This window comes from Ursus maritimus, unplaced genomic scaffold (assembly GCF_017311325.1).
Source record: "Ursus maritimus isolate PB19 unplaced genomic scaffold, ASM1731132v1 scaffold_7, whole genome shotgun sequence".
Taxonomy (NCBI): domain Eukaryota; kingdom Metazoa; phylum Chordata; class Mammalia; order Carnivora; family Ursidae; genus Ursus; species Ursus maritimus.
Window position 1 is genome coordinate 14,396,436 of NW_024426885.1, and position 72,089 is coordinate 14,468,524.

The window sequence follows — 72,089 nt, forward strand, 5'->3', positions numbered from 1 at the left end:
TGATTGTATTATTTTCTTCATGTATTAGTCAGTGCTGTCTCAATATTGTCTTTTTGGCCAAATGTCAGTAAAATAAATAAAAACTTAAAGCTTCTTCAGGCATGATGATTAGATCATTAGGAGGCCAGACGAAAACTTACTTAACTCGAAAATATAATGTTTAGAAAGTATAAACGTACATTTATACTAACTGTACATTCTAATCGCTAACATTTTCAAAGATAACTTCATCTTCACCATTCTTCCATTAAAAAAAAAAAAAGTCTGTTGTCTTAAGATAAAAGGGCCACAAAACTCAAAGACTTAATCCCTGCTTCAGGCTAATGACAAAAAATATTTTTCATTTTTTTAGTTCACATCCTGAAAAAAATTCCCTTGACAGAAAATGTTCTGAACTAGCCTCTGAAAGGCAAATGTATTTGCTTCGCTTCAGTTTTTCAGGAAAGAAGGAAAGAAGAAGAGTCAAGAAGAAACATAAAAGTTGACCTAAAAAAGATTTGTTTCAAATATTAAAATACTTTTTAGAACATTGAACAACTTCAAATTTCAAATGTTATGCTATAAATAAATATTTGAATGACAGAACACCTTAGCCTTGTACACCCAGGATTAAAAATCATATCATATTTATTTCTAATCATGTCACTGAACTGCTACTGTTTTCTGGACTGCAAATAAACGACTTATTCATAATAATGTGACACAGTTATGTATGATTGATTGGTATGAAATAGAAAGGGACTTTGTCCTCAGTGTTCGCTTAGAACAGGGCCTGTCCCGTGCATGCTATCAGTCCGTCTGCAGCCAGCCAGCTGAATTACCCTTCTGGTGGGAGACTCTGCAGATTTTTCACAGCATAATTTCCACCCCACAATAAATTACCAATCCCAGTTGCCTCTCTTTTAAGACATTTCTAGATTCCAATTCATTATAATTCTATGACTTCAACCTTATCTTGGACTTTTAACAATCTCATCATGGTTTTTCAGGGTTCAAGGAGAAAAAAGACAGGCAGACAGAGTACTCCTCAATTTTTGTTTCTTTTACAAGAGAAAACACTACTATTGACAAAACAGTGAGTAGTATAGAAATCTTACTGATTGTATATACCTTAAAACTTTTCCTTTTCTCTGATTTTTCCTTCCATTTCAATAATTAAGCCAGGGAAGGAAGAAAGGAATTTCTAGTCTAGTGGTCACGCTCCACATCCTATAATTTTGTTGCTGTTTTTCCCCTAGCCAAATAGCGCCATTAATCAGCAGGAAAAATATGCAGCAAACTATCTATACATCCTCATATTATCCCCAACGGAGAGCTGAGGATTGGGAAGTTGCTTCTTTTTTTTTTTTTTTTTTTTTTTTTAAAGATTTTATTTATTTATTCGACAGAGATAGAGACAGCCAGCGAGAGAGGGAACACAAGCAGGGGGAGTGGGAGAGGAAGAAGCAGGCTCATAGCAGAAGAGCCTGATGTGGGGCTCGATCCCAGACCGCCGGGATCACGCCCTGAGCCGAAGGCAGACGCTTAACCGCTGTGCCACCCAGGCGCCCCTGGGAAGTTGCTTCTGAAAGAACTTCTGTCACAGTAAAGAACTATTGTGGTGTGCCCAGAACCTTGGAACTCTCTTACCCTGGGTTAGTTTGAGCCTTGGCTATAACTAAGTATAAGGAAAATTTAGTGAATTATTTGTTAATGAATGAGCATTCATTTAAAAACTGTCTTTCTGTATAGCTGAAATCTTGCTTCCCGAATAATTATAGTCAGTCTGAGACACCTTTTTACCCAGAAATTTCAGTTATTTTTCCTATTTAAGAGGTTTATGAATACTATCTTAAAAAAATTAAAAATGGACCAAATCTACTGCTGATATATTACATTGACAGTGCAGTTTAGTTTAGTACACTGTGATTTCTATTGATTGTTGTATTTCCTTTGTTCAGTGAACCTGTTCCTTTGATTACATTGATTCTAGTAGTCCCAGTTATTTTGACTTGGTATCACATGGGTAGTGCTTTATAGCACTCTATCACATAGTTCTAAAATAAGCATATATTTGATTGTTTGAAAATTAGTTTAAGTTTTAAAATATGCATTTTAAAATAATGAAAATACTAAATCTTCCATTTTTTCCCCAAATTCAGTTCATGTGAATCCTGATCCCATCACTGAGTATTTAATCCTGATAGCCTATATGATACACACATGAAAAGATAGTTGTATCAGTAAAGAGTTTATTCTGCATATATGTCATTGCATGTTAGTTATGCAAATATGTGGCAGATCTGTAGTTCACATTAATGTTTAGCTACAAAACCAATAACGAACAAAAATTACTGGTAAGTGAAAAAGGCCTTATGTGTAAACTCAATCTGCATATTGATAATATCATACACATTTAATAAGTAGATATTCATGAGACTTAGAATTTAGATAAATGGACTAAAATAAGACAGAAATGAAGTCATGACTAATCCCAATAACCACTTCCTACTCCATATTTGCATATAAAATAGAATGTAATTCCCTGGTACCATCAATTTTTTCTTCTTAGGTACAAGTAATTTACCATCAAATATTTAAGGAATCAAAATGAGAAATCACTTCTGAAAATGCAAATTATTTAAACAGATGGCAATTGCTACCCATTGCTAAGGAGAGTTTTAACTTTACTAATTTTTAAAAAATAAGAGTGTAAAACAACATACACAGAAAGCTATACCAAAATAAGCCTTGCCCTGAATCTAGACCACCTTATCATCAGTAGAGAGAAGACGTGTGTAAATATTTCATAGTTGATGTTAAACTCATTCAACTATAACTACAAAAGAAAACATGATTCTAACATTTTGTACTCAGTACTTTGAAATATATCCCCAAACAGGTTTTGTCTCCCTCCCCCCACCCACCACAATTTAGGGCCTTGTTGGACAGTTTCAATACACTTTTTCAGAAAATAGTGAAAATACACCTATATTCCTAGACAGGATGGTGAATCACAGAAAGCTATGTGATGCTGCAGATTTGGTGGAAATACCAAGTCTGGTTCAAACGTGAGTTTTAGTCGCATGTTTCAGCGAAAATGAATCTTGAGGCCCCTCAGATTATGCACATCCCCAGGTGGATGGCTTATTTCATTCTACCGACACTGGTATCAGAAAGAAAACTGCCAGGCACAAAGACTGGCAAAGGTTGCAGGCGCCCCAGACTTAACTCCACAGACACATCTAGAGAAAAGCGGAGAAAACTGGCTTTTGCAGATGAAAGGCCTCTGAGGACCTCTGTCAACAGACATCTTCCGATGAGAGAAGGATTAAAATGAAAGTGAATATCTTTGTTGGTGGAAATGGCAGGGACAAAACTGGGTCAATAATCTGATCATTTCTCTCTCCCAGTGTTTGATTGGACTCAAGGTAAACCGCAACAAAAAATGAACAACATCAGAAAGTACAGATCAGCTCAAGGGTCAGGGGAGATAAGAAGCTGGAGAACACAGTATCTATCTGTCCTTTTTTCTTCCTTTAGAAACAAAATCAAACGCCATAAGGAACTTTAAAGTTCCAGCAAGTAAGAAGACAAAAAATTACATTTTTAAAGTGCTGGTATACCAGTTCTAGATATCAACAACTTTGAAGATTCTGGACTCACGTTTTCCACAAAAATCTATTGTAATGGGTACCGTTCATGTATCTGTCACAAAGATTTGATTCTAAGATGCTTTCATCAAACCTTGGATAGCTTTGGTCAACTCTCTACAACTTATTTGTTTTCCTGAAGATCCTTCTGTGCCAATGTCTGAAAAGAAAAATACAGTAATTAGTCATGATGAAAATTAAATTCCTAATGAAGGAATTCCATAAAGTTAATGTAAATTTAACACAACAATAACTGGGCATTTCTAAATTTTATTTTTGAAGGTTTTTTTTTAAAAAATATAAACCCTGACATAAGCTATCGGAACATTTCAAACAAGAAATGTTTACAGAAAACAAATATGAAACAAAATGTAATGTACTAAATTAAAATTACATTTTAATGTATTTTAAAACTAGCTATATATGTCTTCCATTAAAATGGAGCATGGCAAATACTGCATTCATTTTATAAACAACCAAAGTAAGAGGTTAAAAGCAAATTAAAGTGCTCCCACACAATCCGAAAATAAGTTTCCAACAATTGAATCCAAAGTTCCTGAGACCATAGAAATCTGTAATAAGAAAGTTTTAGGATCAAATATAATAAAAGTATAATTTATGCCTATCAAAAACAAAAAGCTTTTAAGCATTATGATAGTTAAATTCCTTCAGTGCATTAATCCTCTAATAACTGTTTCCATCGAGAGAATGTTGTGAGGTCAGGTTCGGATTTTTTTTTTTAACTTAGTTTGAAATTGTACAGATTCTCTTTGAATATAATTTGCTTTATGTAGCACCTAACTCTCCAGGAACTCAAAACAATCCTCGGATTTATATCCTGACCTTGGTTTTGTTTGTTGTTGCTGTTTTACTTTTTGTTTCCAGTGAAAATCCACGTGAAGGGCAAACCACTAGTCCAGTGATATGTACCCCAGCAAACATACTCTTGCCAGTAGGGAAACTAATGCTGAACAGAAGTTAAAGAATCAGAAGGGGCTTACCGACTCCAAAACTTCTATTTCTGTGTGGAGAGCTTCCCAAGCACTTTGCATGTCATCTTCCTTATAAAGTTCTAATTCCTTTTTAAGTCTGTTTTAAAGGAAAAATTCACCCTATGAGTTCAGCAATAAACTTTTATAATTTTTTTATTATATGGATAGTAGCAGATTTGCAGCTTCTATCATCAGAATTTTAAGTTAACACTAAAGAATTCAGAAAGAAATTTTAATTCTCTATACTTCTATAAAGACTGTATAAAATTCTGAAGAAGTAAAAAGCTTCCATAAAGAAAATAAGGCAGAGTAAATAAATAATAGACAATTTTAGGTTAATTAAAAGAGCAACATAGTTCAGTGGGAAAAATACAGTACTGTCTGAAGAGCTCTGTTTTAGTCCTGGCCACTAACAAGCTGAAAAACCTTGGCTAAATCATTTAGCCTCTCTGAACTTCACCTGAAAAATTTTAATTACAGGAAAAAATGACCTCTGAGATTTCTTCTTGAACTAAAATTAAACATTAACTTTATAGTACACCTATGTAATTAAAATATATTTTAATTTTAGAGTGAGAAAGCAATACCAATATTTCTTTCTTCCAATTAGGTCTTTCATCCTTTGAATATTCAGAAATTTAAAAAATATTTTATATTTAATATAAAAAAATTGTGAAAAAACAGTCTTCGATTTCTAGCATCAGGACTAATTTTCCTTCCAAAAAGAAAAACTTCAGCAAAAGCCACGAGCTGTGGCTGGAGAGGTAGAACGCTAGGACAGCAAGGTGGAGGAGGCTGGCCTGAAGGAGCAACACTGACCTCAAACCTAAGCCAGTCGGGCCAGCCACAAGGTGAAGGGAGGAGACGGACTTAAACCTCTGCTGAGCTCCAACCCTTAAGGGAAGTGTGAAACGGGTCCTAGGTCAGTGGCATTCCCTCAGAAGCAAAAGAAAATCTTTCCGAAGGAAAGTTTAACATATTTAGACCTACAGGCTTCGCACAGGTCAAGAGGAAACCATGGGCTCACAATCAGAGATCACCAAGCACCCAAGAAGGCAAGCCACCACGAGTAAAAGTCAGCAGAGACAATAAACAGTAGATTATGTCCATAATACATGAAGAATTACAAGTCAATAAGAAAAAGAGAACACAATGGAAAATGGGCATACCCCCCCAACACACAAATCTCTGCCAGATTATTATTCATGAAAGATATACAATGGTTAACAAAAATATGAAAAGGTGCTCAACTTCAATAGTTATCAAGGAAATACAAAAGAAAAACACAATGAAATGCTATTACACAACCATCAGAATAGCTAAAATGGAAAACAAGGAATTCCAAGTATTGACAAGGATATGGCTATGTGCCATAAAGGCTGCTCTCTTCACACTTGGTTGCAGAATGAAGATGAGAAGTGTGGCTAACTCTCAAAGAAAATGTATGTAGTGTGAGCAAGAAGTAAATACTCATTGTAAATCATTGACATTTTAGCGTTGTTTGCTTCTGAAGCATAATTTAGTTTAGGTCACAGAAAAAAATATTTAAAAAATTAGAAAGTCACCAGGAACTGAGCATTGATGGCCACTAACACCCCAAAAACAAGAGGCTCTAGGCCTCCTGATGGATAAACACCACCATCCATGACATAGCTTTGCCAAAAAAATTCAACCTAAATTTGATCAAGCTTTTAGATCCAATTACCAATTTACAAAAAATACCTAAGTCAAACAAACATGTTTAACCCTACAATGGGGACATAATCAACTGCATCCAAATCGAGGGAAACTCTACAGGATAAAAAGTTTAATTTCCTCAACAAATAAATTACAAGCTTAAAAAAAAAAAGAAAGAAGGGGGATCTTCAAGATAAAAGAGATTTAAAAGACTTATCAGCTGATTATCATGTGTAGACCTAATTTGAACTTAATTCAGACAAACAAACAAAGACACCTATAAGCTGTAGATGTGAACGTTGGATAGTTGATGATATCAGTTAATTGCTGTTAATTATTTTATGTGTAATAATGGATTCCAGTTATGTTTTTTAAAAGTTCTTATTTTTTAGAGACATAATAAGATAATTACATGATATAAATGATTTGCTTCAAGTAATACAGCAGAAAAACAAGTAGAGATAAAGATGAAACAAGATTGGCTGTAAACTGATAACTGTTCAAAATGAATGATGAGTACATACAATTCATTACATTTTTCTTTTTTACCTTTGTATGTGCTTTAAATCTTCTATAATAATTCTTTTTAAGAAACAGAGTTTAGCAAAGATAGTGGCCATAAAGTCAACATATAAAAGTCTGTTATATTTTCATGCACCAGCAATAAACAATTAGAACATACCATTTAAAATAAACACACCATTTACGACATCATCTAAAACTACAAGGTACCTAAAATTAAAACTTACCAAAGATGTGCAAGATCAATAAACAGAAAAGTTATAAAGTTTTATTAAAAGATATTTAAAAAGACAAATTGAGATATCCTAAGTTCATAGAGGGGAAGTCTCAGTTTCATAAAGATACAAAGTCTCTCAAAAGTAACTATAATAATAAGTGCAATTATAACCAAAATCACAAAGGATTTTCATGGACATGATAAACTGATTCAGAAATGTATATAAAAAGCAAAGGGCCAAGTATAGAAAATATACTCTTGAGAAGACAAAAAAAAAAAAAAAAGACAAAGGGGGGTGTCCCACCTTGTATCATGACTCATTATAAAGTAACAGTAATTAAATAGTTAAAATGGAATAGTATGCATTTAGTAGTAATTAAGGCAGTTCTGAGCAGAAATGAACTGACCAATGAAACAAAACAGAAAATAGAATATGAATTATATCCATGATCTATTATTATTATTTTTATTTTTCATACAAGATGTGACACTGTAGATCACTACAGGAAGAAGAAACCGTTCAATAAATGTTGCTGGGACAACTGGTTATCCACGTACAAAAAAAATGAAAATGGATCTTGTTGTACATATAAACAAAATCAATACCATATAAACTAAAGACAAATATGAAAGGCAAACCTTACAAATTATTAGAGAAAATACAGGACACCATCTTAGGTAGGTAAAGAATTCTTGAACAAGGCACAAAAATGCTGACTTTAACAAGAAATGACTCATAATTTCAACCATAGTAAAAATAGGAACTCTACTAAAGCACAACAGTATAAAAAACTCCAAAAATCAAAACAAAAACAAAAAGCTTCATAAATTGGGAGAAGAGATCTTCAACATGTAACAAACAAAATTCAGAATTATTAAAAAACTAAAATTAAAAAACTTACAGAAATCAATAAAATACAAATACCCAAACAACCCAGTTGCAAAATAATTATGAGACATTTTACAGAAAAAGAAACACATAGTCTATAAATAGATGGAAAGAAGCTCAGCCTCATGGGTAGTCAGGGCAATACAGATTAAGACCACAAAATACCATCTTATATCCATAAGACTGGCAAGAGTTTCAGTTAGTCTAAAAATAAAGTACTGAAGAAGATGGAGATCAATGGGAAATATTATAATTTGCTAATGTAAATATAAATTGGCTTAATCACTTTGGAAAATAGTTTGTCATCTAGTAAAGTTCAAAATTCATTTGCGTTATACACACCAATTCTACCAGGCATATAACCTAAACTCTTAAACATGTACATCAGGAAAATCACAAGAGCATTGTTTGTGAAAACAAAAACTAGAAACAATCCAAATGTGCATTAAAAGGAAAAAAATTGTAATATATTCACACATCTACACTCAATAACATGGATGAGTTTGAGAAACAATCCAAAACGATATCATACCATTTTTACATAACTAAAAAAATAAACAAAAATAACCAAAATGCAGACAGATCATATATGTAAATATATGGTGTAAATTTAAATAAATCACAATGTAACAAAGAAAATTATATATAGGGAAATGGACTAAGTGCAATATCACACACACACACACACACACACACACACACACAAGAAAATGAAACACAGTGTAGGACAGCAATACATCTGGAAGGAAAGGTATGGAATAAAGGAGGAGCCCCTGGTTATGCAAGCTATTGGTTTTAAGTCTAGTTTAGTTCACAGGTGCTCTTCATATTATTATACTTTACAACTTACACATAGTTAGGGAAGAAAAATATAATAATTGTAGGGATGGAGGAGGAAATCATACCTTATATATGTGAACTTCACTGGGTTCTGAACTTTTATGAATTTAATAGTAAATAGGAATTCTGAAGGAATGCTCAAGTAGGAAAGATAGAACAAGTTATTAATTTTGAGCATTAGATGTTTACACAAGCATAAAAAAACTTGTAATGAATATTTTTAAAGAGTGAGTGGAAAGTTAAATGGAGAATTACAATGTACTGTGGAGAGCTGTACAATGTACTTCAGGCTTCAGCTATACAATACTTCAGGTATTGAATGTATTTATCTTTTCAGATAAAATGGTAGCGATCTTTCTTCCACCATACCATCCATACTTGCTCCTTCCCTTTTCATTTTAAATGAACAGCAGGTTCTGTAAGATTTTTCATGCCATCAGAACTGGGCGGTTGACCACGTTCCCTTTCAGTTAGCTAACCGTGAGAATGAGTGACTACTGAAATTAAGGAGGGCATTTAGAGTGAATTATAGGAAGTATTTCACTATTCAGCATATAATCAAGCTGTAGAATTCAGCTCTGCACTTAAAGAAAAAATTGCTGTTGCTAGCTTTAAAAGAGGCTAGGTAATAACGGTATGAATATTAATACATTTGCAGCTAGCCAAAGCTATATAATGCTAAGCAGATCTCGTGCTTCAGTGCATAGACTGCCTACAGGAGTTAAGAAGGACTTCCTTCACCTGCTGCACAATAACTCAGGGCAGTTTGCATTGGTTATTGTCACCTTTCTCTGAATCATCAAATAATGATGAAGATGGGCCAACTGCTAGTTAGTTTTTCAAACTTACGTTCTGCATATTTTATGATTTCCTGCACATTCCAATTTTTTTCACTTATTTCTAAGTGCTATAGAAAAGCCTTTACTAAAAGAACACTCTTTAGCTATAGAACTGTACACAAGTACCATTTCAGTAGAAAGCAGGAAAAATTTCACCCAAAGTCCTAGTACACAGACTCAAATGATAATAAAATTTAGGTGTCTTTTACTGCAGGAACTTACTAAAAGAATACTCATTTTAGCTATAGAACTGTACACAAGTACTATTTCAGTGGAAAAAAGGAAAAATTTCACCCGAAGTCCTAGTACACAAACTCAAATTTAGGTATATTTCATCGTGGTATTTTGCTTCCATACAATGGTGATTATGTAATTTTATTTCTTAGGTTTTTGTGTGTGTGTGTGCTTAATGTTATCACTTACATTGTCCTCAGTTAATTACACATGCCAATTAATGCCATATAAGAGAAATATGTAGTAGTCCAAGAGGCTACACCAGAATTAACTTAATTGTTCATTTATGGTATAGCAATTAAGTTGTTCCTATCATTTTTTTCTACCATAAATAACATTTCAAGAACACCTTTGTGCATAAAGTTTCCTCTGTACTTAGAATTATTTTCCTTCGGCTAGAGCTTGTAAGTGTAATTTTTAGGTTAAACGACATAAACATTTTTTTTTAAAGATTTTATTTATTCAACAGAGATAGAGACAGCCAGCGAGAGAGGGAACACAAGCAGGGGGAGTGGGAGAGGAAGAAGCAGGCTCATAGTGGGGGAGCCCGATGTGGGGCTCGATCCCATAACACCAGGATCATGCCCTGAGCCGAAGGCAGACGCTTAACCGTTGTGCCACCCAGGCACCCCCAACATAAACATTTTTAAGTTGTTTACGGTGATTTATGTACATCAAATTGCATTTAAAATATATGTAATGTCTACTGCCTCAGCAATATATGAATTATCTTTGTACCACACCCTTGCCAATTTTGGTATGGTCATTTAAGAATGTCTTTCAGAATTTGATAGAAAAATGATATTTAGTCATTTTAATTTGCATTTAATTGATAAACATTATAACTGATTTGCCATTCGACTTTTTTGTCTTGGTATCCCTACTAACTTGTATAGCGTAAGATACAAAGTATGCATTCAGTGCATATTTGTTGGATAAATAAATGAATGAAAACTATTGATTTTAGTGTTTTCTGACTGATTTTTTTATCAACTTGGCAAGATGCTATCCTTTGTTTGTCATAATTACTATAAATTTCTCCCAGTTTATTATTCCATGATGCTGAACTTCTTTGACACATGGAATTTTAAATCTTATATGTTAAGTGTATTAATTTTATCCTTTTTTGGTTTCCTTAGTTACACCAGAGGTTTAGTAAGTAGTTCTTTCTACTTCTTGCTAATGTTTCCATGGCTTGACTTTCTTAATATTCTTTCCCTATATTAATTCATATGAAAATTATTTTAGTGAAATTTAAACACAAACACTATTTTAGAAGACATACAGGTCATCCTCTTTCATATACAACTTATTTCTGAAAGTAGGTATAAAAATTGAATGCATGGGGGCACCTGGGTGGCACAGAGGTTAAGTGTCTGCCTTCGGCTCAGGGCTATATCCCGGCATTATGGGATCGAGCCCCACATCAGGCTCTTTCGCTATGAGCTTGTTTCTTCCTCTCCCACACCCCCTGCTTGTGTTCCCTCTCTTGCTGGCTGTCTCTATCTCTGTAGAATAAATAAATAAAATCTTTAAAAAAAAATTGAATGCATGAAAATGGAATTTCAGTGTTCTAATTATGCTTTCCCTCAGTTCACCAGCAGACAGGTCAGAACCTTCACAGGTGTGTCAGGCCGAACCAGAGAGATCTGCTAAGAAGGAGGTAAAAAAGGGATGGGCCCTGCCAGCACCTCCATTATTTCAAATCCTGGGTGAGCTGAATTAGGCATCTTCTTTAACCACATATTTACGCTCATCTTCCTAACCCCATACCAAAAGGGGTAGCTTGTAAAGGTAAACATATGAAAACGGAAAAAAAAAAAAATCCAAACTGTTTTCTATTAAAGACATGAGTGATTTTTGAAAATGATTACTTTAACATTGTACATGGCTTCTACAATAAACAAAATCATTTCAAAGTTTAGGGACATTTACAAATAGTCACATTTACATCAGAATATAATGTTTAAAACAATCAATTGATTCAGTCATCAAAATTTCCCTTGTATTTACTTAGAAGCTTTAATAACTACAGTATGTGCCAAGAATTCACAAAACAGGAGATCTCTATTAGCTTGAAGGCTACATAATCAATGCTATAGAGACACTTTTGTTAGTGAATCAATGATGAAGTCTTACTAGAAAAGATGCAGAGTCAACAGAAATAGTCAACAAAATACATAGCTAAGAATAATCCTGGAATTAAATGGGGATTTTCATATTTTATAAATGTTAAAAAAAGAGAGGGATGGCATAGATTGTCTACAGGTATATAATTATTTGACTAGTATTTTCCAGAAACTTTAATGCTGAGATCTTATTACACTTTGCCACTTTGAGTTCATTCTTGTTGATAGTACAGAGCACTGCAAAGTACTTGTGCATTGTTTCCTCAGTGCAGCCTGGATAACAATTCTTATTACTCTACTAAATAATGCTTATTCTAAATAATGCTATAGAAACATTCCCACAAGTATTTAAAGATACATGTATAAAATGTTTTCAACTATGAAAATTTATAAACTATTACAATCCATCAGTGGGAGAAAGGCTACATCCTTATGGCATTTCCATACATTGTTGTTAAAAAAGAATGAAGTTGATCAGCACAAACTAACATGGGAAATTTCTAGAATATTTTACTAAGTAATAAAGCAAATTACAGACCAGTAAGTCTGATCCCATTTTATGCTAAACACACACACAGCACATATGTGCGCACACACACCCGCACAGATATATAAATTCTGAAAAGATACATGTCAAACTTTTAGCAATGGTTACACAGGGGATTTCTGGAATAAGGTGATAAGAGAGGAGACTTTGATGTTTTACATTTTCATAGTGTTTGAATTTTGGATTCAGTCAACATAGCCTAGTCTCATAATTTAAAAACACCTATATATACATCTGGTAAAATAAAAAATATATAAATGTGTGTAAATATACATCTTTATCTGTGTATCTTTTAGAGAGGTTGAGTGTTTGAATACCATCATGTAGTTATGCCTTCTTATAAATCGAAGGACCATCAATGTGACCTCTACAACCAACTTAACTGGATGACTTTTTCACTGAAAAGGCAACAGCACTGATTTACTACTTCATACAAATGCATTTAGAGTCTCTCAGTAGGAGGTACGTATTAACTTTTGTGCAGTTTCCATTGCAAATATCTCTTCACAAAACCACACTATCTTCAAATGTTCAGAAGGAAAAATCCCATGCTGTTGACTTTGCAGCTTCATTTCTGAAATAAACTTCCTGTTGTATTAAACAGGCGCAAATACTGGTTATAAAAAATGTAAAAGCATTCTAGAAAGAAGTTTCATGGGTAAGGAAAATGCCTGAAATGTTTCAAGTTGTCTGGTATGTCACTATTAGGAGCAAATAAAAACTCATGATCAAGAGCTGTATTTTGGTGACCCTGGTGTTGGGCAATAATACAAAAATAATAGGTGTTGGGAGTTTGAAAGGGCCCAATATATAACACTCTTCTTTCCTGCCTGAATTCTGCCCAATTGAGAAATAAGGAAAGCAGAAGGTATCACATTTACTACTAATATAGCAGTTACTGGAGAATGTGGCTTGTGTCTGCAAGCAAAGGGCTTACTAATATTGAACCCCCAAATTAGACTAACTTAACGTATACCATTATGAGCACAATTGGATGCAACAAGCTTTCTCTTCTGGACTCCTAGCACTGTAAAACTTAAGGGATAGAGGAGCAGAGAGGAATATACACTCTCTAAGGCAGGCCAGCTTCTAAAAAGGGCGGGGGCCCAGTTTACCCTTCCAAACTCACCAGTCAGATTGAGTCACTCCTCCCCACCTTCCAAAAAGAAAGGAGGGTGTTAGGGAAAGGCTGGGAGGATTACATCTATAAAGCTTTTTCCGCCTGGAAGAAAAAAATCAGGAGTGGAAAAAGAATTCCATCAGGCTCTTCCAGTGGTGAGAATATACCACATCTTTGCAAATAACACTGAAAACATGTGGACTCGTACCTTCTTTATAGTGAAAATAAAATTATATGTAGACTCAATCACTGAACAAATATTTACTGAACACCATGTGCCCTTTACTGTGCTATATGTGAGATTGATAGAAAAATGAACAGGAAGTAGAGGGAATTCCAGCTGAGTGGGATAGACTGACACACATAACTATCATAGAATTTTAAACATATGCTCTATGAACACAGAGAAAGGAACAGTAGAGGAAAGCTTTCATAATTTATTACATTCATTTATTCATTATTTATTTAACATCTACTATATGCCAAGCTCTGTACCAATGTCTTAGACCATGAGTATACAATGGTAAACCAAGTGAACAAAATCTCTCCTCTTGTTGAGCACATGGCAGAGACAGATACTAACAAAATAAAGCATGTAAGTATGTAATTACAAAATAGAATCTGTGCTATAAAGGAAAAAAAATAAGGTGTTATAAAAAAAATAAATTTAGATCACAGGGTAAGAGAGTCTTCTCTGAGGAAACATTTCAATTGAGATCTAAAGAATAGGGTATGTTCCACATAGGTAGGAGATAGGCAGGCAGAGTGGCTAACAGATAATTTGAAGAGAAGGAAGGTCCTTAAGTGGAAAAAAGCTTGGAGTGCTTGAGGGAGCAGAGTGAAGAGGGGACCACAACTGAAAATAACATCAAGGGAGGTGGTCAAAGGCTGTACTTTGATAGGGCCATACTAAGGACGTTAGGTTTTATTATGTTCGTTATGAAGCTATTGAACGATTTCAGTGAAATGATTCAATTTACAATGGACTGGCCAGTGAAAAAGTTAAGGAATGGGGAGAAGAAGAGAGATTGTTACTGTGATCCAGGCGAGAGAGGGTGGTGACCAGAACTAGGATGTTAGCAATGGGGAGAGAGAATTGGAAGGATTCAGGAAATATTTTGCAGGCAAAAGCAACAAAACTTCGTGATGGATTAGGGTGGGGTGCGAATGACAAGATTTGTAAATACATCAAAAATGCCTGCTACATTTTAGATTTGAGCAAAACCCATAAAACATGACATGTCAGCTGGGCCTTAAGGACTAAGTTAGATTTTTGTGCATAGAGAAGAAAGAAAGAAGTATGAGGTCCTATGGCATATTCAGAATTCTATAAATAGTATTCTGATGCACTAGCAGTTTAGGATATGTGATAGAATGCAGGGGATAGTGGAAGGGCACAGATTGTGAAGACCTTTGAATTCTCCCATCCAAGTATTAATCAGGTCCAACACTGCTTAGCTTCTGAGATTAGACAAGATTGGGCATGTTTGGGGTGGTTTGGCCTAGACAAGACCTTTGAACCTCTGATAAGATTTTTGTTTTTGCTTTTTTGCTTATTTAATCATGGCAACATCACTTCAGATCTATGTTTATATTAAACTGTTGGGAATTCAGGACTGGAGATTAGGAAAGAGGGATTTGGGACAAATATTTGGAAATTATCTATATGTGATAACTAAAACCATTAGAGCATATGAAGAAGCCCATAAAGAGCATAAAGAAAGAAGATTCAATGATTAATCTTTAGGGAGCCCCTGCATTTAAGAGACAGGTAACATAGACCAGAAAGGAATGAGACAATATACAGAAACAGTGAATTTACAGGTAATACATCAGCAGTAAATTCAGATCTTTCAATAGTTACTCTGAATGTAAATGGGCTTAATGACCCAATCAAAAGACGAAGGGTATCAGACTGGATAAAAACCAAGACCCATTGATATGCTGTCTGCAAGAGACTCATTTTAGACCCAAAGACACCTCCAGATTGAAGTGAGGGGGTAGAAAAGCATTTATCATGTTCATGGACATCAAAAGAAGCTGGGATCGATTTCAAACCAAAGACTAATAAGAAATGAGAAAGGACACGATATCGTAACTAAAGAAATTATATCATAATCCAACAAGAAGATCTAACCACTGTAAATATTTATGCCCCCAACATGGGAGAAACCAATTATATAAACCATTTAATAACAAAATTAAACAAACACATTGATAATAATACAATAATAGTAGGGAACTTTAACACCCCACTCACTGCAATGGACAGATCATCTAAGCAGAAGATCAACAAGGAAACAAGGGCTTTGAATGACACACTGGGCCAGATGGACTTCACAGATATATTCAGAACATCCCATCCTAAAGCAACAGAATACACATTCTTCTCGAGTGCACACGGAACATTCTCCGGATTAGATCACATACAGGGTCACAAATCAGATCTCAACTGGTACCAAAAGTTTGGGATCATTCCCTGCACATTTTCAGACTACAACCCTTTGAAACTTGAACTCAATCACAAGAGGAAATTTGGAAAGGACTCAAATACATGGAGGTTTAAGAGCATTCTTCTAAAGAATGAATGGGTCAACCAGGAAATTAAAGAAGAATTAAAAAAATTCATGGAAACAAATGAAAATAAAAACACAACTGTTCAAAACTTTTGGGATGTAGCAAAGGCGGTCCTAAGAGGGAAGTATATAGCAATACAAGCCTTTCTTGAGAAACAAGAAAGGTCTCAAATACACAACCTAACCTTACACCTAAAGAAGCTGAAAAAAGAACAGCAAATAAAGGCTAAATCCAGCATGAGAAGAGAATTAATAAAGATCAGAGCATAAGTCAATGAAATAGAAACCAAAAGAACGTAGAACAGAGCAATGAAAGTAGGAGCTGGTTCTTTGAAAGAATTAATAAGATTACTAAACCCCTGAACAGACTCATCAAAAAGAAAAGAGAAAGGAACCAGATAAATAAAATCATGAATGAAAGAGATCAAAACCAATATCAAAGAAATACAAACAATTATAAGAACATATTATGCATAACTATATGCCAACAAATTAAGCAATCTGGAAGAAATGGATGCATTCCTAGAGATGTATAAATTACCAAAACTGAAACAGGAAGAAATAGAAAACCTGAACAGACCCATAACCAGCAAGGAAATTGAAGCAGTAATAAAAAAATCTCCCAATAAACAAGAGTACAAGTCCATGACTGTATGATTTCCCAGGGGAATTCTACCAAACATTTAAAGAAGAATTAATACCTATTCTTCTGAAGCTATTTCAAAAAATAGAAAGAAAACTTCTAAACTCTTTCTATGAGGCCAGCATTACCTTGATCGCAAACCCAGACAGAGACCCCACCAGAAAGGAGAATTACAGACCAATATCCTTGATGAACATACACACAAAAATTCTCACCAAAATACTAGCCAGTAGGATCCAACAGTACATTAAAAGGTTATTCACCATGACCAAGTAGGATTTATTCCTGAGCTGCAGGGTGGTTCAACATCAGCAAATCAATCAATGTAATACACTACATTAATAAAAGAAAGGACAAGAATCAGGTGATCCTCTCAGTAGATGCAGAAAAAGCATTTGACAAAGTACAGCATCCTGATTCTTGATCAAAACTCTTCACAGCATAGGGATAGAGGGAACATACATCAATATTATAAAAGCCATCTACGAAAAGCCCACAGCAAATATCATTCTCAATGGGGAAAAACTGAGAGCTTCTCCCCTAAGATCAGGAGCATGGCAGGGATGTCTACTATCACCACTGTTGTTCAATGTAGTACTAGAAGTCCTAGACTCAGCAATCAGACAACAACAACAACAACAACAACAACAAAAATAAATAAATAAATAAATAAATAAATAAATAAATAAAAGGCATCCAAATCAGCAGAGGTCAAACTCTCACTTTTCGCAGATGACATGATACTCTATGTGGAAAACCCAAGAGACTCCACTCCAAATTGCTAGAACTCATACAGGAATTTGCTAATTATCAGGATATAAAATCAATGCACAGAAATCAGTTGCATTTCTATACACTAACAATGAGACAGAAGAAAGATAAATTAAGGAGTCAATCCCATTTATGATTGCACCAAAACCCAAAAGATAACTAGGAATAAACCTAACCAAAGACGCAAAGGATCTGTACTCAGAAAAGTATAGAACACTCATGAAAGAAATTGAGGAAGACACAAAGAAATGGAAAAACATTCCATGCTCATGGATTGGACGAACAAATATTATTAAAATGTCTATGATTCCTAGAGCAATCTATACATTCAATGTAATCTCTATCAAAATACCATCAACCTTTTTCACAGAGCTGGAACAAATAATCCTAAAAATGTGTATGGAACCCGAAAAGACTCTGAATAGCCAAAGGAATGTTGAAAAAGAAAACCAAAGCTGGTGGCATCACAATTCCAGACTTTAAGCTCTATTACAAAGCTGTAATCATTAAGACAGTATGATACTGGCACAAAAACAGAACATAGATCAATGGAACAGAACAGACAACCCAGAAATGGACCCTCAACTCTGTGGTCAACTAATCTTCAACAAAGTAGGAAAGAATATCCAATGGAAAAAAGACAGTCTTTTCAACAAACAATATTGGGAAAATTGGACAGCCACATGAAGAAGAATGAAACTGGACCATTTCCTTACCTCATACACAAAAATAGACTCAAAATGGATGAAAGACCTAAATGTGAGACAGGAATCTATCAAAATCCTAGAGGAGAACACAGGCAGCAACCTCTTTGACCTCAGCTGCAGCAACTTCTGGCTAAACACATCTCCAGAGGCAAGGGCAAAAATGAACTACTGGGACTTCATCAAGAAAAAAAGCTTTTGCACAGCAAAGGAAACAGTCCACAATATCAAAAGACAACTGACAAAATGGGAGAAGATATTTGCAAATGTCTTATCAGATAAAGGGCTAGTATTCTAAATCTATAAAGAACTTTTCAAACTCAACACCCGAAGAACAAATAATCCAATCAAGAAATGAACAGAAGACACAAACAGACATTTCTCCAAAGAAGACATAAAAATGGCCAACAGACACACGAAAAAATGTTCAACATCACTTGGCATCAGAGAAATACAAATTGAAAGCACAATGAGATACCACCTCACACCAGTCAGAATGGCTAAAATTAAGAAGTCAGGAAATGACAGATGTTGGCGAGGATTCGGAGAAAGGGGAACCCTCTTACACTGTTGGTGGGAATGTAAGCTGGTGCAGCCATTCTGGAAAACAGTGTGGAGGTTCCTCAAAAAGTTGAAAATAGAGCTACTCTACAACCCAGCAATTGCTCTACTAGGTATTTACCCCAAAGATACAAATGTAGTGAACCAAAGGGGCACCTGCACCCCAAAGTTTATGGCAGCAATGTTCACAATAGCCCAGCTTACGGAAAGAGCTCAGATGTCCAATGACAGATGAAGAGATAAAGAAGATGTGGTATATATATATATATATACAATGGAACAGTACTCAGCTATCAAATAAATGAAACCTTGCCATTTGCAACGACATGGATGGAACTAGAGGGTATTATGCTGAGCGAAATAAGTCAATCACAGAACGACAATTATCATATGATCTCACTCATATGTGGAATTTAAGAAACAAAACAGGATCATGGGGGAGGAAGGGAAAAATAAACCAAGACGAAAGCAGAGAGGGAGATAAGCCATAGAGACTCTTAATCATAGAAAACAAGTAGAAAACAAACAAACAAGCTGGAGGGGGTAACTGGGGTGATGGGCATTAAGGAGGGCATGTGATGTAATGAGCACTGGGTATTATATAAGACTGATGAATCACTGAACTCTACCTCTGAAACTAATAATATATTATATGTTAATTAATTGAATTTAAATTACAAAAAGACAGGTAAAAGAAAAGAATGAGAAAGAAGCTTGAAAGTCATGAAATCCTCATGGATAATATGAAATAAAAATGCAATCATAAGTATTTATATAATTATAATTACATCTAATTATAGAGCATTTACTATGTTCCAAGCACTGTTCTAAAGGCTTTACATATATTAAGTCATTTAATTTTAACTATAATCTTGTGAGGTAGGTGCTATTAAGAACTTCATTTTATAGATGTGGAGACTGAGGCATAAACAAGTTAAATTGCTTGTCCAAGGTTACTAACCTAGTAAATAACAGAGTTGGGATTTTAAGGGGTTTGTAATATTAACCTCTATGCTTACTAGAACCTAAGGTTTATCATTTCTACCCTCTCTGAACTATATGAAAAAACTAGATCAGTCATAGTTATACAACCTTCTGGGAGCTTCATATGAATTAACCCAACCTTCGACTTGAGTGTTAATCATAGCAATATTCTACAAGTTAGCTGCCTTAACATGTTTAATTAATGATTCCACACTCTTCAAAATAGAATCTTTTAAATAAATAAGCATCTTGGTATTTATAAACAGGAAATGACTACCTAAAGCAGACCATTAAACCACTGTGAATGTAAGTACTGGTTCTCTACACTAATGGATGGCATCAAGATTGAGCCCAACAAATAATCTGAACATGGCAGATTAATTAAAAAAAACATAATTATTATAAAAGAATTCCAATAATATAGACAGTATAAAATATGTGTGAAATTTTCTAGTTACTAAAAGTAGAAACAATAAACTCATAGAAATAAACTAATATTAATTTTTTATAATTGCTTTCTTAACTGGTTAAAGTTTAATAAAAGTAGTAGTGCAATTATAATAACCTTAAAATAAAACTGGCTCTCAACTGGGGACAATTTTGCCCACCGCTCTGCCCAGAGGACATTTGGCAATGTCTGGAGACATTTGTGGTTGTCAAAGCTGGGGGTGGGAGGTGCTACTGGCATCTAGCGGGTAGAGGCCAGAGATGCTGCTAAATGTCTTAAATTGCATAGGACTGCCCTCTTGCAACCAAGAATAACCTGGCCCAAAATGTCAACGGTGCCAATTTTGAGAAACCCTGCTATAAAAATGGCATCTATACCAATAGCAGTGAAACCTGAAAATTTAAGAAAAAGGCAACAGAATTCAGTATACATTTGAAGACACAGAAGGAAAAGAATTTTCCAAAATTTAGGGATAAAACCAACCTAATTTTGGCCTTCATGATGTTGAATAAATGTCATATCATCTCTTGCCATTATTAGCTTCTTGTTATTGCACTAATCATAAGGCTTATGGCCATATTTCCTAAAATCTTTATATTCAGTACTTTGACTTGGTTCTTTATACTTGAAATAACTTTTATGGAAAATACGAGTAAGCAAACTAAACTACACATATCAAAATAATTTAAAGTGGGAACTGGTAAATATTGGCATTTCATTTGATAACTGCTAAAATGCAAAAAATGGACGATGTCTATAGACTAATGTTTCTTTCTATTCAAATTTCCTCTGTCACCATCTGTGAAGGAAAAAACACTCTCCAACAGACTTTGTGTGTTTAATTTTAACCCAGGGCAAATTTTTACGACTGAGTGATAAACCCACAAAACTGGAGTTCACATCAGAAGCCCTTATACTACTAACCATAATGATACCAGTGGGCATTATCATTTTTAAAAGTGTAAAAAAATCAATGAGCAGATTGTCATTACAGAAACTCATTCTGCATCACACATATCACCCAAGAGATTGATATTTCATGCTTATAAAACTTAACATAAAATTAAATTGCAAATATTTTCTCACAATCTACTAAAATTATGGCCTACGGCAATACACTGCTAATATGAAACATTTGTTCAGCTCTAGTGGACATATTTCTATATGATTTATGTAAAAGAAGGCTTCATTTGCTTCTCATAGATTCAGTAATGAGGTTTCTTTCCTTATATTTAGCCCAGAACGTAGATGAACTTCTTTGAAGTAAAGCCAGCAAATATAACATTGAATTATTAATAAACAATAGTAAAATTAACAAACTGAAGGTTTTCTCCTCGTGTGTATGACTATGTTGTTTCAAACACTAGCCATTCTTTCATTATCCAAATACATAAAAAGCAGCTCAAAATCCCATACAGAAAATACATTTCATTCTTTCAGCATAAAACAAATAGTAATAAATTTCAAGTAAAATAATAGGTTGTGATTTTTTCCCCTGAAATCTAAAACGATAAACAATTTCAATCATTAAAAACAAAGTTAGGGGGCGCCTGGGTGGCTCAGTCGGTTAATCTTCTGCCTTAGGCTCAGGTCAGGATCCCAGACTCCTGGAATCGAGTCCCACATTGGGCTCCCTGGTTGGTGGGCAGTCTGCTTCTCCCCCTCCCTGCCTCTCTGTGTTGTCTCTCTCTCTTAAATCAATCAGTCATCTTTAAAAAAAAAGTTAGGAATAACAGAAAGGAGAGTTGTGGAACCAATACTTTGTTTTAATCTATTGGAATGTGAATAACACTGAGTCCATGAGGTAAAAGAAAAAATTGATTTCAGTATTATCAACCCAATGCACTGTGAAACTTACATGTAGCACTTTTTAGCCAGTGAAGTGTTTTCTCATTAGCATATTTCACAATACACAGAAAAGGAGTTAACATCTTTATCTGGAACTTAAAAAAAAACAACCTACACAGTTAGCTTTATGCCGAGATCTCTTTGACAACTTGAAAAATTACCAGATTTTATACCAAAATATAATAGGGAATTCTTACCTTAAGCATTCAGCATCATTTTGAGGCTTTTCATTGATTTTTACTTTTTCTGCCTCTAGGTATTTGGTAGTACAAATTGCTTCATTCTTTTTATCTTCAAAAACTAAACAATTAAGAAAATGCTTACAATCTTTAAAAAAATAAACATAAGAGTTAACTTTATTCATTCATAAGAACAATAATTTTTAGTGCTTTATATAAAATGTATGCACTCATTATTCTTATTTTTCTACTTTAATATAGCGATTAAAGGCACAAAAAAGATCTTGACAAAATTCATGACATTAAAAATACCAGATTTAACACTTTATTTTAGTGTTCTACCTATTTCTGCTTTATACCAATAATAACACTGTATTTCAATAGGTTAGTACAATTTGAAAGAATAATATGACCCTGTTATGTGTATGTAACTATATTCATCTCAAAATAAACTAGCTCATAAAGATAATACCTTTAAGTTTTCTCTGCACAGTAAGTAATTCTTGTGCTAATTCACTCTTTTGTTTTTGAAGTTCACGTAACTGGACACTATCATGTTCCATTGACTTCACTTCTAGAAACAAATAGACAAATAAAAGCCATATTTTAACCAGTTAGGCTTTGCCTTGAATATGTCAGCAATTAACTTATTTTGTGTGTAGTAAAAATTTAAGCACATGGTCAACTTTAAACTGGTAAGAACAAAATTATACTTGATCTTAGCCAAAAGGCTAAAAAGTGATTCATATGGTCAATTTTAAGTCCAAACAGGCTTCCTTTGGCCATCCAGAAACTGTTTCTAATAAACTGACCAGGATTCATTAAGCAACAATGAGGTACAGAAGAATTAGTTACTTGATGGTTAGACTACCTAGTGAGAATTCAAAATAAGGTAACATCACTTAGTTAAATAAGCTTCCCAATGAGATAATAAGAAAACTTCATCCTTCTTAAGTAAAGCATATTTAAAATGACATTGCACAGTACTCTCTATGGCTGAAAACTTCTACAATACTGCTAATTTTGCTTCTTCTACCTAGAATATCTTTCTTCTCTTTATCCCCACAACAAACTCTAATTCATCTTTTAAGATTCATCTCCTAATTTTTCAAAAGGTAAACAATAAATTAGGACACAAAATTCGTAACACATGACACTAAATAACTAGCTAACTTCCTTAATTTACAAAGAACTCATATAAATCAGTAAGAACAAAAATGTAGAAAGATGAACAAAGAATATGAACAGATTGTTCACAGGAAAATAAAAAGAAATTTAAGCGATCAATAAATTCAGAGAAGTAAATTCAACATAATGCAAAAGCAAAGAAATGTGAATTAAGTCAACAATAAAAATTTTATTTTTGCTTGTCAGATTGGCAAAGATTAAAGTCAGTGTTAATGCCTAGATTGGCAATGGTATAGGCTAATAATACAAGAAAACAGTCACTCTCCTATAGAGTTGGTAGGAAAATTAATTAATTCACTGCTGAAAGGAGTCTAATTTGGCGTTAAGTCTGTTAATATTTTCCTCTGACCTAGCAGTTTCATTAGTAGATTTTACCACCCAAATATAGTCACAAAAGTATAGAGGGATATGTACTCAGACAATTAGAGGCCTCCATTGATGGTCATGTAGGTTGTTTCCCGATTTTTATTCTTATTTTGTTTTGTTTTCTGAAATCACAACCAGTCCCTCCACCTGTGCACCATTTCCTATCTTCTCTGGGAACTTTACTTCTCTCTTGAATTTTCAACTCTACTTCTCCATGGGCTCTGATCCATCATCATTTAATATGTTCAAATATCTCCTGTCTCAAAAGACAGAAGTGAAAAAAGTATAATACATGACCCACTAAAAGCCCTCCCCTGGGCTACTGAACTTTGTCATCCAGAGAAACTTCACTTCAAGGCCTTGTGGGCGCTTATGATCACCATTTCTTCTGCTCTCACTGCTCAACCTATTACAACCTGGCCTCTGCCTTTCCTCACTTCCTACCTCCATCTGTTGCTTTCCCTAAAGATCATGAGGGACCTCCCATGACTGCTTCTTAGTCTTCATGGTTGACAATTTGGCGGCATTTAACATGGGCTGATCACTCCCTCAAACACTCTCCCGAAGATGATCTCCCTCTCACACAGTAATGTGTCCTGCCTACCTTTCACACTCTTCACTGGCCTTTTTCTTCTTCTTGCTTTGAAAATCCTGGTATTCCTCAGGGTCCTATTATCTTCTTTCAATACATTTTTCTTAGGTGACTCCCGAATTTAACAGTTCCAGCCCAAATCTCCCTTGGAGCTCTTGACTTTTATACCCAACTTTCCGACATTTATACTCAAATCTGCCATTTGGTTAATTCCTATCACCCCTTCAGACCTCAGTCTGAAGGTCACTTGTTAGGGGAGATCTTCCTTCACTCCTAGTCCAGGTTAAGTTTCCTTATTATATGTTTTCACCTCATTTTATACTTCTCCATTTGAAGCAGTCATCGATTCATAATTATCTCTTTCATACTACTGGAGACAGAGCATTAAACAAAACAAAGTCCTGCCATTACAGAGTTTAAAGTTTCATATGAAAATGTTATGATATACATTCAGACGGATGGGTTTTGTGAAAGTACAAAGACCAACAGTACTAGGTACTATGGAAGCAAATCTATTAAAATAAATCCATATTTCTGGAAGAAAGGATACAAAATAGAGGGCTCCTACAGTATTTGTGGTATCAAGGACTTTCTTCTTTATCACTTTTTTTGAGGAATAATTTACATAAAGTACATCCACTTAACAACATACAATTCTATGAGTTTTGGCTTTCACATACACTTGTGAAAGCACCACCACAGTCAAGAAACTGTGTATTTCTATCAATCCCAAAAGCTTCCTCTGCCCCTCTGCAATTCATTCATTCTGACCCAGGCAACCACTGGTCCGCTTGTTGTCACTTGCCTGCTTGTTGTCACACACAGTTTGCATTGTATATAGTATGTTTTCTTTTGTGTCTAGCTTCTTTCAGTCACCATATCATTTTGAGATGCATCCATGTTGTGTGTGAGCAGATTTGTTATTTTTTATCTCTGAGTATTTCACTGCATGGGCACACCAATTTTTTTTTTAGCAATTTACCTCTTAATGGACATTTAAGTTATGTTCAGTTTTTGGCTACTGTGAATGAAGTTACTAAAAACTTAGTGTGGACCCTAGAGTTTCACTTCTCTGGTGTATGTAGTTGTAGAATGGCTGGGTCATATGGTAAATGCATATTTAATGTTTTAAGAAACTGCAAAACAATTTCCAAACAATTAATGTACCATTAATTTTATATTCCCATCACTACCATATGAATTTCAGATGCTCCACGTTCTTGCCAATACTTGATATGACCAGTGTTTTTAATTTTAATTAAATGCATGTACAGTATATTACATTGTGGTTTTAATTTATATTTTCCTGATGACTAAAGATATTGAGTATCTTTTCATATGTTCATTGGTCATCAGTATAGGCCCTTTTGTGAAGTTCAAATCTTTTTCCCCTTTTAGAATCAGTTTTGTTATTTCTTATTATTAAGTTGTAAGGGTTCATTATATTCTAGATAACAGTACCTAGGAGATATATATATATATTGGAAATATTTTCTCCAAGTCTGTGGTTTGTCTTTTGATTTTCTTAATAGTGTTTTTTTTTAATTTACTTGAAATACAATGTATTTTTTTTCTTTTATGGTTCATGTTTCTGTGTCTCATCTAAGAAATCATTGCCTACTCCAAGATGGCCAAGATTTCCTATTATGTTTTCTTCTGGGAGTTTCATGATGTTAGCTTTAATGTTTAGGTATAAGTCCATTCTGAGTTAATGTTTACTATGGTGTGAAGTAATATTTAAGAATCATCGTTTTGCAAGGGATGTCCAATTGATCCAGCACCATTTACTGAAAAGACTTTCCCTTCCCCACTGAATTGCCTTGCTATTTATGAATGCCTTGCTTTGTTGACAATCAATTGACCCTACATGTATAAGACTATTTCCGGACTCTTTCATTCCAGTGGTACCTATATGCCTATTTTTAAGCCAGGGATACATTATCTTGATTACTATAGCTTTTTAGCCAAATTTTAAATCAGGGAGTATAAATCCCTAAAATTTGTTCTTTTAAAAAATGTTGGCTGTTCTAAGTGATTTACATTTCCATATAAATATTAGAATCAGCTTGTCAAGGCATAATAAAACTTAATGGGATTTTTACTGAGATACTGTTGAACCTATGATCAATTTGAAGAGGATTGACCTATTAACAAAATTGAATTTTCTAATCCATGATTATGATATATCTATTTATTTAGGTCTTCTTAATTTCTCTCAGCAATGCTCTGTAGTTTATAGTGCAGAAGTCCCTCACGTCTTTTGTTAAATTTGTTTCTATTTTGTTTTTTGATGATGTTTAAATGGTATTTTTAGTCCATTTTTCTATTGTTTGCTGTTAGTATATAAGAATTCAACTGCTTTTTTTTTTTCTTTAGAGAAAGAGAGTTGGTGGGGAGGGGTACAGGGAAAGGGAAAGAGAGTATCTTAAGCAAGCTCCATGCTGGGCGGACCTGAGATCATGACCTGAGCCGAAATCAAGGGTCAGACACTTAATCGACTGAACCACCCAGGTGCCCCTCAACTGATTTTTAAATATATACCTTGTATCCTATAACCTTACCATATTGACTTACTAATTTTAGTAATTGTTTTGTAAATTCCTTATAATTTTCTATGTAAACAGTCATGTAATCTATAAATAGAGGCAATTTTATTTTGTCTCATTGAAATGGCTAAAATGGCTAGAACATCCAGAGCTGTACTGAATGGAAGTGATAAGAATGGGTATCCTTGCCTTATTCTCAGTCTTCGTGGGGAAAGTATTTAATATGTCACCATTTCGAATAATATTGGTATCCAATATTTCACCATTAAGTGTAATATTAGCTGTAGGCTTTTCAAACAGGTTCTTTATCTGGTCGAGAAAGTTCCCTTCTATTCCTGGTTTTCTAAGATTTATAAAGGATTGTATAGATCCATTTACCAATCCTCTTTTCCAGTCTTTGATGTGATAGCTGTCATATATGCATATAGTATGCATGTATACAAATTGCCTCTGCATACATTATAAATTCCACAAGACAATATAGTATTTGCTTTAATCAATCATAGCTATCTTTTAAAGAGAAAAAAAGGTATTTATAATTATCCACGTATTTGCCATCTCTGTTTATTTCATTAAACACGATCCAAGTGTTTCTCTGGTATCATTTTTGCTTCTACATGGAGGAGTTCCTTTAGAATTTCTTGCCGTTCAGGCATGATGCCAATGGATTCCCTTAACTTTTATCTGAAAATGTCTTTTTTAAACTTAATTTTTGAAGGATATTTTCACTGGATATGGAAAATTTTCTTTCAACACCTCCAAGATGTTATTCCACTGTCTTCTTGACTTTATCATTTCTAGTGACAGGTGCATAGTCATTAAGGTTATTGTTGCCTGTTTTCAAGATTTTCTCTCTCTCTTTGGCTTCTTAATAGTTTGACTATTATTAAGTGGCTAGGCATGGATTTTTTTGAATTTATCCTATTTGGGTTTGCTGATCTTGAATCTGCAAATTAAAGTCTTTTAGAAAATTTAAGAAATTTTCCGCCATGATTTCTTGAAATATATTTTCTGTCAATTCTCTTTCTTTTCCTTCAAAGACTCCAGTTCCTTGAATGTTAGACCTTTTAAAATTGTTCCCCAGGTCCCTAAGTTTCTAATTTTTTGTTTCATTTAATTTTTAAAAAATTTTTCCTCTCTTTTTCAGATTGGATAATTTCTATTGATCTATCTTCATGTTCATGGGCTCTTCTCTCAGTTCCACTCTGGTATTAAGCTCATTCAGTGACATTTTTATTTCAGATAATGTATTTTTCAGTTCTAATACATTTTTTCTTTTTTTTTTTACACTTTCTACTTCTCCACTGAGATTACCTATCTTTTCATCTATTGCAAATGTATCTTCCTTAACTCACTGAGCATAGCTCAATAATAGCTGCTATAAAGTATTTGATAATTCCAATATCTAGATCACTGTGTGTTTGGCATCTCATGGTTTTCTTTTGACACCAGGTCACATTTCACCAATTCTTCAGGGGTCAAGTAATTTTGGATTACATCCTGAACATTGTGAATGTCATTCTGTGGAGACTTTGGATTTTTTTGATCATAGCCATCCTAATGGGTGTGAAGTGGTATTTCTTTGTGGGTTATATTTTATTTAGATTTTATTTTATTTGAGAGAAAGAGAGAGCGAGCATGAGCAGAGTGAGGGGCTGAGGGAGAAGCAGACGTTCCACTGAGCAGGGAGCCAGATGTGGGGCTTAATCCTGGGACTCCGGGATCATGACCTGAGCAGATGCTTAACCAACTGAGCCACCCAGGTGCCCTCTCTTTGTGGTTTTGATTTCCATTTCTCCAATGACTAGTGATGTGGAACACCTTTTCATGTGCTTATTGGCCATATCTTTGGAGAAATGTTTATTCAAGTCCTTTGTCCATTTTTTAACTGAGTTATTTTTTTGGTGTTGAGTTGTAGTTCTTCATATATTCTGGACATTAGAAGCACCTGGCTGGCTCAGTTGGTAGAGCATATGACTCTTGATCTTGGGGTTGTGAGTTGAAGCCCTCCACTGGGTGCAGAGACTACTTAAAAAATACTCTGGATATTAATCCCTTATCAAAGATATAGTCTGCAAATATTTTCTTCCATAAAAAACACAACTCATTCTTTCTGTGAGTTGTGTTTTTACTGTCTTGACAGTGTCCTTTGATATACAAAAGATCTTAATTTTAATGAAATACAATTTACCTATTTTTTCTTTTGTTGACTGTGTTTCTGATATCCAAGAAATCATCTCCAAATCTAATATGAAGTGTTTCCTATATGATTTCTTCTAAGAGCTTTATTTACTTCTTAAGTTTAAGACTTTCATCCATTTTTAGCTATTTTTTGTATATCGTGTAAGATAAGGGCCCAACTTCATTTTTTTGTATGTGGTATCTAGTTTTCCCAGCTCCATTTTTTGAAAAGACTATCCTTTCCCATTGAATAGTCTTGGCACTCTTATAAAAAATCATTTGATCACATACATGAGGTTTTATATTTGAGCTCTCTATTCTATCCTGATTTTCTATATGTCTGTCCTTATTCTAGTACCACACTGTTTTGATTACTTTGGCATTTTAGTAAGTTTTGAAATCAGGATGTGTGAGTCCTCCAACTTTGTTCTTCTTTTTCAAGATAGTTTTGGCTCTTTGGGATCCTTTGGGATTTCATATGAATTTTAGGATGGGTTTTCTCAACGCTGTTAAGATTTTGATAGAGATTACACTGAATCTGTACATCATTTTGGGTAATAATGTCATCTTAACAATACTAAGTTTTCCAATCCATGAACATGGGATGTCTTTCCACTTATATGGGTGTTCTTTAATTTCTTTGAGCAACGTTTTATATGGTTTTCAATGGATAAGTCTTTTACCTCCTTGGTTAAGTTTATTCCTAAGTATTTTATTCTTTTTGATACTATTATAAATGGAATTTTAAAAATTGTTTCCTTTTTGAATCACTTATTGCTCATACATAGAAATGCAACTTATTTTTGTGTGTTGATTTTGTATACTGCAACTTTGCTATATTTATTTATTAGTTCTAGCAGGGTTTTTTTGTGGTATCCTTAGGTGTTCTATATATAAGAGCATATCATCTGGGGACAGAGACAATTTTACTTTTTCCTTTCCAATGTAGATGCTTTTTATTTCTTTTTCTTGCCTAATTGATTTGGCTAAAATTTCTAATACTAAGTTGGATTGAAGTGGTGATATCCATGACTTTTTGCAGAAAGTTAGTTTTAAAGTATGTACCTATGTAACTTTGTATTCTAACTTGTTATTGAAAATACACATCAATATCACCTAAGGGATTTTTTAAAAAGTTATGTTCCCTATCCTCTCCCACAGATTCTGATTCAATAAGTCTTGAATGAGATTCAAGTGTGTAATATTTTTTAAAGCTTTCCAGATTGTGTGCCTCTGTCCTACTCTCTCTAGCCAAAGTAATTTATCTCTGAGAACCTTATTTCCTTCATCTATGAAATGAGACTAAAAAGTATAATCCCCACATTTTTTGAGGGCTTAATTATGTTGCAGGCAGCATTCTATGTACTTCAGCATTATTTCATTGAATCCTCACAACTACCTTTGTAAAGGTCATTACACCCAACCCCCAACTTTACAGCTGGGGAAACTGAACCAAAGAAAAGTTTAGCATCTTTCCCCAAATCACACAACTATTAAATGGTAAAATTAAGATTTAAATGAAATTAACATGACATTAGCATTCATAATCTTTAGGATGGTGGTCGTTATATAGTATAAGCCTGATGAATATTACTTAAAATAGTAGTTGTCATATGCAAAGCAAAACAATAAATTATTCATACTGATAGCTCCAAGTCAATAAAAAAGTTAAATGTTTTTATTATTCTCCATTTACTAAAGGCATCAAAGTAATGGTACATTTTAGAAAGGCTTCCATTAAAAACTAATTTCCATCTAATATCATTTATATTTTCATTCTCTACTTCCTCAACTCTCACTGACTCCAATCTATTACTACCAGTCTTTTTCTACTGCTCTACTCTATGCTACTGCACTTGACAATCTTCTGATTGTCAAATTAATATCCTATTTTGTTTTCCACTAATTTGAGGAAAACATATTTCTTTTGGTTTCTAAAATATTACTCTCTGCTGGTTCTCCTCTTGCCCTTTTTCACTACTCTGTCCCATTCTTTTTCTTTCTTTCCCTAAATGTAATGCTTTCCCAGTTTCTGGTTTTGGTTTTTGCTCCTCATCTATGTTCCCTCTATACGTTTTCTCTGAATGATGTCACCAACTCCTTTGGATTCAGTCCCAAACCTAATGCTCTAGCTCTGAACTCTCCTACCAGCTTCACAACCAAATCTTCCCCTGCCACCTGGGCATCTTCCCCTGTATATTCCATAGACATCTCCTACTAAAAATACCTGAAATAAAACTCAGTCATTTTGTCTGGAAAAGACTATAGTTCCAACAGGCTTTCCTACCTCTGCTCTTCCTCCTGGTACCATATTCTACCCAATCTCTGACATATGAAAACTATAATTCATCCCTAACTTTCTCTATTTTTGTTCATATTAATCAGTGATAAAGTCCTATCATTATTCTTAAACATCTCTTTAATTTGCCCTCTCTTCTCTTTGGCAATTTCTTCCGTTCAGGATCTTATCACAGATTGCAATAACCTACAGGCTAGGGTTCCTGAAATGAAATTTTCCCCACCCCACTGTGTAACCTTGTTTCCTAGTTTAAATTGTATTGACAGTAAAATGGGGATCATCACACCAGTCCTACCCCTATTATAGCTTCTATCCCATTGTACTATAAATATCTGCTTACATATTTGATTCTTCCACTTTTTAGTTTTATATTCCCATGACCTAGAACAATGCCTGTCACATACCAGAGAGTAATAGATATTTGTTTTTTGAATGAATGACTAAATGCTCATGTCACACCTACTACTAAAGACCTTGAGACTGTTCACAATAAAAGATACATTTCCATTAGGATAATTAAGATAAAGGTAAAAGAATAGCTACGGAATAGCCAATTTACTTATGAAAATGTTAAATTTCTGCAAAATTCATTTGTTCAAAATAAGTTATTTTTGTTGATGACAGATAAATGAGGTGGGACTATATACTCATACCTCTCTTCAAAATGTTTGCCTGGTTTTCTAAGTCAGATATTTCAATCTTGACATTTTCTTTTATCAAAAGCTTTCTTTTCTTTGTTACTTCATACTCATTATTGAAGTCTGTAATTTCCTTAATAAATTTTTCTTCCTCCTCTGTTACTTTTTTCTTTGTAGCCCCCTGAAAAACAGAAACAAAAGATTAAATACAGGTGTTAATTGTAATTTTTCTCTGGTGATTTAAAATGCAATCATTTGGAATTATTAGCAACAAAAATATAAAATTATACTTCCTGGTGTTATCACAAAAATGCGTTATTCCCCCAGCAATATTAATAAAAAAGTGAAGTTATTACATACTAATAACCAACTATTTCCACATGAAAGTTTTATCCTTAATGTTTTGGGAGTATTATTGAGATAGAAATTCTACTACTTATCATTATATCTGTGTTTATTTATGTATTAAACTTACAGCCATAGGTGCCATTTTGTCATTGCAATATAAAATTGGGTAAAATATTAAATGTCCAAAGGAATTACTCAAAGGAATTACTGCTATAGAAAAAACAAATAAAGAAATCCAAGGAAATCTTTTAAGATATAGACAAAGGAGGTAAAATTATATATTTATTTCCAATTCAGTGCTATAAGATAGTTTACATTTTATGAAACATCAATATGAAGAAGAAATAAGAATTTCCCAAAACTCTGAGCAATGATAGAACCTAAATATTACTGTATTTTTCTATTTTTTCTAAGAAATGTCAACTAATTGTGAACGAGAAACTGGCCATGTCATGCATAAGCACAAAGTCTGTTGGTTCTGACTTCAGATAAATATTTTTAATATTTTAAAATGTATTTTCTTTGAAATGTCAATTAAGTATAAGTCACATTCCTAAACTGGCCCTGTCATTTAAAACTACTGAGTCTGTTGGTTCTCACTTAAGATAAAAAGATAAACAAAATCTATTGCTTCACCAAGATCCATGAATATGCCTAAAGTGTGAACCTCTCTGCCTTTCAAAAGCATTAAAACCAAGGTCTCAAAGCCTGAGCATTTCAAATCAGTTTCACTGGGTTTTTTAATGCTTATTACAATTGCAAATAATTTCTATATTGCATCCCTGCCAATAGAATTCTTTCAAACTATATTACTCTACCAACTGGTTTTAAATAGCACTTAATACTTTTCCATATCTGAACAGGACTATCTGCCAATATGCATACAGATAATTTTCTAAAAGTACATGTAAGTATATTTAAATACTTTTCAATACAGTTAGTGAAATAGATATTTCTAAGTGGCTGGAGGCTTACAAAGGTTTGGAGAAGCATATTCCTCTGGCTTGTAATTTCACTGCACTGTCTTTCTAAGGCACTTTCATGAATTTTCCAAAGCTGTAAGAGGAAGGTTTTTTCAGAAAACTGCTGAACCTTTAAATTGAAAAAAACAGAAATCAGAATGAAACAATTAGTTAAACATTTTAGGGTGCCTTAGCTAACAGAATATAACTGCACAGTATAAGATATTTTCTGTACTAACCTTAAATGCTAAATAAAATTCACATTAAACATCTTACTTTATATGCACTATCATATATTATTTTATAAGTGTTCTATCATCACAAGTTTTATAGTTTTTCCCCCAATAAGACTATAGGCCCCTCACTGGCAGAAAATGTGTTTTCCTTTTTCTTTACAATACCTAACACATTTCTTAGCCTAGGTATCAAAAGCTTTTTGACTACACATATTAAACTCTGCTTCAAGACAGCATGTGTTAAAGAACAAGTTCCTATTCTCATCACTTATAAGGAAGATATGGATGAATTAAACATGTATACAGTATGACTAATAAAATGAGATAAAATCTACAAACCATAGGCAAAAACCCAGTCCCATGGCTATAGTTATACTAAGAAAAACACAGATCTGCTAAAGTCCTCAAATGCTTTTGAGAACTCATTTTTTATTTTAGTACCTCATTTGGTTCTAGTTAGCAAAAGACATAATAAACATTAATATTGGATATGTAACCATTATTTCATTTGGGCCATAAAGAATAACATCTCCTGAGACCATGAATATTGAAATGAAAAGTCAGGAAGCTTTAATATATAAAAGCTTAAATTGATGCCAGACTGGGAATAATCTTTCCTCTATATTCAGTACTGGCCCTCATAAGAAAGCATCACTTTTAGTTTGGGGCTGTTCCCATCTCCACAGTGAAAAGAAAAAGGAAATAAGTTCAATTTAAATTGCAGAAAGCAAGATTTATGTTAGCCATAAGAACTTCCTGAAGGTGAGAGACAGGGTGTGAAATCTCTGTCCCAGAAGATAGTGAATAGTAAAGAGCTTAAGAATAGTCTAGTCCAGAGGCAAAGGGTTGGCCTGAAAGATATTTTGAAACGATATGGCTAAAAAGTCCTGGAAATGTTGGCATTAAAAAAGTAACAGAAAAAAAAGTAATGGAAATAAAACAGAAAATATGGTCTTGCATATATATATATATATATATATATATAATATCATGGCACATCTGCTCACACCTTCAGTACTTGGTGCTGTTCTCATCAACTCTATCTTGAGAAAGACATCAACAGAGAATGATGAAAGAGATGCAATTTTCATGACCAAAGAAACTCAGAAAATACTTTTCAAGTTGGGGGAAGGAAGAATGGGGCAGTTAATTATTTTATTGTCTAAGAAGACAGAAATTAGAACACATATGGCCAGATTTATGAAATCATACAGAAAATGGTAACAACAGCAAACAAGAGTATGATCATGAATTCTATCACATTTTTTAGAATAAGAAAATACTTCAGAGCTATTTATTATATAAATGAGCATAAAATGAGTTCTGGAAAAGTGAAATTCCTTAACAAAGATTATATAATTAATTACGGGCAAACACAGGACTAAAATCCAGCTCTTCTGACTTCCTTTCTCCTAAATTAGAACTAGAACTATTTCAAAGTAATAGAGATACTTCTGGAACTAAAAGGGACTTTAGTCTCTGATTAAGGCAGAAAATGAAAGAATGTAAGTTTGAGAGAAAAATTACCGGAACTCAATGAGAGAAGGTTGTTTGCGGTATATACCTAACTCTCAGAGTTGCTATTCTGGACAGTAACCATGAATGCTTGCAAACTGCTTTGAGACCAAATATTGAGCTGGATAAATTTGGTTTAATTCAATAAGGTATGTCACGTATGAATCAAAATTCCTGAATTCTAATTGTTCCCACCACTGATCTATGTGAAAGACCTATATCGAAACCCAAAAATGAAGAAAATAGTACTTATCAGGCTAAGAAATTTTTAAATAAGACATAACCAAATTTATTATTCAGGTTCAGAAAAGCCTTATGGTAAGAAATAAAAAATTAAGATGTCCCATTCCAGCTATCACCAACTAAGACCTAAAATTACCACTGAACTCATGTCCTCTTTCCTAAAAAAGAAAATAATTATTAAAGAGAGCTATTAGACAAGTTGTCATTTAACTGGAATATTTTACCATAATCTGAAAAATGAAACCTATATACCCTAAATGAAAAGTAGAGAGCTACTCAAAAGCTTTATAAGAAAGGTATATCTATCATTTTCCTCTTCCCCTAATCTTCTATGGGGAATTATCATTTTGAGGTCTTTTCTGCTTCTTTGTTGTTGTTGTTTTTATTATTATTGGCCTGCATCTCCTCATCATTCCCACTTTCTGGCTTATATTCTGTCTTTGTCTTTTATTTCCACATTTTCCTCTTTAAATCAACCAGAAAAGTTCCAGGGTCAATAACTACAGAAAAATTACAGTAACACTAATTTTTAAATTCACTTAGGATCTGTGATGGACACAATAAAAACCGGACTTGGCAAGTAAAGGAAAAAGAATAGAAAAAGAGGCAGGAGTTTGAGAAATCTCAAGTCAGTAAGGTTAAAAAGAGCAGATGCCCACAATATGATGATTCGCATGGTGAAGACAGCGGTAAGTTAGGGTTGCAGGAGCTACATGGGTCTATTATTAATAGGGTTCTTTCATATTTTAAGGAAACTGAAAGGACAAAGACTTTTTGGATCTTCCCAGCTCCTCTCTGCCAAGTGTAAGTTGTTACTCTTAAAAAGTGAAATCGCTTTTCATGGCCACCTATTTGCAGAATGTGTTTCTCCTTATTCCTTTTGTTCTTTCTCTTATCAGAACCAATTCCTTAAACTATTTTTCACACTCTTGTGTTTGAAAACCAGACCTACTGATGTGTAAAATTTAGGTAAATAATTCCAGATATAACCCCAAACATATTGCTATGATCACAAGACAAGGTCATTTCACAGAATAAATTATCATCAGAAACATCTCTTTTGTCGTAAAAATGATGGGTGGGGATCAGAATTGAAAAGATATTAGAAGAAATGTAAAACTGAGACTTAAAAATAATTTTAACTAAGGTATAATTGACACATAACATTATATTAGTTTTGAGTGTACAACAAAATGATTTGATATGTATATACACTGCCAAATGATTACCACAGCAAGTCTAGTTACCATTTGCCACCGAAGTTATAAAATCTTTTTTTTTTCTTGTAAGGAGAACTTTTTAAGATTTATTCTCTTAGCAACTTTCAATACCACTGACTATGGTCACCATGCTATGTATTATGACCTGAGGACTTATTTATTTTATAACTTTGTAGCCTTTGATCCTCTGCACCCATTTTGCCCAACCCCAAACTCTTCTCCACTGGTAACCATCAATCTATTCTCTGTATCTATTATTTTGGTTTTTCTTTGTTTGTATGTTTTGTTTTTTTAGATTCCACATATAAGTGAAATTAGATGGTATTTGTCTTTATCTGATTTATTTCACTTGGCATAATACCCTCAAAGTCCATCCATGTTATTGAAAATGGCAAGATTTCATTTTTTATGGCTGAGTGGTAGTATTCCATTATATATTTACCGACCTCTTCTTTATCCATTCATCCATTGATGGATACTCAGGTTGTTTCCATATCTTGGCTACCATAAATAGTGCTGCAATGAACATAGGGTACACATATCTTTTCGAATTACTGCTCCCATTTTCTTTGGATAAATACTCAGAAGTGGAATTGCTGGATCATATGGTAGTTCTGTTTTTAATTTTCTGAGGAAACTCCATACCATTTTCCATAGTAGTTGCCCCATTTGCATTCCTACCAACAGTGCAAGAGGGTTCCCTTTCACCACATTCTTGCCAACACTTGTTATTTCTTGTCTTTTTGATTATAATCATCTTAACAGATATGAGGTGATATCATATTGGGGTATTGATTTGCATTTCCCTGACAATTAGTAATGTTGAGCATATTTCCATGTGCCTGTTGACCATCTGGTATGTCTTCTTTGGAAAAATATTTATTCAGATCCTCTACCCATTTTTTTTTTAAAGATTTTATTTATTTGACAGAGATAGAGACAGCCAGCGAGAGAGGGAACACAAGCAGGGGGAGTGGGAGAGGAAGAAGCAGGCTCATAGCGGAAGAGCCTGATGTGGGGCTCGATCCCATAACGCCGGGATCACGCCCTGAACTGAAGGCAGACGCTTAACCGCTGTGCCACCCAGGCGCCCCCTTCTACCCATTTTTAAATCAGATTGTTTTTTGGTGCATGCCCGCCAGCTTTAATAAGGCAGTGGGAGAGTTCAGGGGTAGGGCACATCCACTGGTGTTAGCAGGGCAGCTGGAGAGTGCTGACTGTGCGCATGTGCCAGCGCTAGCAAGACAAAGGGAGAGTGCAAAAACGGTTCTAGCAAGTCAGCAAAATGGCACAAGGTGGAGGAAGAGCGCAAAAATGGCACCCACCTGTGCCTCCCTCTCTAGAGAGAGTCCCAACAGGCCCCTGTCCCTCGGGCAGATGCTTTAAGATTAGGAAATACATTTCTCCTTCACATATATATAGTCTAGGTGCTTTTCAAACTGCTGTTTTTGCACTAGTTCTGGGGCAAATGATTCTACACATGAGCCCTTTAAAAGCAGAACCTTAGTTCCCTACAGCCCTTTGGATCTCCTGGATGTAACAAGCACCACCGATTTTCAAAGCCAGATGTTTTGAGGGTTCATTTCTTCCATGTAAGTCTCAAGGGTAGGTGTGCCTGACGTTGGTATGTTTCTCAGGGAGAAGCTCCATATTTGTGAGCTCCCTCTTAATTATGGGTTGCTGTGCAAAGGTAAGAAGGGGTTCTGGTGAGACTACATCTCTGCCTCTCCCACCCATCTCAGTGCAGCCCCGTCTGTTATCCTTTGTTGTGGATGAATTTTTCAGCTAGTTTTCAGGTCTTTTTCAGAGGGAATTTTTCCATACATAGCTGTAGATTTGGTGTGTACGTGGGAGATGAGTTCAGATATTCCTATGCTGCCATCTTGAACCACCCACCAAAATATTTTTGAACACATCTTTCCCAATCAGGTTTGAATTGAGGCACTAATCTTACATCCATGGTAGCTTGGACATCTTTCAATAAATCAACATTTTAGAGACTACTAACTCTATATCCTAAGTTACCCTACATCAAGGGGCTACGACAACCAAAAGGGTAGAAGGTTCCTAGTAGTAGTAATACAAATTTCTTTCTCATCTCTCTTCTTCCTCTGACTACAAACGAAGAGAAATATTTGCATGCAGCCTTAAAGTTATATTCTAGAATCAAATAGCCAAACTTTGTCAGAAAATATTGCTGTTTTGGAAAATTTTAATTTATAGCAGTACCAACACTCTGGTTAATTCTGCTTCCCTCAGCAATAAAGATTTTTTTTTCTTTCCCTGTTTTATTCCTCTTGGAATATTTGGTTTTTCAACAGAGCTTATAGTTTTCCCAGTGAGCTGACTTATCTGGTCAACTAGGTCAGTTTTCAGCATAGCCATGATTTGTGACTCTTCACTACTCTTGCTGCCTTGGTGCCTTTAGGTATTTTTCTACCAGAAGAACTTGAAAATTGAAAATGACTGAGAATTCTAAATTAATGTTTAGGTCCAAGTAAGCAAAGTACAAAGCTACTCTTTGTTGTGGTTGCTGTTGTTTAAAATATTCTCAGACTTTAGGAACTGACATTTTGCTGATTAAATGATCTACCCCACAGCACAGGCAACTTTACATAAGAGAGTTATGTAGATTTCACATTTGTAAGCTCATGGCAATTGGGGGAAAGAATGTGTTATGACTATAATAAAAGACATTTTAAATGCTAGAGGACATCAATGAATGTTGTATCAACAACAGATATTAAGGTTTTGTAAAAGAAAAAGATCTATTTTTTATAAATGTATTTCTTTTTAAATTCAAATTCAATTAGCCAACATACAGTACATCATTAGTCTCAGATGTAGCATTCACAATATATCAGTTGTGTGTAACACCCAGATGTAGTACTTAAAGGAGAACTCACTATGACACAGGAATCCTAATATAAGAAGCTTCAATATCAGGAAATATTAATCCTTACAATGGCTCATAAGACTTTTCATGATCTGCACTCCCTTATTCACTGTCCAACCTTATCTTCTACTACTCTCCTCTTCACTCACTTTCTCCAGCCACATTGGCCTCCTTTTTATTCCTCGGACATACCAGGTGCACTCCCTACTTAATGACCTTTGTACTGGCTGTTCTCTCTGCCTGAAAATCTCTTTTCCCAGATACCCCCTGGTTCATTCCTTTACCTTAGTCAAGTCTTTGCTCATCTCTCATCTTTTCATTGAAGGTTATTAGGATGCCAGATAAGACCACTGCTATTTAAGTTTGTTCTGAAAGTTCTTATTAATGCAATATGGCAAGAAAAAGGAATAAGCGATACAATTATCAAAAAAACTAGTACTCAACTCTCTCTCATTTGTTTAGGCAAATGCTATTGTTACATACCTAGTAAATCCACATAAATCTACTGAAAAACTGTAAGAAATAAAAAAGTATTCAGTAAAAAGGTTAGTAACAAATAAATATCAAAAACTAAGTATCTTTTCTAGTTACCAACAATAAATAGAAAAAAGCATGGAAAAGATCTCATTCATAACAGCAACCAAATAAAGAAAACACAAATAAGCTTTAAAAAATACCTGAGACCTATATGGAAAAAAATAAAAAACTCTACTGAAGAACATAAAAGATCCAAATAAATAGAAAGATATGCTTTGTCCTTGAAGGCTAAGATTCAGAGATGGAAATACATCAATTTTTCCCAAATTATCACATAAATGTAGTATAGTCTGAATTAAAACCCAATAATTTTGTTTTGTTTGTTAGAATTTGACAAAATGATTTTAAATTTATCTAGAATAACAAAAAACCTGAAAAGAATCAGGAAAATTCTAAAAAAGAAACTATCCTCCCAGAGAATCAAAGATATTTAGAAGCTAATGTAATTAAGTAAATACAATACTGGTGCCAAAACAGACAGATTAATAGAAGGGTATAGACTATATAGAAACAAATACAGATGCATTACTGTATCATAAAGATGGTGCTTTTGGTCAATGAAGATCATGTGACATTTGCCCAGGCAAAAACAGAGGAAGAGTCATTTTTATTTAAGATATTAAAGAAAAAAAAACACTGGAAAAGTACTGGAAAAACACACTGTTTAAAATCTTAGAGTGGGGTAGGCTTTCCCAAGCCTGAGATGGATTTCAGGGACAAACAAATTAAGAAAAAGATAAAAAATACTAGCAACACAAACATTCTAAACTTTGACTAGATAAAATATGTCATAAAAAACCAAGCTACAAATAATAAAATCTGCAACAAATGACAAAGAAAGGGTAGTATCTGTAACATATAAAAGCTAGATGTCAATAAGAAAAAGATAAGGAAAGGATATGAATAGGTAAAACACATAATAAATATTAGCAATCAATGAAAAAAATTAAAATATAAGTAAACAAAAAGTTCAAATTAAAACTATAAAAAGATGCCACTTTTTCTTATATTTGCCAAAAGAACTGATAATTTCAATTATATGAGTGGTGAAATTGCAGGAAAATAAACTGGAACAACTTTTCTGGAGGACAATTTGGAAATCATCAAAAGCCTTAACAGTATATAACTATTGATAGAGCAATTTGATTTCTAGGACTTTATCCTAAAAAAACTAAGTGCAGCAAGATGCATGTGCAAGACTGTCATCACAGTGACATTAATAATAGTAATTTATTAAGAGTAATAGTAAATATTTATCAATGGGAAAGTAGTTAACTAAAAGGATACAGCCATTGAGTGGAATACTATGCAATCATTAAAAACTGCTGAGATATGTGGGATACATATCTGGAAAAAAAGCAAATCATTTCAGAAAAAATACATGCACTTAAATAATTCTGAAAGAAGACCTATGAAAATACTAACTCTACAGTGGAACTATGGATAGTTTTCACTCTGTGTTTGGCCTATTTCTATTTTTGGAATAATTTGCAATAAACACATACTACTTTTATGAAGAATTAAAGCAAGTTCAATTCAGAAAAAAAGAGTCTGCTGCGTGTTCATCAAAAATGATGATAGAAGGCCCACATATTTCCAGATAATATAACCCACTCTTCTAGTAGCAACATAAGCAAGTGCTCCTAATAAAGATGGAGAGGAAGAGGAGCTTATAATAAAGAGAAAAAGACCATTTTGGAGGAACAATCTAATCCATTTTCCTACAGTGGCAGTCACATATGTCCCATTCCTTCCTCTTTTCTGTCTTCTCTTGGGAGGAATTAATTAGAATTTTAACCAGGAAAAACTGAACTCTATTTAAAGCCATGAAACTAGACTGAATCAAAGAAGCTGACGTAGGCAACCTTTCAACTTATCTTGAGATATTAATTCAGGCAATAACAATTCATATGACCACATAAGTACCAAAGGCTATATGAGATATTCTTCTGAGCAACATCAAGATCACAGGCACAGCTGCAAGTAGCCAGTTTGCTTTTGACCTCTAACATTCACCTTTTTTGAACCCGTCTGGTGTTACAAAATCCTTAGCCAACCTAAATCTCACTTCTCAAAATAACCCCCATACTCCAAAATTATTCTTCCCCTTTTCCTCAAATAAAACTTCCATTTCCAAAGAACTGCTGATTCAGCTAGACACTAATATGATTAGGGAAAGAGCAGTAATGCACAAATACTGATGGGCCAAGAACATGTGTAATGATACTTCTTACTCTGAAAGACTCACTGGGGAGAGACTTTGAAATACGGTGACTTCTATGCTATTTGACAATTCAGGAGGCAGTACCTTATCTTAGCTATCACTACATCATTCCTACAGAACGTCAGGATATAAAACAATGGAATGCTGCAGGTAGTGATTTTTCATGTACTGCATTTAATGGAAGAACCATAAAATGTCACAGATTCTTTAAAACATACATTTTCCTCCTCAGAGTAAGAAAACTTGGCACATGAGCATGAAAAGATCATACCTCAGTCAAGTATACTACAAGAAACCGGGAGGGGGACAGTCACATCAACTTGTCAACCAGCAGCTTTAGCTTTAAGAAGACAGTTCATTCTTTAAGAAATCGAGCAAACAGGAATGGGACAAAGAACAACATATATACTGTATCTGCTGGCGAGCTGTAAGTCTGGACAGTTCTCACATGGCAACAGCATAAACCCCACCAAAAAAAAAAAAAATACCATAATGGAAGATAAAAAAAGAAATACCCAAAAGCTTACAGAGAAAGAATACTATAAATCTCTGTAATATATTACTGCTATAGGGTGTAAAAAGATAAATTTTGTTAATCAATTATGTGACGTCCTCAAGAGAACGCAAAGGTATGTCCCCCCCAAAACAAGAGCAAGTAAGGACATAAGACAGTAAGATTAAACAAACAAACAAACAAACAGAACAACTTGAGATAAAAAGGAAGACAGGAAATGAAAGAAATATAAAAAAGAAAAGTAAGAGCCCAACACAGCTTTTAAATTTACAGAGTATTAAACAACAGAACCAACACTGCAAAAGATGGAATCAATAACATAAAGTATAAAGAGTTCTCCAAGGCTGCTGAGAAGATCACAGGTTCAGAGAACAGAGAAAAAAAATCTAATCTTATAAGGATTAGGGGTACTTGAAAAAGAAATCACAAGTAATAGTTGAGGGTAAAATGGGAGGCTTACCCATGGTCTAGACGAAACTAATAGGTACATCTGTGAACAGATTTGGAATTATAAGAATAAAAAAAATCTGCACAACCAACCAGGGAAGAAAAATGAAAACAGGTTACCTAAAAAGGACTTTTAAAAAACAGGCTGAGGGGTGCCTGGTTCGTTCAGTCGGTTAAGTGTCTGCCTTCAGCTCAGGTCCTGGGATCGAGCCCCGTATCAGACTCCCCGCTCATTGGGGAGAGTCTGCTTCTCCCTCTCCGTCTGCCTTTCCCCCATCCCCCCTCCCCCACTTATACGCACAGGTGAGCTCTATCTCAAATAAATAAATAAAATCCTTAAAAATAAAAATAAAAAAATAAAAACCAGGCTGATTTCAATATTTCTCTTCTGCATTAATAAATTTCAAAAATCAGTAGTGTCACTTATTGTGACCATCATTGGGTGTTGTATGTAAGTACTGAATCACTAAACCATATACCTGAAACTAATATTACACTGTATGTTAGCTAACTGGAATTTAAATAAAAACTTTTTAAAAATCAGTAGTGTTAGATCTACAGAGTTCTCTAAGAACAGGTGTGAGCCAAGAATTCTCTCTACAGACAAATTTTCATTCAAGTGTGAAAACAATAGAAAGAAATTTAAGATCTTAATGGCTTAGAAAATCCATCATGCACATATTTTCCCTGAAAAATTACTGAACAATTATACAGATTGACCAAAAGATAAAAAAGAAATAAGAACCCAAGAATGAGGAAGTTGAAGCATTAAAAATTTTTAAAGTTAAGAATTCTGGTTAATATGGCAGTCTGAGCAAATGTGGGAAGGACCCACTTTCTACTCAAATATAGAGAAATGCTATATAAAATAGAACTACATTTAAAATAGACACCGTTTACATAGCCAGCCTGAAAGCAAGAATGGGAAATTGTCGTGCCAGAAACAAAGAGGTGACTCAGGGTAAAAATGGTGTGCTAGAATTTAAGCCCAAGGGATATCCTTGAGATTGGGTACAGGTGTTAGGGGCTAGGGTTTTAAATGCCTACATAAGACCAAAAGTCAAGATTGGAGGGAGCTGGAACTGGGCTCACTGGATAAAATCAGGAATTGAGAAGTGTCTATGCCAGCTGTGCAAGTGGAATAACAAAACTCTATTCATTGGTTTAGAGAAGCAGCATATAAATGAGCTGCCACCATTAAGCCATGAGCAGAAGGAGTCATCCCCAAGAAGCTCCAACCCCAAGTTTGAACAGTCCATGGATATGAGAATTACATATCTCTCGCTCATGTATTGCAAAAATCCTAAGCTCAGAAATTAACATAAATACTGGTTCTGAACAAGTAAAATTTGTAAGGTCCCAGCAGCAGGGGTGAAACTGCTCCGTAGGAATGTCTTTTTTATCAAGGGAATATGTGGTACCCCTAGGAAACATAAGCCCTGCTGAAGATAAGTTCACAATAGAAAAATTTAAAGCTCATAAGAAAATACACCATTACATAAGAAAGCCATCAGATGAAACAAGCAGTATTCACAGAAGAGAACAGAAAACAGAATCCCATGAGAAAAGTTTTAATTTATTCACTCAGTAATATTCATTTAACACCCACTACAATTCAAGCACTGTTCTAGATACTGGGAATAATAGTAGTGAACAAACTAGATAAATTTGTATTCCTGGTGGAGCTTACATTCCATTGGGGGGAGACAAATATAAACAGATCAATATAAAATATGTCAAGAGGCAGTAAGTGTTACAAAATAAAGGATCATGAATAGAGAGAGATGGGATGGGGTGATACATTTTATACACTGGAGGTCAGGGAGGATCCTCTCCAGTAGCCATTACCAAACTTTTTGGTCTCATGACTTTTCTGTCTTTAGGACTTCATAGTCTTAAAAAATTACTGAAGACATTTTTGTTTCATTGTTTTTGTAAGCTAGACCTATCAATATTTTCTGCATCAAATATTGAAACAGAAATTTTAAGAAACATTTAATTCATTAAGAATAACAACAGTAAATTTACTGCATGTTTAAAAATATATATTTATGAAAAAATAGTATCCTCCCCAAAAATAGTAAGAGTTGCATTTACATTTTTTTTGCAAATCTTTTTAATGTCTGGCTTAATAATAGACAACCGGATTCTCACATCTGCTTCTTTATCCAATCTTTTGCAATACGTTTTTTGGTTGAAGTATATGCAGAAAATCTGGCCTCACACAATATCTTTTAATACCCTTTTCAAATGATTGTGGGTATGCTGGATACTGCACCCAAACTAAACCAGTGGCAGTTCTTAAAGGTTAGTTGCAATGTGGAATCTGAAACCATTTCAGTGAGCTTTTCACCTTCTGTTACAATAAAATCTGTTGGTCTGTCTTGTGCTTTCTGAGGATCTTTTACCCATGCATGGTTTCGTAACATTATGTGCTGGTCATTTGGGAAATATTGCTTCACTGAGCTATTCTGATCCTCCAAATATTGATACATTTCATAATATTATACTTAAAAATCACATTCATTAATATCATCAATAAACTCACCAAAAAAATCTTTAAGTATTGGGAAAAATACTGTCAAGTTTATAGTGACAGATAGGAGTCTTCCAAAATTCTAACTTTTGTTTGAAAGGTTGAATATTATCATTCACAAAATACTATTACTACTGTCAGGTGTTTGCCTTGAAATGTCAGGGTCACCTCATTTTTGAGAAAATTTTCCCAAGTACTCAAGTTTAAATAACTACAGCCTATCAGTTATTCAAGTAAAAATGGTGTTCCAGAAAAAAAAAAAAGAGCTAGTTCATTTTGTAACTCAATCACATAAGTACTCTCACTTAAGACAATCATTGTACTCTGGAATACAGAAGGACTTTATGTGAACTTCCCATTTCATCACCATCCAGTATTAAAAACTCAGATACACAATGGTCAACTTGAAAACAATCAAGGCATGTAGTGAAACTGGTAGGTTTTGTTTTTTACTGTGAGTTTATGGCAGCGAAGAATACAATGACTACTAGTACAGTTGGGGGCTACTGATTTGCTTTGTGCTAAGGCACTAACAGTTTTACTCATCATTGCCTTTACTTACCATCACTGTGCATGCAAGCACATCGAAAATGGCAAATTATGGCTGTGCATCATTAAGAAAATAGTTTGACCCCACAGACGTCGTGAAAGAGTCTTGGGGATACCTATGGCTGATTACACTTTAACAACCATAGCTCTGAAGTGGCAACTGCAACATCAGGTAACCAACCTCAAGATTTGCATATGACTGACTGTCTTGATGTAAAGTCTCGCATTCCAGTGGAAGGGTTGGCCACCCTGCTTTAAGAGACCTAAAAGAACACAGTGTACACATAATACCCCTAGCTGAAGGAAGGAGCATTTCAGGCACTGGAGACAGAAAGTGCAAAAGCCCTGATGTCAAAGAATGGTTGGCATATTCAAGAACAAAAGAACCCATTGCAAAGGCAAACACCCTTGGAAAAATAGATTACCCCCACGAAAGTACCTAGTGCTGTACTCTAATGACACCTGGTGGCCTCATCTATTTTTATGCTCTAATACTCGTGACAAAGATGAAAAGTTTTTCTTTCTAGAACTGCACAGAAAACATCAAAAGTTATTACAAACATTTTTTAGAAAGGAAAACATCAAGACTTTTGAGTTTACAGTTAAGTGTATACACTTGAAGCTGTTTGATGCCAACTCTCAAATTAAGGTAGAAAGGTGTTACGTAATTTATTTCCAATTATTCACAGTGCAATGTAGAAGTTGCCTAATGAATGTTTGTTGAATGAATAATTATCCAAGGTGCGATTGGAGATATTTAGAAATGAGGAACACAGTTAATTGATTTTCTAAGAAATCACAAAAGGCAAAAAGGCAAACTTTTGAAAGGGCAACCTTTCGTGCTGTATAGTCTTAGGAGGTTAGCAAACTAAATGTAATCTCATGCTTTCTGCATACTGAGCCACAAACTTACTATTCTTTAATTAGAGAACCTTTCTCTCAGTTCCTGGAAAAGCAGTTTTGTTTTTGTTTTTGTTTTTTATCCTGTTGAGAACATTATTAACATTTCAGGCTAAACGATTTACTTAGAGTAGCTCTTTAAAGAGAAAAAAGAAAGGAAAGAGAAAAGAAAAGAGAAGAGAAGAAAAAAGAAAAGAAAGAAATAGGCACACTGGTGGTAGATTTTATACAATTAGAAACAGTGAAGTAGATTTTCCACTTTGTGCACCCAAGCCAGGAAGTATGCAACTTTTTTGATTTATAAGCACTTGCAAATAGAAAGGCTATCTGGCATACTGTTATAGAGTTTGCTCTAAACTGCTATTATCGTGGAATATTCTTTGGATTTTCTTAAGATCATGAAAACGAAGTTGAGAAAAAGGAGTTCAATAAATGCTATATGTAGTATTTTTCACTTCATTTAAGAAATATAATCATTTCTATCAACATGAAGAGAGATCACTACTTCTCAGAGACCAGCCCCCCCCCCCCATAAAAGAACTGGAACCATGCACACAACCATTAATCAAGCAGCTCATCTTGAGAATAGATGTGCCAAATGGCCAATAAGCACCTGAAAAGATGTTCAGCATTAATGTCATTAAGGAACTTGAAATATAAACCAAAACCAAAGTATAAACCAGATACTGTCCCGCACCCACTAAGATGGCTATAACACAAAAACAAGACAAAAACAAAACCAGAAAATAACAAGTGTTGGTGGGGATATAGAGAAATTGGAGCCCTCAGATACTGCTGGCGGCAAGTCAGACGGCGCCGCTGCTACGCAAACAGTCTGCATTTCCTCAAAAACTTATACCTATCCTTACCATACAGCCCAGAAATTCCACTCCTGGATGGAATACCCAGGAAAACTGAAAATATATGTTCATACAAAAACTGTAGACAAATATTCATAGTGACATTATTCATAATAGCTAAAAAGTGGAAACAACCCGATGTCTATTAACTGATGAACGGATAAACAAATTTGGTATCCATACAATGGAATATCACTCAGCCATAGGAAGGAATGAAGTAGCGATACATGTTGCAATATGGATGAATCTTTAAAACATGCTCTGTGAAAGAAGCCAGTCAGAAAAGGCCACCTATCATAGGATTCCACTTATATGCAATGTCTGAAGACAGAAGTAGATTAGTGGTGACCTAGGGCTGGTGGGATTTGAGGGGAATGGAGGGGAACTGCTAAGTGCATAGGGTTTCTTTTTGGGGTGATGAAAATGTTCTGTAATTAGTGATGGTTGCATAACTTTTTGAATAGACTAAAAAACACTGCTTTGTAACTTTTAACATGTATCTTTATTTTTAAAAATCACATAACAGCTATGTCCCCACCCCCAGCTTAAGAAATTAAACATTACGTGTACAGCTAAAGTGCCCTGTATACCCTTCCCTGATTACATTTATCTTCCACCCCCATCAGAGATAATCACTACTTGATGTTGCTACTTATCATTCCATGCATGTCATTATATTTCACTATATATTTATAATCCCTCATAGATGTTTTGTGTGTTTTTAAATGGTATCATACGTATTACCTTCTATAGGTTGCTTTTTTATCACAATATTATGTTTTAGAGATGTGTGGATTTTTGGGGGGGGGTCGTTATTAAGTGGCTTTTTCACAATAGCGCTCAGAATTCTGAGGTTATACTCCCAGAAATAATAACTAAACCTCTTAAATGTCTTTGTCTACTTTTTAGTAGACAGTTCAATCAGGTGATTCCTTCAAGCATCTCAAACTATCATTGAGCTCTTGTTCAAAATAAAGGAATTTTAAATGCATGTAACAACATAAAGGCTTTTTAAGGACTCCAACATAAAACAACTCTTGCTTGACTGAGGGGTAACTTACAAGGGAAAACCTTGCATTATATTCTTTCATATATGATAAATCATACTAAGATGAAATGATAAACATAATTAACCTCACATGTTTCAACCAACGACAAGGACTCTCTACATGGTCAGTCTGGCTTTAACCACTAAAATATTTGCTGTAGACACTGTGGTTGCCTCCCAAACATGCATTCCTCCTTTCCTTGGTTAACTATTAGTTTTTGGAAACCTGTACCATTCCTAGACAGCACACTGAATTTGGGAGAATTCACTACCTTTGACCACAGTTATTGGTTCAGGGATAGTCACATGTTACAATTTGTGGATATGAGATGGAAGAAGGTATCCGATGAGGATAATTTCCTTGCTTTTCAGAGAAAGCTTCTACAAACTTCCTTCTCTCTCTCCCTGATTTAGAAGGAGAAAACATGTGACTCTAGGAGTTGTTAGTTAGTTTCAGGGGAACACAAGGGCAACCAGCATTCTGATGTTCTTCTTTATTAACAGAATTCCAATTTTATTCAGAGCAATAACGCATCCAGTTAAAAGTATTTACATTCCCAGGCTCCGTTTTCCCGGGTTGACCATGTGACAAAATTCTAATCCTTAAGATGCAGGACTAAGTCCTTACAGAGGACTTCCCTTCCACCAAAACAATGATAAAGCCACATGAGAAGTCTTTTGATTTTCATGCTCTCCTCTTCCAGCTGGAATTCAGATGTGATACCTGCGGATGGAGCAGTACTGCAACTGTAAGGATGAAAGCCACATGGCTAAGGATAGTGGAACAGAAAGAACGTGCTGGGGTCTTTCAAGATTTCCTTGAGCAATTTTAATAAATGGCTGTGGATTTCCTACCTTCAGACTTTCTGTTACATAGAAAAAAAAATAACCCCTTATTTGGTAAAGACACCATGGTTATATTTTTGTTATAAGCAATCTGATGCAATTCCAACTGATATAACTGCTGAATCAAAGGTTAGGTTTTCAAATATTTAAGTCAATCGTTTCTCAATATTATTTAAGCTATTTTGAACTGAATTTCTATTATTTGCAAACAAAAGCACCCTAAACTGATAGAGCCTTCTCTCTAAGGAAGGAGTGGTACTTCCGACTGGACTCTTAACCCTCAGGGGCTAACCTGCTGTTTGACTAAAATAGATCTTTACTAATGAGTAGCCCCTATCATTACAGGGAAACTTCTGCAAACTCATGGTGTTACCTTGCTTGCATAAGGCCACCCAACTGTAAAAGCAGAGGAACTAAGACATGAAATATTCTTATTAATAATTTCATTAAACACATATGACACATACTCATCAAAATTGTTGAACTAACAAAGCTAGGTGGCTTTTAGTGTGAACCATGCCTTTAGTTTCCTGTCACTGTCTCCAAACTTTCCTATATCCTCATCCTTTCCTTATTCCGTTCTTTACACTATACTACAGCAGTTAAGAGTGAGGGCTCTCGGGGCGCCTGGATGGCTCAGTCGGTTAAGAGCCCACCTTCAGCTAAGGTCATGATCCCAGGGTCCTGGGATAGAGCCTGGCATCGGGCTCCCTGCTTAGCAGGATGTCTGTTTCTCCCTCTGCCCTTCCCCCTGCTCCTGTTCTATTTCTGTCTCTCTCAAATAAATAAATAAAATCTTTAAAAAAAAAAAAAAGTGAGGGCTCTCTAGTTAACCCCATATACATTCAAATCTTAGATCTATTACTTGCCACTTATGTGACCTCGTGCAAGGTATTTAATTTCTCTGAGTCTTAATTTTCTCAAATCAATAATGGGGGAATAATTCTACCAATCTCACACGGTTCTTTTGAGAGTTAATTGAGCTAAGGTTTGTAAAATGTTTAGCATAAGGCCTGATATATAGTAATGTTTGCTCAATATTACTTATTACTTTTCAGGTTTTTTTTTAAGGTTTTATTTATTTATTTATTTGAGAGAGCAAGGGAGAAAGCGCCAGCAGGCGGAAGAGCAGAGGAGAGGGAGAAGCAGACTCCCTGCTCAGCAGGGAGCCCAATGCTGGGCTGGATCCCAGGACCTTGGGATCACCACCTGAGTCAAAGGCAGACACTTAACCTGACTCAGCCACCCAGGTGCCCCTTACTCTCAGCCTCTACAACAGAAGAGGTAGCCCTCCTCTCTTGGCTAAGGCTAATTCTTACCTTATGCTCTGGATCCCACCCAACCTCCTTCTACCTTCTCAGGGACTTTTAACTATCGATAATCTTTTCTATCTAGTCTTTAAATCTTCAACTTCTCTCTATAGGCCCCTTCCCATTAATATGCATAATAACAATGAGACGACGATGAGGATGATGATGATGATGATGATGATGATACAGGAGATGACGGGATTTGAAGCATAGACAGAATTGTCCTTTGTCAGGAAGAAGGGCATCTCCTTCATAACAGGAAGAAAGGGGAGAAAATGGCAGGTTTGGAGTTTGGCAGGTGGGAAAATAAATTTCCTGGTGGATGGTTTCTATTTTCTCTAAAACAAAAGGCGAAATTACCGCCTGAGAGTTAAGTAGTTCAGAAGAGAGAATAAAATGTAGAAGAGTGAAGGTTTAAATAGTCATTTCAGAGAGTGAGAAAGGAATGCAGTAGTATTTCCAGACAGTGTGGAAGCCTCAGTTGAAGCCGAGGCTCACATTCATGAATCCTGGATCCAACCTCCCCTGGAATTGCCTGAGTGCTGACACAGTAGCAAGTAATTGGTTCACTTGGATTTGGAGTCTTGCCAGGGGGGTGAGAAAAAGGAGAGAGGAGTCAGGAGGAAGAATGGAATGACCAACAACCATGACATCTAAGAATGAAGAGAGAAATGAATACACAGGCAAGTACTAATGGAGGAAGACAGAAGTGGACTCAAGGTCCTAATGAATTAAGAGAACACTTGGGCCTGAGACCAGGTACCAAATTCTAAGAGCAAGGGAGAGTACCCAGTGAGTCAGTAGGAAAACAGAAAAGAGAAGCAGGGAAAAGATGGTCGTACACAGCATGAGCTACCATAAGCAGGTAGAGAAATGTTCTGGAAGTAGCACTGGGGAGTGAAGAAAACATCCACCAAAGCTCTATGAAGTACTTTGAGTGTAAAAGAAAAGTCCTCTGTAGAATGGACTCCAGACTCAGAAATATATTGACCGGCTATGGAATTGTACATACGACCAAAGCGAATGTAAAAGAGGCAATATACCAAAATTCTATACTACAATTTTTTTTTAAAAAATCAGCTGTACGTGTTTGGGACAGGAGGGATTTTGCTTAAAAGACTTTCATGTGAAAAAGTCAGAGAGAGTGCAAGCAACTAAGTGAAACTACCCCTAAAAGTGTCCTGGTCACAGTAAATGAACTTAAATACAGGAAAGTGTTAAATTGTGATAAACAGAATTTCATGTTATTTTCTAAAATTAAGATTAAATAATTCACATTTACTGCTATTTAAACAATGTTAGAGGAAAGAAATAATGTCCTTCTTTTATTTATGTTTTAAGTACCTTTTAATTAATAAAATTAAAAAAGGATATAAATTTTTCTTGATGCAACTTTTACAAAAAGAGAAACCTCCATAACAAAACTCCATTTCAATATTATACATGATAACAATTTGTGATTTTGTTCTTTCCCTAATTAGGTAATGGAGTACTAACAGATAGGACTTTGCCTGCTGGTCTGGGAGGGTTCCTAACTAGGAGGGTCCCTTAACTGGGAGGCTCTTTATCAACTAAAAAAAAAAAAAAAAAAAAAGAATGTGAACATTTTGAAGTAAAAGAAGCCACCTTAAGTTACTTATTTCAATATAACGAATTTTTAAAAGAATTCATGCCGTATTATTTTATTATTGTTATAATGTTTATATAGTAAGTTAAAATTGGGAGAAGAAAATTAAACAAAACGGCTTTCCTCCATTTACTTCTTCTTGAGACAGTATGGCATTAGGTTAGGTTTTACATAATATGTCTTTACAGAGTAAATGCCCAAATTTTAACTATATACTATTTTTAAAACAGAAAAAAAAGGGAACTTTTAGATGCTTTGAAGAAACTACAAATGTTCTACGAGTCCTTAATTTTGATTCGCTCGGTCAACACTATAAAACCCTTCCTTGACTACCAGAAGCTTTAGGTATATTGGTAAGCATGAATTGCAAATCCAGGGCATGTTCTTGTCTTTCTGTTTTCATATTACCAAACCTAACCAGCCATACTGTAGCTCTCCAATTCACGAAGTACTCGTACTACATAATCTGAGACTTTTGCAACCATATATTTTAAAGGACTCATCGAGCCCTGAAAGGCAAATGCTATCATTCAAGTTCTAATTACATGCTACCTGGGTTTTACAGAACAGAAAAAAAAAAATGAGTACTGTACTTCCTAAATACATTTTTCAACCACAAGCAACTTCCAAAATAAATGCCCCAAATATTGTCTGAATGTATTACTGTACAAATAGCTCAAGCACTGGCCTATTCAAATTATGTTCTAGTTTCTCCCGATGCTGCTTCCACTTGATAAATTGGTCAATAAATGCCAAGTCAAATATTCAAGTAAATATATTTTCATTGTTATTGGCAGACATATAATTAACTCTGAGAATAAAAGATACGAGAAATCAATTTATGATTACTTCTTCAGTTCTTCTCATTAGTCATTTACATTATAATCGTGGTTCCACTTTTAAAATCTTTATTCGTACACATACACACACACACACACACCATTCTGACTATATTATAAATCAAATTATTTCAATTACAAATTAGTATGATACGAACTGTGAACCTCATATGTTAATTTTATTAGTAAGATATAATCATACTATTACCCATGTATATGAGCCGATTAAAAAACAATGCACATTTAAGAGCTATATTAATTAGTAATTTCAGCAGATGTTTCTAAACAATGTTAAGGATTTGCTCTGTCTTTTCTCAAGTATAAATATTTGAGTCAACATTTTTTATGTATATGTATTTAGCAACAAATTACATTTCCATTTTCAACAAAACAAGCTTCTAAAAAGAAAATAGTACAAAGAGTAAACCTATTTTTTTTCAAAGATAACATATGAAGAACAAATTTTTTTAACATTTGTTATCTGTCAGGTCAATATCTTCACCAACCCAGGAAAAATACATTTTGTATAAAAACTTACATAAGTAACCTTTTAAAAACTGCCCTAAACTAACGGCAAAAGCTTCAGATACATTATCATATGTGGATTGCATGAAGAAAAAAAATCTAAGATGAACTCAAGAAATCTGTTTTAATAAAATATGCTGTCATTACTCAACTGTTACTTTCATTATGGTAGCCTAATTGTTTTTAATTATATATCATGGGCAAGTCATTTAACCTCTGTGTTTCTTCACCCATAAAGGGAGATTAATAAAGGTGCCTTATCACAGGATTCCTGGCAGGGTTAAAGGAGTTAAGATGGGTGAAGCATTTAGAATAGCGCCCGGCATACAGTAAGTGCTCAGTAAGTGTCAGCTAAGCATTACCTAATTGTATGTTTTGCCTATTACTTCTATTAGCTTCCAGTTACCAACCCTTAAAGTATCTTAATTCTTTTTAAAGAAAAAGAAAGCTACATCATGACACTCTTAATGCTCTGCCCTTCCCATCAGCTTATAGTGTTAGCAGCTACTTTATCTGCTACTCACAAGCAAAACAGGACCTAGGGTCTCACTGAGTTAACAGTCCAAAAATCTATTATAAAAACACTCTCCCTATTATCTTACTATTAGTACTCATTAATTCATTCAAACACCGAAGTAAACTAGGTGCTAGGCATTGGATACAAGCTGTGGAAACAAAAGATTTAAGAAAAAAAATTCCAGATATGTTGCTCCCAAAACAGCGAGGGATACAAACATAAATGCAAATAAGTACTCTTCTTTTATTATAACATGGTACCCTGAACTATAATAAAAAAATTTTCCAAGCTGTCCAAGGGCGGGCTTCAAAGGTGACATTTGAGTAAGACTTGAAGGAAGAGCAGAAGCTCACCAGGTAAAGAAGAGATCTGTGATTACTTTGTTCACAAAGAAAACTAGAAATTCCTCACACCGGTAAGTTAAAATAGACATTTTTTAAGCAACCAGACTTCCTCAAACAGATTTCCCATTGCACATGGCTTGCTTAGTTTATCTCTAGGTGTTGAATGAATATTTTTGAATGACTGTCGTCCCCCTTTCCCCATAGGCAAGGCCTTCATTAGGGCATACGTGGATGATGTTCTTAGCTCCCTTCCTCCCAGGGCTCAGAGAAATCTTCCTAAAACCACTTTGATCACAACACTCCCTGATCAAAAGCCTGGAATGGTTTCCTCCTATTCCCAGATATCAGCTCTCTGCTTTGACTAGATTTCTCTCCCAATATGCCTTGGGCATATTTCCCTTTTGTTCATATCCTCTCTCTGCCCCAAATGCTTTTCTCCTATTACTTATTTCTGCCTTTCCAGAATTCTACCCACCCTTCAAAATCCTCCTTCAAGAAGCCATCGGATTTCCTCGCTTCTATTTAAAATAACACAACTTTTCAAATGATGCAGAAAAGAGAAATGTTAGTGAAAAAATGATACTTTGGGATGAAAGAAATGTCCAAAATGAGGTAGAGAATTAAAAAAAAAAAAGGCAGACACTCGTTGGAAAGTTACATTCCAACTGTTACATCAACAGAGTACACTTCTTAAATTATTTACTATTCAAAATGTATACACTGCACCAAGTACCTATTGAACAATTATTTTTTTCCAGTGACATCGGGCTCTTTTAAAAAGTTAACCATCGCACAACATGGACAATCAATTTTTCATTACTTGAACTGTTTTCTTTAGGACAAGTGCCTATTAGAATGAGTGTCTCTGACCTGAAGTTTGAAATATTACCCAGCAACATGGCACTGCACTAACCAGCCCAGTAGTGTGCTTCCTACTTGAAAGACAACTAGTCAAATAGTAAAATATCTTCAAAAAGCCAACTTCGAATAGATTTTTTTCAAGTGAGAATAGGCGTGCTCTACATGTCAAGCTACCTTAGATTCCAACTTGATTTTCTCTTCATTCAGCTCCTCCGTCGCTTTCTTCATTTCTTCACGACATCTGTTTATTTCTGACCTTACTGGAATACAAATGAAATCCTTGAACACCTCTGTCTTTCTAAAGTCCCCAAGTCTGTGCACATGGCCAGCAGAGCCCCCTCCCTGCTCTGACCACGCCTGGGGGGCTGCTCCCACCTCGAGGAGACAGAGGCCCCAGCAGGCGACAGAGGCACCGACCTTCTCGGATCACGCGGCGGCTCTCCTCGGCCTGATGCTCCGAGAAGATGATGTGCTGAAACAAGGATTCTAAACTCATCTCAGGCGGGCTCCCGCGGATCCGTTGACGCCCTTCAATACCTGCGAGCGGAGGCCGAGGAGCCTGGAAAGCACAGTGCGGACGCAGGACTGTTCAGGGCTTCCCCCATCGGCCTCGGCTCAGGACGCGTGAGGCGGGGCGCCAGCCCGGCTCCCGGCCTTTGTTTCCCCGGTTCCCTAACAAAGGACAACCGTTTATCCCCCCTGGCACCCTCGCTCCGCCTGGGACAGAAACCCTGCTTTCGTTCCCTGGCTGAAGGCAGCTCCCCTCATTCGAGGACCCGGGCCCTCTCGGGCTTCCTTTTCGTCCTGGCGCCTAATAAAAATGGAGGCCCCGGGCCGTGGCGTCTGAGCCGGCCCTGCCAGCACCCCTCTGTGCGGCTGGCCTTTTCCTCTCCACCCCCTCTCTTTTTAGGGAGAAGGTCCTCCTAATCTGTGTCCCACAATGCGTACTTGCTCACAGTACCGTGGGCAGGAGACCTTGCGGCAGGTGCGTCCTCGAGGTTGGCCTTGCCTGGGGGGCTCTGAACTACGGCGTCTCGTTGGGCCCAGTCTGCGTGCGGTCAGGTGTTTTGCTTTGGCCATGTGGCCCCAAAGGTCTTCAGGCCTAACTTGGACTTACTCGGTGATCTTTCTCTGAGGCGCAAACACCCAACATTATAAAGAACTAAGTACTCATGATTCTAAATATAAACTGCAACGTCTTATCCTTTGACTGTGGCAAAGACTGCTATAAATGTGCAACGTCTGACATTACGCCTTAATCATTCCTTTGTAATCAGGGCATATCTTTTTAGTCTGCTTTAAAATTAATCATTGCCTTTTGTAATCAAGCTTCAGTAATATTAACACTTCAATATCTGCACAATATGTGTCAGAGACCAAAGTGGTTGCTAATTAAAGCTTAAACATGAAAGGCACCTTTGGGACTTTTGCATGGGGTTTTTAAATTAAAATAAAGCATTTTTAGTTTTAGCAGGCCAAAATTGTAAGATTATAATAAACATTTGACTTTTTTCCTGAAAGTAGAATTGACATTGGCTAAACTTTAAAAAATAATTTTTAGTTAGATTGTATTAGAATTGAAAGAAGGTAAATGTGAATTCTGTCATATCATCTGTATAAGAGACTTAATTAATATTTCATTAATGCTGTAGTATATGGGGCTATAAGTTTTAACCTATTCCAAATTTCCACCTCAATTCCATTAAGTCATGTATACATAAAACTTAATTTTTAAACAGTATTACAAAAGAATACATACAGAAAAGTGTAATGCCATAGAAAAGATTTACCCATAAACCTACCACTCAGAAGCAAGTACTAATAACATTGTCGCTACTGTCTTCCAGCTAACTCTCCTCACCTTGCATTTTTCTTTTACAAGCTTGAAAATATGGTGAATAAGTAGTAGTAATAATTACGATTAATAGTACTTACTGAGTATATGCTGGGCACTATTCTGAATACAATGATTTTTACTATTACCTTCATAGTATTAGATGAGAAAACTGAGAACAGAACAGTTAAGTATCTTGCCAAGGCAGCCTACCTAGTATATGTCAGAGCTAGAGCTGAAACCAAGAAATCTGAGATCAGAGGCCATGAATTCAATTTTGGATACTGCTCTGTTTTCCTTTGATTACATCATAAGCATTTTACCATTTCATTGAAAACTCTTCATAAATACACTTTTATATCTTCATAATCCTCCATCATGTGATGCAAGTGTAAAACTTAGATATACTGAAATAAATTTGACTCTTTTATCTGTTCAAGGATGGAAAACAAAACTGAAATTGTGGTTTAAACCATTTTCTTTGAGCACTTGTTTGGAAGCTTATGAACTGTGCCACGGCACTATCAAAGGAAAGGGCTTCCAGAAGATAAATTATATTACTAATTAATATCACTCCCTTCAGAATTATTTCCCGTGGACTTGCACAGGGGGCATCCTCACAAGGAGGCTGCTTTTCAAAAGCATACTGCTCTTTAACATTCCAATTTTATTAGTTACACTCAAACTCACATTTATTATTTAACATGTTCTTCCTGTACTGAAAACTTGGCAGAGTGGAATTTGGGCAGCCTTTGGGGAGCCCAGTCGCCTCACTCACACAGGCGTATGCAAGAGAGAACTGCTGGAAATTCTCGAATGGGGTTATGGGGAGAAATGGCTTCTTCATCTTCTGCAGTCTTCATATCACAGAATATTTTGATGCTTTTAAATCCCAAGTTCAATTCTTCTTAGAGGCATCACCACTATAGACATTGGCAGGGTTTTTCCTTTTCTTTTACTTGTTGAAACAAACATGATTATGCAAGCCCACAATTCAAATTTTAAGTGTTGTGGGTTTTTTTTGGTTTAGATTTTGTTTATTTATTTCAGAGAGAGCAGGAGCTGGGGGGGCGGGCAGAGGAAGAGGGAGAAGCAGGCTCCATTCCAGGGCCCCAGGATCATGACCTGAACTGAAGGCAGATGCTTAATCAACTGAGCCACCCAGGTGCCCTGAATTTAAAGTGTTTTATAATAATGAATAACAGTAACATGTTAGGATATTGAAATATTATTATTCTATACTAGCTTTATTCATGTATTTTCTTCAGTAAGATAGTTGTTCTTATAGGTATACATGCCGATTACATTCTATAATATTCAGAGCAAGAGTAGCATTACTTTAATTTATGCCAAATAAAAATGGTAGATGGCATGGTAAAACTAGGGCATACCATTTTCTGAAAATGTTATCTTAGAAGTCTGAAAAAATGATTCATTCAACAACTGTTTAATGAGTCTCTGCTATTCATTCAACATTCATTCAACAAATATTATTGAGCATCTCCTATGTGCCATATTAGAGAAACAACAACAGGATTTAATAAAAACAGAACTACATAAAAACTATTTTTCTTCCCCCGGATATTTCTAACCTCATTGGAGAATTATTATATTTTTCAGCATTTTGGCATCAGTATAAACAACTGCTTTCAGATGTTTCAACAGATGTTCTTCAGAAAGAAAGCCAATTATTTGCATTATGATACCCACATATGATTCTCAGATCTAAACTTTCCATCTGTACATGTTTCGTTGAATTGCATACCTATGGAATATAAAAGTTAAGATCACTCATTGTCTCTCAACCTCAGATTTTGTTCATAATAACTCTAGCACCTGGGTTATTGAGCCATTGATAATTGCTTTGCTAGAAGGCCTTACACAAGGCTATATTGCTCTTGTGATTTAAAATGCATTTCCTCTCCATTCTTAGATTGATGACTTCCCTAGGTCCTAAACCAGGCTTGCAAATACCCACTAGCCCAGGGCATATATATTGCAATGAAAAGAAAAGTAATTCATTTATTTTATGTTTTTCTTAGGGCATCTGCCAAAAAGAAAAACAAAACAGAGGTTCAACCAAGTTTAACAACCATTTATTGAGTATCTACTAAGTATAAAAAATCTCTGCTAGGTACTATGGAGTTTACAAAATTGAAGGGTACAAGCCCTGTCCTCCTGGAGGTGTTCGTCTATCAAATGAGACATAGCATGCACAAATAACTCCTAAGCAGACTGTATACAAGAGCTTCACCCTTGTGTTAAGGGACTATGGCCAGAGGGAGAAAGAGTAAGTCTGACGTAGGTGACCAGGGAGACTTACCGGTAGGGGATAGAATACGAGCTACCTTTTCAAGGAGGGTGTGACTTCAACGGACAGAGAGTAAGGGAGAAAAAAAGCAGAAAGTTAAATGAAGCCAACATCTAGACGGTCTTTAACCTTTTCATGTATATGATGGGGACCATGTCATGTTTTCCAGCAGGTGAGTGGCCTGTCAGTGTTGCTCTGTGTAGCCAACCTGTGGCAGTGGGTTTGAAGCACTAGAAAGGAAGAGAATAACAACTAATATGTATTAATAACTTACTACATGCCAACCACTGTCTGAGACCTTGACACATCTTAATTCTCTTAACCAACCCAATAAACTTATAAGTTCAGTGCTTTTATTTTTTTTCCACATTATAATTGGAGACGTGAGGCAGAGAGAACTAAGTAACTTGTCCATGGTCACATATGGTAGCAGAATCAGGATTTAAACCCTGATAAAATCTTAAGGCAGATCCTTAACTACTTCATTTCCTGCCTCCAAAAACTAGGGGCGGGAGAAAATAAGACTGTATCAGCAGCTGTGTTTCATTTCAAAGCAGATACATTTCCTAAAAAAAAAAAAAAAAATGCTTATCACCAACAAGTTAATATCTTTTCGGAAGACATTTTTGGACTTACGGAATTTGGATTTGTAACGCAATCCATGTATAACCAATTAAAATCAAATGTGATTGAAAGAAAAATAATTGAGAATGGATCATGCTTTGTAAATGTTTGTTTAACCAGCTGTATACCTAACATGTAAAACTAAAAAAGAAATTTGTATATTAAGTATTATATTCAATTCCTAATATTTATATTAGTTTCCTAGAGCTGCTATAACAAATATATCGCAACTCAGTGATTTAGAACAACAAAAATTTATTCTTTCACAGTTCAGGAGGCCAGAAGTCTGAAATCAAGATGTCGGCAGGGTTGGCTCCTTCTGGGCCCTCTGAGGGACAATCTGGTCTTTGCCTCTTTCTAGCTGCTGGTCCTTGCTGGTAATTTTTGGTGTTCCTTGATTTTTAGATGCAACACTCCAGTCTCTACCTCCATTGTCCCTTGGAGTTCTCTTAGTCTGTCTCTGCCTCTTTTTCTCTTCCTTCTTCTTATAGGGATAGCAGTCATATTGGATAAAAGGCCTACCATATACCAGTATGACCTCATATTAAATAATTACATCTGTAATAACCCTATTTCCAAATAAGGTCACATTCTGAGCTACCAGAGATTTAAGACTTTAATGTATTTGTAGGGGGACACAATTCAGTGCATATAACAGATCTTAAAAGTTAAGTTGCAGGAAATAGTTAAAATTAAAAAAAAAAACTTAAATGACTGATTATTTCAATTACAATCAAAGTATTTTTCGTGTTTAAAGTATTTTAGTGTTTAGTGTTTGTTTTAGACTTTAGAAAACATCTTGCACAATCCTTTTATTTTTATAGATGTTAGCACTGAGGCCATGGAGGTTGATGGATTTCCCCAACAAGGCACAGGCAATTAATGTCAGAGCCAGGTCTAGAACTCCTTCTTAATTCCTTCTGCTCCAATGAAAGATCTTTTTTGTTCAGCAGTGACTTTCAACTACTTCAGTTAAAAGAACTCCTCTTTTATCTTTTTTCTGTATTGAACTTTTAGTAAGAGTTTGAAGAAAGGGTGTAACAGCTAGGGTTCAGAGCTGGCCTGGGGCAATTCACCTACTGTAGAAGCCCTTCTCTATTAAGGAGATTAGGTAGATAGATAGGTAGGTAGATAGATAAAGAGAGAGAGGTAGATAAATATCGGTACATATAGAGAAAACACACATGCATGTATTTATATAAATACACACTATATATATGATAAAGTCATATGTATGTATAAATACTTAAAGGTATCGATTTTATTTTCAGTCTTACACTTCTATAATAGAAATGAAAGTAAACTGTCAATTCTCAATTATTGATTGAGAAAAGCAAACTTGTGTGAAATATATTGCATGAAGACATTCCAATAACACATTAGGAGTCATGAAATAGCAAACTCTTTGGAATTAAAAAGCTGTAGTGAAACTGGTCAGTTAGGAACCCAGCACAGGTTCCAGGAAAGCTGTCCCAGGTGCCCCTACCCAGATTAGCCTGTCAGCTCCAGAAAACAAAAACAAAACAGAACCTGGAAACCACTCTTCCTCACCATGTATAATTCATTTGTTTATTTAATAAATGCTTATTGGGTGGACACCATACGTAAGGCAAGTTAGAATCTTCAGTTACAAAGATGAATAAACAAGGGCCTTGAAATCTGGTTGTATCAAATTGTAGTTTTCATGACAATAAATTTAAGTTGCTTGGGATTACACAGAAAGAATTAAAAGAGAAATTTAAGGTGTTTTTTTTTTCTTACCAGTTATTTGTTTTCGTCATTAACATAGTCTTTGCCGATCTAATAAGTACATGGTAACTCAGCAAATAAATGACTCTAGTTGTTGAATACGTTCCAATTTAAATCAACAATTAACATATTCTCTTATTACGATTTTTATGAAGATTGCTATTAATTTCAAGAAATTAGTCATAGTGACTATTTGGAAATTTGGGATGTATTTTAATGTTTCCATTACCTTCTATGAATTATTCACAGTGACTCTTTGGAAAGTTTGAAAAAATGTAATGTTCACATATACATATAGGTAGAGTGAACCGTAAATCTTTTTCTTCTTAAAACAATTTGCTAAATTGCTCATTTATCAGGATAAAATTGCTTTAGGCTTCCAATGTTTGAAATGACTTAGTGGCCTTAGTACAATAGTATTACCTTATAAAAGCCAGACACTGTCATTATTTTCCCTTCACGATGCCATAGACAGTTCAAAATGTTTTATCATAGTTTACATGGCTCATAAACCTTATCTTTTATTTGACATTGCAGGTGTGTTGATAATAGAATATGGAAACTCTGTAAGATGGTTAAAGGAAACAATTAATTAGCATTGAAATAAAAGAGCTCAGTAAGAAACATTTTAAACAGAGAATAAGCTGATTATTTCATAGGTAATAGTAAGCAGTTGTGGAAGAGAATTGAAGGGAATGCATACCGAGTGAAAAGAATTTAAATATCTGAAAACAAATAAGGAAATATTGCAAATATTAGAATTACTGAAGTTGTATATACATCATCATTTGAAACTTGGTCTTGTAATTCTGTTCCTGCTATTTCTCATTATTCTACTTATGAAACGTGTACATGAATAGGTTTCTTAAACTGTTTCGTAATCTACCTTTACAGTTTCCTTTTTCAAGGCGTTAATGCAGAGAAAAGCAGGAAAAGGCTGATCCTGGACTCTATTGTGCCTTCGCCTCAAGTGGATAAATGCAAAGATTGTGCACACAGGATCCAAACACTCGTAAGAAAGATTCATGGTGATATTCTTAGAAGAAATTAATAAACCCTAAGAGAACTTGTCAGAAGAATGTCCTAAAGATGATTTTATTTCGGTAATTGTTGTATTTTAAATGCTTTCATTTTCTTTTGTGATGTCTTTTATCTTACTTACAGATGCTATTACTCATAAAATATGGTATTTCAGTCCAGAAGGCTGTAACTGTAAATGAGACATAATATTCTCATCTAGAAGTAGATAAGGGGATTCAAATCTCCTGCTTCACGGTCTAAGCTGATTACTGCAGAGGTCAGAAAGCTAGTTTCCACTTCCTTTAAGTGCCAACTATGATATTTCACATAAATGACCAGACACTCTGTGTTTCCTTTTATTCGGCCCCCCACCTCTGGCTGGCAGTCTGTGTTGGTGGTTTACGAGATAGCTTAGGAATTCTGTGCCTTGAGAGTGGTGAGGTGACTTTAGGGTGAGGCCACGAAGAATGACCACAAACATCATCCACAGAGTGTTCATTGAAGAACTACTATGTACCAGGCTCTGCCACCGCAGGGAACAAGATGAATGAGCTCTCTGCATGCGTGGAGCCTATAGGGCAACAAGCAACAAAGTACACACATTCATTAACTCAAGGCACGCAGAGTAAGTCTGAGTGTAAAATGTAACAGCTTGGGGCAAGCACCTGCTATGGAATGTGTAGACAACACATTCCTGCTCCCCCGAAGATCCTGTCAGGAACAGAACCGGTGTCTGAGAATGGAGAGGACTGGTGGGATCCCTGCACAGACCGGGTTGGTGAAGTGGTCAGGACTGCATCACGGAGGACCCTGAAAGGAATGGAAGCAGTTCAGATTGTATTCAGAAGGCAGTAGAAGGCCATAGACGGATCTGTAGGAGATGAATGCAATTTAAGAATTAGAGGATGACCCCTAAACACTGTTCCCTTCTGGAGGTGTGACTTCACATCACTGGATGGGGTGTTGACCCAGGTCCAATGCTCAGGATGGCTGATGACTAGCTAGGTGACTTTGAGCAAGTCACTGACTCTCTTTTCCCCTTATTTCACTTGTTTTCAAATGGGGAGAGAAGAGGCAGGGTTAAAGAAAAGAGGAAATAAGGGAGATGAAAGGAAAAAAGAAACTCTCAATACTTAGAGATGGAAAGTGCAGATAGTAAGCTGGAAAAACAATCAAACAATTAAGAATTTCGTTTTTAAAAGCTCCTGAGGAAGAAATAGTCATCCCAGTCGACACCCTGGAAAATCAGTGTGGGACACATGGAAATGAATATAGAATTCTATCAGAATTGTTGCCTTGGCCACTTTGATTAAGAGTTGATATCAGGGCCTTAGGGAAGAAAAATTCAAGAGTCATGCCTATAAAAATTCAAGAGTCTATATCCATCCAGATTTAGTTGTGTGTAAGTGTGTGTACAACAGAAATCCACTAGTACACCCATTGGGACTATAAAAATATTGAGATACTCCCACAGTGGTTGGTAAATAACCACCACCCCAGTCCTCCACGGCCAACTCCCACCAGCGGGCGGTCTCAACTCCATGGCCATCCAAATCTCCCCAACTAAGAGGTAACACTGAGCTTAGCAAAGAGCGTCAAGAGCCTGCTCAGGGTCTGTTCTGATTTCTCAGTGACTGGGTCTATCTGTGTGTTGTCTTCTTCATGCTGTAACAAATCACCACAACTTTAGTGGCTTAAAACAATACAAATTTGTTATCTTACAGTTCCAGAGGTTACAAGTCCAAAGCGGGTTTTACTGGGCTAAAATCAAAGGATCCACAGTCCTTCTGGAAGCTCTAGAGACTAGTTTGTTTCCTTGCCTTTTCCGGCTTAGAGAAGTTACCTGCATCCCTTGGCTCCTGCCCCTTCTTCCTCCATCTTCAAGCCAGCACAGTAGCCCCCTAATATTTCTCGACTTCTCTGATATCCCTGCCACTTTCCTATAAGGGTGCTTGTAATTCCTTTGGGCCCACCTGGATAAGTCAAGATGCTCTCAGACCACCTCAAAATCCTTCACTTGATCACATCTTGAAAGTCACTTTTGCCACATAAGGAGACATACTGACAGGTTTCAGGGATGAGGATGCAAATATCTTTGGGGGCCATTATTTTGTCTACCGTGGTGGTTATACATTTTAAATATTATACCTGAGTGTATATAATGCCCTTCCTAGACTTCTCATAAAATAAAACTGAGTGTGTCACAGTCAAAATGTGAGATACAGGGGAAAGCATCTGACTCATAGAGAAAAAAAAAAATTTACGCCAGGTCCATAGCTCAAGAACTTTCTGGAATATGGCAGACCTTTAATTTTTCTCTCTGGTTTGGTAGTGGACAGTATCAAATGGATGAAATAGTTAAAAGGAGAAAAGAGTTGGGGCAGTACACGAAGAAGGAGTGAGGATGACAGAGGAAGAATGCAAATGCCATTCACCTGCCTGAATCTCCTGTGAGGGCTCAGGAGAGGAAAAGGACAGAGCACGGACCTTCAAGGGGATGGATCCCAGGGAGGACAAGAGAGGACTTTAGAAACAGATGGTAGGGTGACACTAGGTAATGTCCCCCTCTTCCAGGGTCAGCTGTCTCTGAATCTGGGATACTGAGGGGCAAAGGAAGTGAAAAATGGCAGTTTAAATTTCTCTGGGAACTGAATGCTCATGGAAGGACTTGGGGTTGACTTGATGAGGCTGGGGGAAATTTTAAGAAAAGTAAGGGACAATGAGTCTAGTAGGGTTTAGCTGCTTTTGGGGGCAGGACCATGTGTGATGGGGTCTTTGTATATCAGAGTGCCTTGTATGCAATGGGAGTAAATGTCCCGAAACCAAAGCCAGGAGCCACAATAGAATGTTGGCTTCATGAGGAAGCACCCGTTCGTTTTGTGCACCATCAATTCCCAGCTTCTGGAACAGTGCCAGGCCAGTCGCAGGTGCCCAGGAACTCTGCACTGAATAAATTAAAGAGAAAAATGAATGCATGCAAAACTTTGGTGTAAATAAACTTTTTGGTGTAAACAACCAACATTTAAATGTTTGTTGTAATAACCAGGAAATGTTGGAAACCAATACTCAGTTCAATGTGCTAACATTGAGATACACTGTATCAAAGCGTAAGGGATCAGGTGAATTGCAAGGGCCTGCATTCCTGCCTATAAATAGGGTTGCCAGATTTAGCAAACAAAAACACAGGATGCCCAGTTAAATTTGAATGTCAGATAAACAATGAGTAATTTTTTAGTATAAGGGTGTCTCAGGTATTGCATGACAACCTACCTAGAGAGCTGCAATGTATCATATTTCAGATAAATTATGACTTGGGAAAAATGTTGTTCTTAATGATGATACTATAAAGGAAGAAGAAGGAGGTGCCTCACTAGATCATGTTCGATACGAGGGTAGGGGAAGGTAAAAACCAGCTGTGTCATGTTGTGCTGTTTTAAAAGCATGCTTTTCTGTGAGTGAGTGCCCATGGAGGAGGACTGAAATTCAGCTTCTCATAAATTCTGCAGAGCTACCAGGGAACATAATCAACAAGGATAAAATCTGAAGGGAAGGTCAGTGAGGCAGGTGAGAGCGGCTGCGTCCCTATTACCTAAAGCACACAAAACTCCACACAGCAGGACGGGGAAGAGAGCAGGAGCGGAGGGAAGGAATCATCCCGGCTGAGCCTCATTAGATCGCTCGTAGGAAAACGTCCCCATCTGCCCCACAGCACTTTACTTTGTGTGCACGTTGTGCTTTCTTAGTCCGTAATATAGAGGTGAGCCTGTTCCACGGACTAAGTGGTTTGTCTTCATAATGCCCTGCTGCTGGTAAAGTAATTCACTGTTTTTCTCGGAAAGGACATGGTGTTGCTGTGTTCATTTGTGCCTGATCTGAAGAATCTCTATCAATACTTTTTTTTTTTCCACTAGGCATTTAGATGCTACCTGGCTGTTAGGCCTGAAAATACCAGATGGAGCTTGGGAGCCGAGCAGACACTGTTGTCATAGAAACAAGATGCTATCCCAGCTCTACGCAGCTGCCATCTTTTTTTTTCCCCCTTTCACTGTGAGGAGTTCTGATAGGAGCAAATACTGATAAAATATAGAGATTCTCCCCCCTCCTTGGAAAACAGAGCTACATTTCAAGTGCTGCATAGACAATTTGGTAATGTGTCCCTCAGCTAATGGAGAGTCTAAGCCTATGGGAAAATGACTTGATTTCCAGGTCTTCTAATCAAAGTATATATAACTGGGAAGCCCATGCTTTGATATCATCTTCTTCCCCTAAATGGCATGATGCATTTCTCTTATCCCAAAATGAGACAACATCCTTTGGAGCCAAGGGAGCCTCAGTGTTGACATTCCTGGAAAATGCAACCGTAAGTGTTCACAATCACTCTGCAATGTGTGTACTCAGCCCGAGAATAGGGAGTGACCTCTCCTGGTTCTCTGAATTGCCCACGGGAGCTACAGAATGCTGAGTACGCAGGCGGGGTATGATGAATTCTTGTGGCTCGATGTCCAAACTTGAGGGATGCAGTTGTTGGCCATGGTCCCACACTGATGCCTTTTCTCTTTGGGGGCAGCTATGGCATCCTCAAGGGCATATGACTCTGAGGGAAGTGCCCACCACAGATGGGAAGGGGAGTGGCAGTGTTTTCTGGAGGCAAGGTTGCATTTGTGCTGGGAAACAGGTTAAATCCTAGGGCCTTCAAGGTCTGGCTTGAAGAATTGTTTAGCAACAGAGGACTGCTAAAACTGAGGTGGTTAAGGGCAATGCTTCATGTGCTAGTTTCCTACTGCTACCGGAAAAATGACTCAAATCGTGGCTTAAGACAACACAGATTTATTATTTTACAATTCCGAAGGCCAAATGTCCAAAATCTGTTTCACTGGGCTAAAAAGATGTCAGCGGAGGCGCCTGAGCGGCTCAGTTGGTTAAGTGTCTGCCTTGGGCTCAGGTCATGATCTCAGGGTCCTGGGGTGGAGCCCCACGCTGGGCTCCCTGCTCAGCGGGGAATCTGCTTCTCCCTCTGGCCCTCCCCCTTCTCATGCTCTCTCTCATGTGCTCCCTCGCTCTCTTTCAAATAAATAAACTATTTTTAAAAATTAAAAAATAAATAAAAATATTAAAAAAAAAAAGATGTCAGCAGGGCTGCTTCCTTCTGGGGGCTCTAGGAGGGGATCTTTCCCAGCTTTTTCTCACTTCCAGGGCCCTCATACATTCCTTGGCTCCTGGCCCCTCCCTCCATCTTCAAAGCCAGAAGCCTAGCATCTTGCTTCCACCCTCGCTTGGCCTTTTCTGTTGTCAAATCTCCTTCTGACTCCCTCTGAAAAGAAATGATGACATTTACAGCCCATCAGATAACCTAGGATAATCTCCCCATCTTAAGGATCTTAATTTAACTATGTCTGTCACCTCCCTTTTGCCACATAAGGTAATACCCACGGGTCCCAGGGATGGGGACGTGGATATTTTCAGGGGCCATTATTCTTTCTACCGTAGTTCCCAAACCCAGATGATCATCAGAATTACCTGGGAAGCTTTTCAAAAAAAAAGATTGCCAGGCCTTATACGAGAGCGAGCCTATCAGAATTTCTCAGGGTGGGCAGAGGCCTGGAAATCTCTCTGTCGGCCTCTCTGTTTTTGGTTGAAAACTTCTGTTAAGGGCTTTGTCAGGCTCTTCCTCAAACACTCGCAGTGAGAATTGATGACACTGTGATTGGGTTTTCTGGATCATGCTCAGGGTCAAGGAGTGTATGGGGGAGGTTTTAAAGATGGGTTGGTTTGGAAGCTTGGAAGGTCCTACCATCTCTGAGGTTCAGAATACCCCCACACAACGGCTCTGGCTAAAGATCGTGTCACGTGAGCCGGGCCCAGCAACTCTTCAGTTTCAGGGTAAAAATACCAAAAGTGTTTGCTAATGCCTCCCTAGACCTATAACCATATGAAATATGTATCTTGATATCTGGGATCAGCTGTTGTTCCTTCTCCTCGTAGAGACTTTTCCACTTAGTGCCTCAGAACATTCTCTTCCTTCCTGGATGCTTCCATGTTGTTCTCTGAGCTCGGAAAGTTGCCTATTTTGCCTGCTTCAAGAAAAATGGCTGTGGTCGAGGAGAAAACCTATACAGTATCTTCAGAAAAACTGTAAATATTTCATCATTTCTTACTAAACATACATTATTTACTCCATAATGTAAATATTTTATGGCCTGCAACTGGCAATTTTGGAATATATGGGTATGTTTGGAGAATTGCGGTTCATTTACAAACCCGACGTTGCACTCCCCGCTCATATTTAACTTATACAACTCTTTAAAAAGCATTTAACTCTCAGAATTAAGGAGGTAACAGAATCTATTTTTCAAAGGGGCCTTGAGGACCCGACTTAGAACCTGAGACAACACATTTTTTGTTAAAGGCAGAAGCTGGAAGCTGGAAGCTGTAACAGCCCAGGACTTCCTTCCCTATAGGATGACAGCATCGTACAATTCCCCATGTCTGCGTGGATCTGATTTCACGCAGTGGGGAGAAGGGGCAGATGTGCCCACAGCCAGCTCAATAGAATGTTCACGATCTGGTTGAGAGTGGAATCTGAGAAGAAGAGTTTTTACCACATACAAAAAGGCAAAAGGCAGAAAAATCTTTCCCCAGCTTTAGGATCAGTATTTGGAGCTATGCATAAGAGAAGAAAATCTTTTCATTAAATAAAATGGCTAAATGTCAGAACATTTAAGCCAGATTTTCAAATATGAACCTAAACTGTTTGGAGATTTTTTTTTTAATTCCGGTGACTCTCCAATATAGAGGTCATAGAAGCTGCCATCATTCTAAATTACAGCCCATTTCAGAGGTTGGCTGTAATCCAGGAGGTTGCATTATTCCAAATTGCCTGTCAAAAACTGTCAAAACACTGCCATTATCAAAAAGTAGTCCTTTTAAATAATTTTCTCACTCTTTTTCCTGAAACTTTGCTGGCATTGAACCTTAATATCATAGCTTATAGGCATAGTAAGTGAAAGCCTTTCAAATGAGAAGTGGGGGAAAAAAACATTCTAGGCATACAGCAGCAACATAGAAAATTCAAGGCAGAAAATTGAGTTGGGTTGGGAAACGCTGTGATCCCCAAAACAAAGCCATTGCTAATCTACATGCAAAATGGTAACAAAAGAATACATAATCATGAGGCCTAATAGCATGACTTTTCCCCCATGCTTAACACATGGAAAGAATTCTATAGTAATTTGCCGAACTCCATTTTTTCCTTCTTTTCCTCCCCTTCCATACCAATTTCCAAAGAAAAGTGTTGTATCTTCCAGATTACTGACGTCCTTTCCTTTCCTTTCATAAATAGGGAAATTGACACCCGGACAGCTACCTGATTTATCCAAGGCTTCAGATCTAGACCTACACCCTGTACTCTTTTTAATACACACTCCAGTTCTCTTTTTGACTTGGAAATCCATCTCCTTTCATCTTCTTTCCTTTACTTTAGACTTGACTCTACAAAATCCCCCTGCTTGGATTAGAAAAACCTACCCCCTAAAAAGAGCAATCCCTGCCACCTACATTATCTTGAATATAGACCTTGATGCTAAAACTTTCATCCTCGCAAAGAATTTCCGCAACTATTTTGTTTAGGACCATTTATCTTTCAAACCGTGTAAGATGACAAAATATTTTAGAGAGACTGCTTTTATTTTGAGTCATTACAATTCAAGCAACGAATTAGGAAATCAACAGGGTAATTCAGTCCTACAATCATTGTGACAGCCGTATTTGTCAACAACTAGTTTTCAGAAGAAATGGAACTCAAAGAAAATACATAGCTTCCAAATGCAGACAAAGAGATAGAGAGAAATATTTCTTTAAGCTATCAATAGTATATTATGGAGGAAATTTAGTGTGCAGGTGAATTCTTTTAACAGAAAGACAATGCTCCGAACAAATGTAGCAGAAAGATTTTTCAAAATAGATCTGCAGTTTCTGAGGATGTCAATAATATATGTAATGGTGCTTGATCTCATTAACAAGCAGCTCAAACTCTTCAGCTACCATAAAATACAAATCATCAGCAGCACATTCTTGAGAGCAGTATATCTGTCTGACCCAACTTCTGCTCTGCGGTTAACAATTTTGTTTTAACCCATAAAAAAGAAATTCTCATCATCTCTAAATGGTACAAATGGATTCCCAAAAGATCACACTTGAGTCACGTGTTCATGGTGCATGTTGTTCTATGTTCCACAGAAATCTCTAGGGTTTGGGAGATGTTCTTTTTAAATCACTGACAAGCCATTATTAACTCATTATCAACAATGACAACCCCAAGACCTTCCAGTGGGAGAGTCCGTGGAACACTCCCCCTCATCAATAGAGTATTTTGTTGAGTACTTTGGGTTCTTTACGAGCCAAAAATATCTAAATTCGAGAAAAATTACTTAAAGAAGTATTTCCCAAGCTGTGTTTTAAGGCATTCCTAATATTCCTCATGATTTCA

General features: G+C 35.8%; 1 protein-coding gene across 1 annotated transcript; it reads right to left on the bottom strand.

Moving 5' to 3' along the window:
* Positions 1 to 3,756: 3,756 nt before the first annotated feature.
* CCDC172 (coiled-coil domain containing 172) lies at positions 3,757 to 56,562 on the bottom strand. The gene is made up of 8 exons (XM_040623750.1): positions 56,484 to 56,562; positions 56,241 to 56,326; positions 33,486 to 33,602; positions 32,178 to 32,343; positions 22,825 to 22,926; positions 22,371 to 22,473; positions 4,634 to 4,721; positions 3,757 to 3,792 (listed from the first exon to the last, which is right to left on the bottom strand). Exons 1-8 carry the CDS (start codon positions 56,560 to 56,562, stop codon positions 3,757 to 3,759), a joined length of 777 nt encoding a protein of 258 aa, XP_040479684.1.
* Between the last annotated feature and the right edge of the window lie 15,527 nt (positions 56,563 to 72,089).

What these genes read in the sequence shown, in the direction of transcription:
- CCDC172 (XM_040623750.1), bottom strand. Translation starts at nt 56,562, where the DNA reads ATGAGTTTAGAATCCTTGTTTCAGCACATCATCTTCTCGGAGCATCAG. An exon ending in AAATCAAGTTGGAATCTAAG is followed by an intron (nt 33,603 to 56,240) that starts GTAGCTTGACAT and finishes TTCAATTTAAAG; the next exon opens with GTTCAGCAGTTTTCTGAAAA. An exon ending in AAATAGAAGTTTTGGAGTCG is followed by an intron (nt 3,793 to 4,633) that starts GTAAGCCCCTTC and finishes TTTTCTTTTCAG; the next exon opens with ACATTGGCACAGAAGGATCT.